Consider the following 70,315-nt stretch of genomic DNA (forward strand, 5'->3'; position numbering starts at 1 on the left):
TGATTGCCAATTTATATGCGACGGGGGCCTTGTTCTTGCGAGAACGCCCGCTTCCTTGAACGCTCGAGGTGTGCATCCAGTCCATTCCCAAATCCCTCTCCATGAGCTCGCTTGCTCGTGTTGGTCGCTCTCGGCGATTGAGTGAGGGACTAATGGCTTCCATCTTTTCGGGATGCGATGGTTGTGGATGTAGGACATGGAGGCGTGGTGGGCTTTTCTTCTCCCTCAAGCCCTTGGGCACCACGATCCTTTTGCGATGGCACTTGTCCCAAGCTTCCCGAGCGGTAGAAACTTCGAATGCGTAGTCACCGCTTGTGTTGAAAAGAACCGAAGAGATCTTCCCGATGAAAGGTGGTGGGATCTCTGAAGGGCTCCATATTGTCGTGCCACTCGATAAGGGTGATAGAGAATGGCGCCGGTGAGGCCGAGCAACGGAATTGAGAGACAGCGCTTGTAGGCGAAGCGAGCTCTCTTTTCATGGAACCAACCAGCACACCATTGGAATGCCTCAGGAGCCAGGTTTCTTAGGAAGCTTACCCAATTTAAACATCTTTGATTGGGAATGTATGGTCCTAAAACCATAAATTTTTGTAATGGGTTTTCGAAAGCATTCGTTTCAGATGATCGCATGAAGTCTCGAAATTCGCTTAGGTGAGAAAAGAACCGGACTTGTAAAATTTCAGGAGATGCTCGCATGATTTTTTCCCGAGTTGTCTTTAAAACGATTAAAAGACAAGAATGTTTCAGTTAAAATCATGTTGACATAATTCCCTCCTCTCAAGATTTGATCAACTATCCATGCCATCTCAGGACTTATGGCATTTCTTTGATGGGGGAAAACGATGAGCCCGAAAAAAGCCAGGAGGAAAATCTCACTTTTTTGGGTCATAGGCTGGTTTTGAAAACATGCATTCATGAATTCTAAAGGGCATACATTATGGTTATTTTCAAGAATTTGTTTCATGACATGGGTTTCAGTTCCTAAAAGTCGCGCCAACCCGCGCCACGGGAGGGCGCCCGTCGATGGTTTGACGAGCTTTTTCTCAAGAGGCATTCCGGTGATGATGCTTTGTATTCTTCCGGGGTTTGGGTTAGCTCAAACCTACCGAATATAAAAGTAACCGTCTTCGGGCACCGAAATGTGCCATGGCTTGTATGACTTCGGGCGAACAGTGATTTGGATCAACGATAGGAGATGACCGACTTTGGCCTTCACACGCTCTTGGGCAAACTGATCTAACTGACCCCACCATCTGAAGAGCTCCGCCTTGGGAGTAGGAATGAACTGGATATGGTCTTTCCCCATCGCATATAGACTGGGACTTTGAAAAGCTTATCCTAAATTGCCATGGGCCAATAAAAAGACTAAGTAAAAGTAAAGAAATCACTTTGCTTTTAAATAAAATGGCAAGCACAAGGACATGCACATGGGACATGCGGCTCGATTTCTAACTGAGAAGGCTTGGTGAGATTAAAAGGATATCCGCCCGTCGCAGTCTCGCGTTAGCGATACCCTCCTAACCTCGGCTAAGAAATTCGGGAAAGAAAGGCAACCTCTACATCGCAGTCTCGCGTTCGAGGTCGTATCTTTCTTAACACCATCCTAGAAATCTTATGGCGGCCTGTGTCCCATGGTAGGGTTGTGTGTGCCATGTGTAGTGTTTAAAACAAGAAAGCATGCACAAATGGTTTATCATCACAAGATAATCTATTTTAAGCAAAATTAAAATAAATTTCTAAACTTTTGACCCGCACAAAGAAAAAAACCCAAGTCAGTAAAGAATTTAAACAAGACAAAAATGGCCTAAGTCTTCAAAGTCCCCAGCGGAGTCACCAAACTGTCGCGACCTCTTTTTTTTCGGCGCCCGCAATCGGGTACGAGCGTCTAAAGGAGGCTAATGGCTCGGCTAAATTTATTAAGCCCGGACTCTCCCAAGTCCACCAATTCACGACTTTAATAATCTAAATTTTTAACCTGTAAATTAATTTTAAAATGGAGTCGCCACTAATCGGTTTGGGGTGGGTCGATTAGAAACCCAAACGAAGTATCGGGAGAAATACTCGCTCCTGCGCAACCAGAGAAATTAGGATCGGGGACTTGATTACACTAGTTAATCACTAATGCCCTTTCTACCTAATCTTGTTTAAACCCCGAGGCTTTTTGGATTTTGAGAGATTTTCCATGCATTTTTGGAGGAAAAACATTTTTTGAGTATTTTTCTCATTTTTTGGTATTTTTGGAGAAATACAAGTTTTTTTTGGCTTTTTCTGAAATTTTTTTGGCTTTTTTTATGAATTTTTGGCTTTTTTTGGCTTTTTGGCATTTTTTGGAAAATAAAATATTTTTTAATATTTTTCAAAATATTTTTGGAAAATAAATTATTTTTTATTTTTCTCGATTTTTTTAGAAAATAAAACATTTTTCGAAATTTTTTATATATTTTTCGATTTTCTCGAAATTAAAACATTTTTGATTTTTTTTTGAAAATAAATTATTTATTTATTATTATTTTATATTAAAATAATAAAACAAAACCGGCCCGGGTCGGATCCGCGGGTTGTGTCCGACCCGAGCTAGCGACCCGAACGAGGACGGGCCCGACTCGGATTTTTTTTGGCTTTTTTCTTTTAATACAAGCCTGGCCCAAAATTTTTAATCAAAGCCCAAGGAACAAAAGGAGTCCCTATCCGCGTGAGATCGGCCCACTTGCGTCCATGCCCACTTGGCCCCGACCATCGACCCAGAACCCTACCGGGATCCACGCCCGACCCGTCGACCGGCCCGGTTCCCGCGAGGAACCCTACCCGACGGGGCTTTCACCCAACCCGGTCGCGACCCGAATTTGCAACCCCAAATTCCAGTGCTTCTTTGCGGCGCTAGAGAGGGGATGGCGGGGACGCCGCAACTCGGCCATGGTGGCGCGACAGGCGACGGATCGGCGATGACGACGGCGGCTACATGGACGACAAAGAACGGCCGACTTCTCGACGGACGCGGCGCGGCAAAACATAGAGCCTCTTGGCCAATCGGGATTGAGGCCGAGGCTAGGGTTTCAAAAAAGGGGGCGGCGAGGGGTGGCGAGCGAAGACGGCGACGGCCAAGAGGGGGCTGATACCGCTATGGAGAGGGTATGGCGCGGCATGGGAAAAGGCGATGACCCGGACAAGCAAAACTCCGCGACGGGGCTCCGAGTCGCGGCGGTTCTTTGAGCTCCGGCGCGGCGAATGCTGGGGGTGCGGGTGCGACGACGGGGCGCTACGGCGGTCCGTTAGCTTCTCGGATCTGTCACCTTTCTCTCCGATTCCTCTCTCGGGACACCCGACCCTCTCGGATCTCTCCCCCTTGCTTCTCACTCCGGCTAGATCCGAGCCTCCACTGGCCGGATCTAACCTCCCCGAACTCGCTCACCGGCGACCTCCCCCGAAGTCTCTCAATGGGAGGTCGGCCAAGCTCGCGACCCGAGTCCTCTCTCGCTCGCTCTTCGATTCCTCCCCCGAAGTCTCTCAGTGGGAAGATCTCGAGCTCGCTCGTCTTCTTCGTCATCGACATCGGGGGCTATTTATAGGCGAGGGGGTGGCCGGTCGACAGAACTTCGATCGCCGGTCCCCTTCGCGCACCGAGCGGCCCTCGACGGCCAAACCGGTGTCCCATCCGAGCTTATCCAAAGAAGCGTGCTCGGCATTGATGACGCCCGAGATCTTATCCTCTCCGGCCGACGTCGGCCTACTCCTCTCGGCCGTAGGCCGTCCTTTGCGTGCATCGTCGTCTTCTGCGCGTGAACTACAGAGGCGGAGAAAGAAGGAGCGAGGAAGAAGAAGAGGGAAGAAGAAGAAGGAAGGGGGTGGGGCCAAGCCGCACAGCCCACGTGAAGAAAATGGGGGCTGCTATTTTTGTTTTTCTTTTCTTTTGTTTTTACTATTTTTTTGTTGTTTTTGTTATTTGTTATTTATTATCTAAAAAATAAAAGAAATTAAGACCTAATTAAACCTAATCAAAATTTTAGGTGTCAACAACCATCATGTCCAATTGTTCAGCAGTGTTTGAACAACTAGTCTCTTTGGATTTATTTCATAATCATTCCATTTTTCTACCTTTTTTTTATTTTTAAAAATAAAAATCTGTTTAATAAGGTTAACTAAACTTTATGCTATTCAGAGTAGAAAAGTGGTTAGAGAATAGATTTGAAATTAAAATAATAAGTAAAAATATATATTTCTTTATTTTTGGGAACATAAATGGAAAAAATAATAATTCTCTGCATAATTCTCAATCATAAAATATTATCAAACGCACTCTTATCATATCAGTATTTAGAAAGTTGTCTCATCTATTATTGAGATGTTATAATTTTAAAAACAAGTACTTAAAATATACAGTCAACACATCCATGATGCGAAACCCAATTATATTAATACGTTTGCCATAACTGCAGCTACGCTATAGCTTTTTGCATCGAGATTGGGCCTACAAATTTGTGTCGTAGTTTCCATGTTGGGTAACACGTGAATTAAGCCATCAAACCCGAAAACCAAGCAACGGAGCTTCCTAAAAGCTGCTTTGAGCTCGGGGGCATTGCGGCCAGAAGGCGTCGGCCAACCACTTTACGAAAGCAACAAACACCATTTGTCGCCGAAAAAAAAAAAAAAAACCGGACCGAAACGGGCCGAACATCGATCCCTGCGCCTTTTTCATCCCTACCACTTCTTCGCCATTGAAAAAACACCATGCCCAAGAAGGTGAAGCCACAGAGCCAAACGGGCCGGCCCAAACGTCCCAAGATGGATCCTCACGAGGCCCAGATATAGGCCCAATGGGCCTCAATTTAGGCCCAATTCTCTCTTCGGACACGGAAAAACGGCACTCGCCGCTCTGCCACTTCGCCACTCTCTCTCTTTCTGCGCAAATTCTTATCTGACTTCTCTTCCTGCGAGGCCTGCTACGAAGCTCGAATCGACTTCCGACGATGGAGCCGTAGCTGATTTTTCCACCTCTCTTTCATCCGCGATTCCCTCCTTCCTTCCATGGTACGCGGTCGCTCGATCCTTCTCCATCGCGGCTCGTCGGAGAACGAGGAATCCTCGGCCTGAACGAGGAAGGAGCGAGTCGGCCGGCCGTTCGATGTCGGGGATCGCTTCGCTATCGTCTTCCCCGATTTCGCTTCGCTCCCGCGCCGCTCCGGCTCCAAGGTTTGACTTTTCCGCTTCTCTCTCCCTCTCTCCGTGTTCGTGCTCGCCGTCCGCGATCGCGCTCTGAAAGTGACGCCGTCGTCGTTCGTTCCACAGGCTTCGCCGCTTCGTCATCTCTTGCCGGCGGACCGTGAGGATGTCTGCGGCCGCGACGACGGGGAGCCCCGCGCTGTCGTTCGAGGGGATGGCCGTGAAGCCGCCCTCGCACCCGACGTATGATCTCGAGGGCGTGATCAAGCTCGCCCTGGCCGAGGACGCCGGGGATCGAGGTTCGGCGCGAGCCTTCCCTAGTTCTCCTGCGATTTTTTACTGTGCTGCTGTGATTGCCGTTCCTCGGTTGTCGAGTATAAGATAGTGAATGGGCTGACACCCAGTGAGGAATGGGCGTATATGTGAACGGATTAAGAATCCGTGCATTCATACATCATTTACTCGTAGTTCGTCGGTGGAATTTATGCGTCCGTGGCGACACGGATGCTGCTCTGGAGGTAGTTAAGAACTCCGCGAGTGTGTGAATGTAGCTGGGCGTGATTAAACGGCTTGTTATTATGAAACGTGATAGTGTCGTTGCAATACTTTCTTCCTGTGCGTGTGACTTTGCTGATCGTTAGTGCCTAATAAAGCCTGGGGCTTTAGTGATCCATTCACTCTGTTTTCGCCTCGGGCGTCTCATGGGTTGCATGATTCATGGAATTTTAGGAGATGTGACTTGTATGGCCACTATCCCTGCGGACATGGAAGTGGAGGCCCATTTCTTGGCGAAAGAGGATGGTGTTGTGGCGGGAATTGCTCTTGCAGAGATGGTATTCCATGAGGTTGATCCTTCTCTCGAGGTATTTCCTCTCTCTCTCTCTCTCATATGTCATGGATGTTCTTAATTCTCAAAGTTTGACGTATTCTTTTTGTGGAATATATTGTTCGTGTACAATATGATGCAGGTGGACTGGACTAAGAAGGATGGAGATTATATACATAAGGGTCTTCAGTTTGGAAGAGTTTCTGGTATTTACACGATAGTGATATAAGCAATATATAAGTATACAGACTTTTACTTTGCACTTCAATTTTTGTTCTTCCTATTAAGAACAGTGGATATGCAGGACGAGCATACAGTGTCGTCGTAGCTGAAAGGGTAGTGCTGAATTTTATGCAAAGAATGAGTGGCATTGCAACTCTGACTAAGGTACTTTCATCCTCATGAAGAAGGTAGAACTGAGTGGAATAATGCTTTCATGTTGCAACCAGAACTTGTTACTGTCCTTGCAAAAGATTCTGGAAGGGTAATTTAGGATGTGCTCCATTACAGAGCTAGAACTTGCTTGTAAACTGAATTTCTTTGTTGCCACTCTGGTTCAATGTGGGATGAGGTGTGGTTTATTAATTCTGCAGGCAATGGCAGATGCCGCACACCCAGCACGCATTCTAGAGACAAGAAAAACTGCTCCAGTTCTACGTTTGGTGGATAAGTGGGCGGTCTATACTACTTCCTGGACTTTCAACTCCTTCTTCCTTTGTCTCGTGTTCAAGTTTATCAGTTGACCTTGTAATGTATCTTCCTATAGGTTCTCATTGGTGGAGGGAAAAATCACAGGATGGGTTTATTTGATATGGTTATGATAAAGGACAATCATATATCTATAGCTGGGGGTGTCACAAATGCCATTAGATCTGTTGATACATATTTGAAACAAAATAACCTTCAAATGGAGGTCGAGGTACTTGAACTTGTTGTTTTACTTTTTCTCCTTAAAAATGTTGATTACAGCATGAATTTGAATGTTCGCCAACCTCTTGGCCTCATGACCAGTAGAATAAGTTCTCTTTGGCCTTGATCTTTTCAATTTGTTAACGAGGATGTTTACAATATCATTGTCATCATCTCCCTCCCTCTCTTTCTCTCTCAGGTTGAGACAAGGACACTCGAGGAAGTTAAGGAAGTATTGAACTATGCATCTGAGACCAATACCTTCTTGACTCGGATAATGCTAGATAATATGGTCGTACCCTTATCAAATGGTGATGTTGATGTTTCCATGCTTCAAGAGGCTGTGGCATTGATCAATGGGAAGTTTGACACAGAAGTACGTTTTAGAAATTCTGTGATGCTATGATTATCTGTAGTATTTATCTCACTCAATAGTTGGCTTATGCACTGAGTTCTTTAGCTGGGTACTGCAGTTACAGAGTTGTTGTCTCTGCTTTCCCTCTTTATTCTGCATCTGTTAGAAAAGCGATGTGAAAAAAATTAAGGTACTGGGTATTCAATGTGATGGAAATTCATTGTGTTTGTACATGTGAGATCATTTTAATGACATAGTCTTCTTAGGTAGTATTCCCAGCTTCTTCTTCTTAACAAAACTAGGCAATACTGCCTTCTAATGCCCATCAAGTCTCAACCTGCAACTTTCCATTGGGCTTGTGTAGATTTCAATGCAGCAATGTTGCATCTTTAAGTCAGCTCGTGTAGTCAGGTGAACACAGTTGAAATTGCTTCTAGTTCAAATCAATATGTTTCTTTGCAAAGTTCAGGTGCTCATTTTCTACAGTTGCCATGATAACATGTCTTGTTATAATGTCGTATTAATGATTAATATGAGCTTTGCAGATGATTCTGACGTAATGTAGTATTCCGAATGATCTGGTTTAAATCTGACAGTGGTACTTTGCTATGGCAGGCGTCTGGAAATGTTATTCTTGAAACAGTACATAGAATTGGACAAACTGGTGTGACATATATCTCGAGGTAATTTATTTTTTACTCTATTCATGGTCCTTGGCAATTTTTATTTGACTTGTTTTGATGGATGTTGAAATCTGGCAACAAATCTCCATGAATTTGTAGCCTGTAGAACTCAAGTGTGTTTGTTTCAAATAAGCAACTTTTCATCCAGAAAAGAAGTTTACAGTGATAAGCATTTTCAGAACAACAACTTGGATGATGACATTTCATGTTTGATGCTCGCTATGAAGGATTTTTTAACTTAATTGTCAGAGTCGCAGTTTATGAACAAGCAAATAACTGTAGTGGCAGTGCCAATAAACAACCGGTGGAGGTGCTTCTGTTGGCCATAGTAGGCTGGCCAAATAGTGGCAGCTGCTGGTCAGTGGCAACAGTAAAACCCTTGGTAGTTACAGGAACCTCTTTGGTGATAGGTGACAATTGACAGGATTTGATTTTAAGAATTTGAATATGCACTTTTCATTGACTAGGAGAAGACTTTGCATTGATCAATTTGTCTCAACTGTGTTTAAGGATAAAACGTGATTTCTTTTTTCCTACTTTAGCTGGGAGTAAACGTCATGTTCTTTTGATTAGTGAAAATATATAAACTTCCTATAGTTACTTTTCTTTGTGAAAAAGCCTAAACAGTTGATGTCTTTGTCCATGTTCCTTCTTTATTCTAAAGTCGGAAAAGAATTAGCTCTTCTCATGTAGGAATCTCGTTCCCTTAATTCTAAAGTAGTGTCAATACTTTGTCAAATGATAATCAATCCCCAAAACAGAAGAGGTTCTATCCAATTCGAAATAAACGTTCACATGTTCCAAACATGGCAGGTTTCAATCAAAATCAAATGAGGGTGAGGAGTTCTACCAGTTGAATTAAGTGGATTGCTGTTCCCATTTTTTCTTAGTGGTGAAGCAGGCGATAGAGAGGAGTCTGAGAGTTTTAGTTAAGCAGAATCTATTTGCTCTGTTAGGGGGATATTTTGTTCCCTTGTCAGCAGTTACGGTGTTCTCCTTTGTTTGTCAAGAAATTGAGGAGCCTGATTTGATCCTCTTCATTCATTGTTAACTATATACTGACTTTGTACCGTGTTCAGGGTTTAATGGCAGTCACTGGTTTTGGTCACTCGTAATTTCTGTGCAGTTCACCATTCTGGTAATGCTAGTTGTACTGGTTAGAGAGGGCTTATTCTTCTCACAAAGTTAAATCCTGCTATTTGAACCGGCAGTATCTAGATTCGTGAACTCTTAACTTACGTTCTAAGTAAGAATTGCACCGAGAAACAATTAGCTTTTATATCCCATCTGGCAGCCAGCTATATATGCTTTGCTTTTCCCAAGTTTTATGGCCAGATGATGTCTTTCTTCATGGGGAAGAAAGTTGTACGACCATGCTGGCATGTGGGATGACTCATGGGCACTAACTTTTCCTCCGGATGGCTTTTGTTATTTTTTGCAGTGGTGCCCTCACGCATTCTGTGAAAGCGCTTGACATCTCCCTGAAGATCGATACGGACTTGGCTCTCGAGGTCGGAAGGCGTACAAAGAGAGCGTGATTCGTCACCTTATTTCTCATACCTATAAGGAATCTGCCCAGAAACGGATGATCTTTCTTTTCCATGAGATGTGATGTGTTCCTAATTCCTGCTTAGACCTTTTTTCTTTCGGCGTGTTTCCTTTTGTGACTGCCGACAAAGTTGCTTGGGGCAGAAATCGGAAGGTAGAATGTTCAATTAACGAGTAAGGGATACAATATAAGTTCATCAATTTATCCCAGGAAAAATTACATTAATATTCGTTAAACTTTGGCTCCATATACAATGTCATCCTTGAATTTTTAATTTGTTTGGATATGTTTTCTGGGCAATTCACAATTTTCAATCTTAGTTCCTAAATTTTCAATTTCTTCAATTTAGTCACTCAACTTTTGATCTCAAAGTCAAATAAGTCCTTTTCATGGTCACACTTTTTGTCAGATTTTAAGATGCAATTTCATTTTAATCTATTTCATAAATTAACAAAAAGATATGCTATCTTGTATTACCTTTTTACCTCTTTGGTCTTCAAAATTATTGAGATAACTTTATTCAAGTATTTTTTTAGCTTATTATAAAAGTAGAATCTCTTTTAAAGTTATTTTGCCTTCATATTCAAACTACTTTTTACTTCTAAATTTAAAGCTTTTAAATTTTATTTATCTAATAGATCAAGAACAAGATTTAGAGTAACAGAAATATGATTATCTATTGATTAATAAATATCATTTTTGGATATCTTATGAAAATATTTATTCTTAAAATAGCAGGAATATTAATATGATATAACTCTAAATGAGGTTTTACTGTTATTATTATAGAAATCTTAAGATAAAATATACTTAAGTTGGACTATCGTAATGTTTATAGCGAGATAAGGTGTTGATTTAGTAAATGAATTTAAATGTAAAAATATTCTAAAATCTAGGTAATAGTGTAATATGAAAGCTTATGAATATTAAGGAATGACTAATCCGATTTTATGAGGAATCAAAATGAACAAATTAAAAGTTTAGAAATCAGACCATGCATTTAGAAATGATTTAGGGATACGGTGTAAAAAGTAAAATGTCCAAAAATGTCCAAAAATGACATCGCACGTCGGACTAAAGTTTAAAAACAGTTGGTATCATTTTCTCTTTCTTCAAACTACAAGGGTCGGGACTTACGCCGGCGTCATCTTTTACGGTGTCTCAGGTTTAACTATTGTGAACTATGCATGAATTGAAAATTGTGGGTGAACTTGGGCGGTGCGGTGCGGAGAGTTGTTTCAAAATTGGCATCATGTCTTTTTTTTTTTTTTTTTTTTTTTTACATGAGAGGTGACTTTTAGTCTTCATCTTTTATTCTCTTGGCCAATACCAAAAGGAGTCGTATCGAACCAATTGTTTATTCCAAAATTCTGCGAGTCATCCACCGTGACTTTGCATTTAGAACGGTGGAAATTTCTTTTTATCCAGACAACTCTGCGAGACAAATCATTCAATCACCTAAATTTACCGTGTTTCGTAAATTTAATTTTAAAATTTTTAATTGTGTCAATTCAATCATAAATTTTTGCACGAAATTCCTATATAGTTATTTTGACTAATTTTTGACACACTGCTAAATTAGCGATTTATGATGAAGATTCGCTAGAAAGATTATATTGAAATTTCAGGCAAATGTATCAAATTGACAAGACGGATTGGACAATTTCTCCCAATTCTGTTGCTTTGGATTTCGTCATGCAAGGTCATGTGATCACTATTCCTTGGTCATGTATGTGTTCGGTTGAAACGTAACGTTCAAATTTATACCTTGAGCTCTAGGTCAAGGGAGAAGAAAAGAGGAGTGAAATGAAATGGTTTTCTCTGCGCAGATTTCCTGAAATCAATTCAATTCAAAGGGTTCACCAATCTTTGCTTCGAGAACATGTTGCTGGTCAAATAAGAAACTCAAGCTCCCTTCGTTCAAGATTCAATCGGTCCTGTCTAATCTATGTGTATAGTAACGTTTTACCTTTTACATTCTTGGAAATTGGATTTGTCTCTTTCTCTTCTTTTCTTTCGATTCCAGAAGTTCCCTTGAAATTTCAGCCATTAGCATCTAATTTCTGGAGCTTGCGTTGCGGCCACGATTTCCATCCGTGGAAAGAGAGGTCTCGTTTTGCAGCATTAGTATTCAGTACATGGACAGAGTTTTATTTCAACTCGATTATAGATTTTGTTAGCAAAGTACATTTTTTTTGGGGTCACCGATTGTAGAAAAACGGGTTTCAACAAAAAAAAAAAATAACAAAGTTAAATAAAAGGTCCCTGCACTATAGATAAAAAATAATAATTTCCACAACTTAAAAGCACATATTGATCATTAACATGTGCGAATGTCATCCCTTGTCCTACACACTTGTAATATATAATCTCAAAGTTTTCTATAGAATGATTAGCTGTGCTATGGAAGCATTTGAATACTGATTCTTTATGATTTCACCATAAATCTCTAAATGAAAAGGACCAATACCACAAAAGATCTCAAACAGGATAACTTATATCACATTTACCCCAAATAAAATTTTCATATCGTAAAAAATCTCACAAAGGTACATCCGTGACATGTCTATAAGAATCTCAAGACAACATTGGAGCAAAATTTTGGGATTTCAGCATATTTTGCAACATGAGGGAACTCTATGGCAAAAATTAGCAGATTTCTCAGTCTCGATTTGCTTTCTCGGTTTGCTTTATGTAGATCTAGCTTACCTAAATCAACGTTGTTTAGGAGACCCATTGTTTGTCACATATGTTTTCATGTAAGCAATTTAACAAGGATATTGAATGGAGGATAACGGAGGATAAACTTGTCGCGGATGTGTACTAGTTTGAGATTATTTTTTTACACGATTTAACATAAATGTGACATGAGTATACCACGTTGGTATTTCAAATGGTATTAACCCAAATAAAAAATGGAACGCCGATCTACCTAAAGAAAAGTGTCATTTCCTAATCGAACCAACTTACAAACAAGACGTACACCTACAGTCAACCAACCGCAAAATTAGTGCCTCACCTCCCAATCTAATGTCACAATGTCATCACTATCTCTCGTTGGAGATAAGGGTTTTTCCCTTTGTGGAACAGCAGAGACTCTCGGAAAAAGGGTACAAACACATCATCGTAGGAAGAGTTGGGCACGAGACGCAACCGCGTTGCCTAGCCGCCCTAGAGAAAGTTGGAACGAAAGCAAAAGCTGACTGGCGTTGCCTTTTGTTGAATTAGAGGGGCATTGCCTCAATCTTACTTAAGTCAGAATCCCCCAAATCCTAAAAGGGTTCACGAGTCGATAAGGTGATCGCGAATTTAAGTCTGACCTAATTTCTTGTTTTGCGGTATTAAATCACAAAAAGAGTTTTCACTCTTTGAAGTTGAACCAATTTCAGTGCAGATAGCCTGCTTTTTTATTTGGAGCACGTCGATACGAGTAATTTACAAGTTGTTTCACAACAGCCCTATCGCAACTAAATGAAGTCTGATGGATTAGTCATGTATCCAGCAAAAAAAAAAAAAAATGTGAGATTGAATATCCAATCGCATAAAAGGTGCACATGCATGGTGATTTCCTTTGGAGTTGCATCGATTGTGATTATATAAACTTCTCTTTCAAGGGACAGACACACTTTTTTAAGTGTTTTTTCTCAATACGAAACGAGAACGTCTAGATAAATTTGGGACAACGGCAACAAATGTCTCTCTCTTCAACATTCTCCACACCCCATCTTGCCGTGTAACCAAAATAGAATTGATGAATTTTGTGGCTTCCTAATTGAGTCACCTTTCAATGGAATATAGATGGCGAACTCATGGAGAGGACATTATAATGATGATGTGAAGTCTTAACCTCTAGAAATTAGGGCTAGAATTGAAACCCCCTTGACTTTCCTCTCCAATCGATTGAAAGGTCAGCTTGGCTCGAATTGCATAGCGGTCGATCCAGAGGAAGAAAACGAGGGGAGGAAGAAAAGGGCAACTGGAATTGAACCTAAGTCATAGTTGGGCCATCCTAAATCGACAGTACAGGGAATAATGGAGCATATAAAAGCCTTTATATAGGAATTAGAAGGAAGTAATGTATACTATTTGTATTTATAAAATTTTGTATGACTGTCTATATTTTATATTTAATGTTCAGAGCATAGATCAAGAGTTCAAATCCCAGAGCTTCATATTAGACTCATTGATTGTGGTGGGTTCTCGACTTACTGGCACAAAATAGGAGCCACTCCCGTCCCCGCACACGGTTGATTATTGTTCGTTATGGGAATTGGCTCCCATGCTAGAAGGATCATTAAGTAATGATCATACGTACATTATCAACTTGATTTCTATTCGATTAAACTCTTAAAAAATACAGTCATTTATGGTAGTTGAAAATGGAGGAAAAAGTGGATGACCGGTAGTTAAAGGGAGGTGGGAGCCTTTTCCGAAAGGCAAACCCTAACATCACCTTTCTAATGTCATCTCATGTCAAATAGTCAACATTTCCCCCCTAACTCCTCCATCCCGTGTAATCTTACGCATTGGTTTTGTCATTAACTAGGCAAAAATCCACGAAGAATCGAAAAAGGAAGGCTTATCGGAATTGCATTGGGGGCATCCAGCATTTTCATCCCGGCATATGATGGAGATGTTCACCAACTGATCATGGACGAAAACAAAAGGGTGAAAATAAAGAACACTTCGACAGGACAACGTCCACGTCCTAGTGGCGACTGTCACGTCGCAGGTCCAAAATCGTAGCCGACCACACTACGCGCGAAGCGAATTATATGCCTCTCTCTGTTGTATTTTCATTCTCCTTCTCGGTCCAGAATCATTGTTTTTTAGAAGCCTTTTTGGCCATCTCTTTTTGGCCTTCTCTGGTTCTAGGGTTTGTCTTTGCTTTCTTGCGTGGGAGATGACTCCATGACAACATCACAACGTGGGTTCTTCCTCATATCCATTGATGCCCTAAAAGACTGGGAAAACGGGCATCGAGTACCCTCTCACGGATAAGAATATGTATGGATAACTATGATGTGCGTATATCGACAACGTTTTGAATGTGCATATATATAATAGGTATGGTCAAAAAAGATCCCACGGTGTCTAATGCTTTGTCCATTGCATAATGCCAAGCGTTAGCCACATTTTCATGCATATATTTCTCCGTTTTATTAGCACGAAATTTTGGGCGTCTCTCTCTCTCTCTCTCTCTCTCTCTCTTAAACCCAACAAAGTCAAGCGACGCCCCCATTCATGTCCTTTGTTATTTGCTTGTCATTGAAGACTATATTGGCAAACCTCTTTTGATTATCGTACTGCAAAATAACCCTTTTGTGTTCTTCGATGCATTGCACGCAATTTGCATCTTAAAATAAGTTATCGATTTGAATGATTCAGATGCATACTTCGTCCTTTTCCCACTAATTATTGCACTTGTATATGGACTTCTTATCCAACTCAAATCCAAAAGTTTATCTAGATTACATTGACGAGGCTACAGTGCACTTAGTTTTGGTATATGCCATGAGAGGGCTGACAAAGCTTGCACGTTTTCCACTACCGCCCATCGCCCTTACAATAATGCAGACTCCGTTTCGTCTTTGTCAACGTTCCATTTCTGCAGTTTTTACAGATGAATGACGATGAATCGACCAGCGAATTATCAGACACGACAGCTCGTTCTTTTGTGGAGGTCTAGGAACTATATTGTCCACGAAATTACAGGGTTATAAAGGGGTATCGAAATAGAGAGCTCGACCGGCCTTAACCTGTGTCGAGAGACGAGGCACTCGGGAGGAGGGCTGTTGACTTAATTATGTTTCATAAAGCAGTAATGGATGCGTTATTGGAATCTCCCGAGTACGAAGCCCGGAGCAACTGGACAAAGAAAATAAATAAAAGAATGATGTACTGAGATGGAACACATGGGATATGAGTCACGACTGATGATGCCGATGACAATTTGTCTAAGTTGGACGGCTCTCTCTCTCTCTCTCTCTCTCTCTCTCTCTATACCACGCTTTTTATCTCTTTTGCTACTGTATATGTTGAGGGCATGATGCAAATCTGTTCGTGGTAATGGCCAGAGCAGAATTATTGAAGTCTTATGTTCATACGCCAGTTTTTTTCCAAAAAAGATGCGGAATCTGGAAGAATTATTATCTTCGGCAGAAGAAGACGCCAACAGAGAAGAAAGCATGTGGATTAGGGTTTATTTATCTTATGAGAAAAATGGGCAGAAAGGACCCATCATCTTTCGGCAAGGAAAAAAGAAAAGAAAGAAAGAAAGAAAGAAAAACCAGAGAAGCAGCCACTGGCACAAACACAAAAAGTTGCAGACGTTGTCTTCTCACCAAACCATTTTGGCAAAGGCGATGCTACCAAACACAGCCTTGCCCATCAGGTTAGCATTGGGGACATGCCACCTTACTTTCAATTACTCTATTCACTTGCCTTATATTAAATGGAGGGGCCACCCCACATGTTAGGGATGCTGAAATTGGGCGAACTAATTTGGAAAGCCCGACTTAAATTCTCAAACTTATAGATGGAGAGAAACTATGTGTGTGTATATGTATATATATACCCCGTAAACAAGTAATGCGGTATACTTTAATGACTCCTTTCGTGCGTCAACTGGATTATGAATGACATGCAAAATTTGACGAATGAGACGTCGCACGTGCGAAATGAATTAAAATAGAACCCACCTATTCCTATGATCCGTGAGCTTGAGCTACATGTTTTGTTTCGTGTAGAATGATTTGGGTCACTACACAATCTTAAATTCGAGTCACTATTCAGGATATCACAATGATATACAGATCTATATTCAGATCCATGCTACTGCTCCAGCAATTTGAGGACGTTCTGTTCATTGGTGGGGCACTTGAAGCGTGGCGGGTAGTCGCTTGGCATTAGCACCTCAGAGAATAGAACCTCCAAATGGTCACGATCTAACAAGAAGATCGGTTGGTTTCTGTGCTTTTCCTCTTCATTTTTCCTTATTTTCTTGGGATCATAAGCTACCCTATCTTCAACGGGATCCGAGGCTATCGGGATCCATTTGCACTCATTGATTAGAAAGCAACTTAGGTATCAATTTGATTTTCGCGTTCGGGGAATCGAGGGTTTCTAGGGGGAAATGGAGTTTCCCAAGATGATAGCCATCCCTCTACTTTGTAGTATGAGCTTCTGTATGGAGTTGGGAGATTTGCCACGTTCTTTCGGAGGAGCAAATTTCTGACGTTGGTATTGTTGTGTTCATCGTCGAGCCAGATATAAATTAAAGATCTGTGTTTTGCTAATAATAGTCTTGAGTTTGCGTTAAATTTAAATGACCTCGATGAGTATTTATGACTCATGCACACATGCATGTACCTAAGTATCTTAATACTCGTACGGCAGATTTATTTTATGGGTGGCTCATATGATTATCGTATCTTACTATGTAAGAAAAGTCCTAGTGCTATGACATGCCGACACTTGTCCCGCTCTAATTGGGTTTGGGTTGGCTTAGTTTGTAGGGAAAGTTATCCATGGCTTTTTTTTCTCTATTTTTTGCCCTTTTTTTTTTCTCTGTGCTTCGTTACTAGAAAGAATTGCATTTTGCATCTACATATATTTAGCTACTTATACTATATTGAACATGTATAATTTATTGAATCTTTTATTTATAAAGATAACAGTTCGCATCTTCGTCTCATATTAGATGCTTGTTTTATCTGACAATATTGATGAGATTGTTAAGTATAGTTTTATCCACATCTTATATGCCAAGTCAACAATAATGCAAAATCTTTTCACATCTCATTCATCTAGGATCTTATATAAATAATAAGGCTGATGAAGCATAGTTTTAGTCCCTCTAATTCTACTATTTAAGACATTTGGTCCTTTGACTTTTTTTATGCAATTAACTCTTCTTCTTTTTTCGTTCAATCAAGTCTTCCCATTAATCTTATTACCGATATGATAATTTGACATCACTAATATAGCATATAAAGGGCACGTAGTGCTAAAATTCAAACGAGGTGGACAACAACTTGACAAAGGGCACAACCCTCGCTAGAGATAATTATACAACCATTGTTGCCAACGCCTTCTTTCCTCTGTCTCATCGACGACAACAAAAGTATTCGAGAGGGAGAAGAACAAATAATATGACGCACTCCACTTCAGCGGTTCAAAGCCAGCTTCATTACCGTTTAGGTCTTTTCGCTCTCTCATATATTGGAAGAAGATCATTGCTATATATAGAAAAAACGTACGTTTAGAGGTGGTAGGTTCTGTTCTCTAGCAGATTCAAAGGTAGGGGTAGGCCCGATCGCCTGTCCCCTCTATGCTATTGTCCTTTTATATCTACAAACTAAGCCAATCACTTGATATTAGGAAAAAAAGAAACAAGATTTTTGCTTATAATTACAATTTGAATGTCCTGATTTCAGTTACCCGTGCAATTTGGTTATTTAATTTATCTTTGCACAACATAATCTATATTATATTCAATTTACGAAGTCAAGTCCTTCTGTCAATCGCTACCATTGACATTGTTGACGATTTAATATTTAGATACATAAACGTTTTATTGAAAAAACCAAAATGAAAGATAACATATCTAAAAATTTACCAAGAGAACCATCATGCACACATCCAAAATTTGCATTGACTTAACAATGGGAGGATGCGCTATTCATAAGTGCAATTCTTCCGATTTCAATTACCCGTGCTGTGTGCAATCTAGTCGTTATTTGCACGACTGAATCTATATTCTATTTGATTTACACAATCAAGTCCTTCCATCGATCAAATTGGTGACGTGATATTCAGGTACAGGTACATGAACGTCTTAATTAAAAAACCAAAACGAAAGATATCATATCTCAAAATTTACCAAGAGAAGCATCACGCGCACGTCCAGAATTGGCATTGACCAAATGACGGGAAGATATACTTTTCATGAGTACCAATGGGAGACCCAAACTCGGTTTTGAATAAGGGCTTCTTTTAATCAGATCTCACGCATCTTATCTATTTCTTAATGAGAGGAGTGGCTCTTGCAATGAAATAGGCCATCAGACACGTCGTTGCGGCTTCGGAAACCCATCACATGGGATGTAATTAAAGCTCTCTAGAGTCTAAACTCTCACCCCCTCCTCCACGGCTCCCTTTCCAAAATTGGGTCTCAACCCTGGCACTCCAGAAGTCAACGCAATTAAGCCCCCGGTTACCCAGAAGCTTCCTGCGCCTACCCCTCCACTAGGGTGAACCTCAATTTGGACCCGTTTCTATTTGACCCTCGGGTAGCTGTGACGTACGAACAAGCTTAGGTTGTAAAGGAGAATTGATAGTGTATTTATATATATGCAGTGAAATTTCTACTGATTTTTACATTAGAAGATGTGAACATATATATGGGTATTTCTATAGTATCTATTTAGTTTTGCGACACGACTTGTAAATTGTGCGAACTCATTAAAGATCTTCAATTTTAAGTCTAACCTCAATTTTACTATGATTGATTTTTATTTATTTATAAAACATCTCAAACTTTCTCTGTAATTACAAATTGTATTGATTCTTTCAATATTATCAATACTAAATGGTTGCTATTGTTCATTACAATGTGAGAGTTTTGATGAATTACAACATCAAATCCATATGTTTTTCGATTAACTTTACGTGTTATAATGTCTCGATAGTTATATTTCCAAAAGAATTTTTCGCGTTACCGTGTCGCATAGAATTAGACAACCCTCCAAGAAGGGTCCAAGTATTTTTTATTTTTTTCCTTTCTTAAAGGCGGGCCGTGGATCGCACGCTGGTCAAGAAAAGCGTGTCAATGCGTGGAACGATGGAGGCGAGACGCCATAACAAAGTAGTAATAATAATAATAATAATAATAATAATAATAATAATAATAATAATAATAAATAAATAAATAAACTAGCATAAACAATAAAAAAAAATTAAATAAACTAATCCCGCTGCTATATCCACATACGGATGCTGACCCATCTTTCCAATATTCTTTTTACCCACTGAAATGTGATGCTGACCAATGAATTGCTTGATCGCGACCTCCAGCGAATCAAATTCCGATTTCACGAGTAAACTTCCCAATTATATAAAACAACAATTTTTAATCAAAGATTGCAGGAAAAATCTTTTTTTTTTTTTTTTTAATTTCCAGAAGGGCCAAAAGTCCCCTTATTTGTTTTTTAATATCTTTTGAAGCCAGTGGGTGGGAAAAAGAACAGGAATCAACCCTCCAATTCCCATCCGAACTTCATCAAAATCTATTTTTTTTTTTTAAAATTTGTCATTTAGGACCATGTCACCCTCCTTGGCACGGGGTCAAGCGAGTTGAAATTTATGCAAACTTTTTGGCAGCGCAAAGCCTAAAAAATCCCCCCTAACATTGCTATCAAGGCCATTGAATTGTCATAAGGTCGAGATCTCTATTAGTTTCCATCAATCGGGTTCTTAACCTCGAGCCAATTGTTGTCTAGCGAAGGTCGTCCATCGCATCTTTACGAATACAAACCCCCTTTTCTTTTTCAAGTTTCGTTAGGTAAATCGATGAAATCGATGAACATCCTTGGCTATAGTTCCTTTCGGGATTTGATCAAATGGGCGAGTTCAATTTTTCTTCCAACTTGAAAGATCTCGAAATGATTATACCACCGCACTCAATTTTCGTGCTCTTTACACTTTAAAGGTCGATGTTAACGCATTTTTGGATATGGCGAACTGCGACGAAAAAGATCATGGATGACGAATTGGCCATTGGGGATTCCTAAAATTTTCCTTTCTTACATAATTATGGTTTGACTTGGACAACCTTGGAGGGACTAAAATCTCCCAGAAAGATTAAAATGGGCAGAACCATCTCAGCACCAAATACAGAATGGGACTCTATAAGAGGGTAAAGCAATTCCTTTGACAAGAGCGACTTGAGTAAACCGAACGTAATTGACCAACGTGGTGCTAAAAATCCCCTCCTCAGGAGAAAAAGGAGACAACTTGAAGGAAACAGTAGGATGAGAGACCAAGAGAAGAGAGAGAAAGCTAGAGAGAGAAAGCTAGATAAAAGGAGGGAGAGGGGGGTGATGATAATGACGACCCAATAAAGTAAACCCGTAGAGAGGGAAGAGGAGGGGGAGTGTGGATGTTCGGTTGCTTTTTGGAAAACAATATTTTAAAAATTCAGCAGAGAGAGAGAGAGAGAGAGAGAGGAGGCTAGAGAGAGAAGTGAAAAAGCAGAAAAGAGAGAGAGAGAAGGGGGGGAAATGAAAGCAGGTGAAGCAAGAGCAAAGAAGGGAAAGACGATGGTGGTGCTGCCGATGCTGCTTCGTTCCCGGTTGCCTCTCTCCCTCTCCTTCTCCGAGATGCGAGCCGACTCCCATCGCAAGGCCAACGACTCCTCCTCCTCCTCCTTCCTCCTCTTCCTCCTCCTCCTCATCCTCCTCGTCTTCCTCCCTCGCATCTAAGAGCATCCATTCTCCCCTTAAGCGGAAAACCCACAAAGAAAAAACCCCGCTTTCCCGCAGCGTCGTTCGTGGTCCGGCCATCCTAGAGGTGGGAAGACCGTTTCTTGGGTCGAAAAGGGCGTCTTCTTTCTTGGGTCGGTGCTCTTTCCGCAGGTCTCTGTGGATTCGAGCTCGGTCGATCCTGGGATCGGTTGGATTTTCAGGGGGTTCTGTCGTGCTGCTCTGATGGGTTGTGGAGACTTAGATTCTGGTGCTGTACATAATAACTTTGTGTTGATTCATTGGTGAGCAGGGGGAAGTCCTCCATTAGAAGTATTTTGTCTCTTGGAGGATTCTTTTTATTGTTATCCTTTTTTCCTCTTTTGGGTTTATAAAAAACCGCTCCTTTAAGAACAAAAAAGAGAAAAAAAGATTCAATACCCGAACAAAGCCCGCATTTTTACAGTGGGTTCTTGTAATAGTTTGGATACAACAGTTTTTTTTTTCTTTTTCTTTTTCGGTTCTTTTTTTTTTTTTCTCTCCTGGGGGTTCTGGGTTCGGTTCATGTCAAGTGTGCTTTCGAGTCTCTACAGTGTGACGCTATTTAGTAGGTATTGTAGAAGTACACTTGGTTCGTTCTTTGATTAATTGGAGTTATTGGGTTCTATGAAATTACCTGATACTCAATTCTTAGATCTGAAGCATAAGTTTAGGTTTTGGATATCTGAGATTGTTGATTCTGTCGAACGCACGATGTCTGGTAATAGCGGTCGCGAGAGGTGTTGTGAGGGTCACGTGGATTTGACCGGCGATTCGTGTAGATGCCATTGCCAAAGTTGTGGCAGGTATCTGTGCGAAAGACGTACTCGGGGATCGGAACCTGCCTTTGCTCTAGATTCAGGTGGGTCGAAACATGGCAGAGATGGTGGTGTGGTTGGCGTTAAATACTGTAAACCTTGTGCTGAGATTAAGGTCAGAACGGAAGGTCGGAAAAAGTATTGTGAGAAAGTACACCCTCGAGATAGTCCGGAGCCACCATCGCCTTGCTTCAGTTCAGAGAAAATGAATATTTCGGTGAATAGTGAATCTATTCAAAGCGATTTGGCCCAATGCCTGGTCTCTCAAGAGAATTTATCCCCACATGGCGCGATCACCCGCAGCATGGCTTCAGTTACTGCTCATTTGGCACCAGTATCTGTTCATTGCTCGCCAAGCAGGTTAGCTTGAGAAGGTCTTCCTACATCGGTGTTTAGATAACAGTTAGTGTCCATATCGTTTATTATAGTTTGCATTGAAGATAAGGCAGTTTGTGACAAAGCCATACCATATATGGAATGGCCATTTTGGTCGGTATTTGAGCGGCATCTAGCTTGTGTTTTGAGTTGTTTCTGCTGTTGTATTATATTAGTTGTTTTTAATATTGAGCTCTTGATTGGGAAATTTTATGGGTTAAGCTATGCTCGAGTTCCTGAAGAGCATGATATGTGACAGAATCACCCCTTAATGATTGTTGATTTCTTCTTGTGTAGTGTAACCTGACAATATTCATATGATGAGTACATTGATTGAAATTGCCTTTGTAGTAGTCATAAACTTTAATGAATCTAGTGTGAATTTATTCCTGAAGTACCTGAAATTTATGTGAAACAGTTACCATTTTGGTAAATTCTGCAGATACAAAAGTGATGAAGAAGCAGAGGATTCTGGGAAGCACTCAGTAAGTCCCTTGAGCGATTATTCTCATGGGATTACGGATATAGGTTCACGTAGTTTTAGTTCCCGACATGATTTCTACAGTTCTAGGTCTGTGTTTTCCACTCCTTCAGGCAGTCCCTCTAGGATTAATTATACTTCCTATAGACGTGGACAGTCTGCACAGCATGAGCAAGAGGGAAGTCCAATGTCTCGTGATGGTCCCTTTGATCCAGAAGGCATGGCTGTTTTAAGAAAGCCTGAGATAGGGACCGAGGATGTGGAGAGTAGTGATTACTGCTCGGATGATTTGTCCATTTTCAGAAGCCAGTGTGAGACATCTCAACAACCATTGGATTTTGAAAACAATGGCCTTATCTGGTTTCCTCCTCCACCCAATGATGAAGATGATGAGGTGGAGGGCAATTTCTTTGAATATGATGATGAAGATGACTATGTTGGAGATTCAGGAGCAATATTTGCATCCAGCAGTAGCCTTTCTAGTATGTTTTCTACAAAGGAGAGACAACACGAGGGAAATAAGGAGCCTTTAAGAGCTATGGTCCAAGCACATTTTAGGGCTCTTGTATCACAGCTATTACACGGAGAGGGAATCAAGATGGGTGGAGAGGATAGAGCTGAGGAGTGGATTGATGTGGTGGCAAACATATCTTGGCAAGCTGCAAATTTTGTGAAGCCAGATACCAGCAGGGGGGGTAGTATGGATCCTTGCGATTATGTTAAGGTTAAGTGTGTAGCAAGAGGAAGTCCATGTGATAGGTATCTATCTTTCCGACTGTTCTTTGTCTTCTTCTCTCTCTCTCTCTCTCTCTCTCTCTCTCTCTCTCTCTCTCTGTGCTCAATATTGTGCAAGGCTAATGCTAGATGGTTTATTGTGCCTGATTTATAGATTTTTAATGACGGGAGTTTCTGTTTCTGCAGCGCCCTCATTAAGGGGGTCGTTTGTACAAAAAACATAAAGCACAAGCGCATGACATCACAGTACAAAAATCCTAGAATACTGATTTTAGGCGGAGCGCTTGAGTATCAGAGAGCATCAAATCAGCTGGCTTCTTTGGACACACTACTGCAGCAGGTGGTCTTTCAACTTACTCATAGTCTTTTATTGGGCATACTAATTAACTATCTTTTGCCTGATACTGAAAGAGAGGACAAGAAGTAACGTTAAGTAATAGAGAGGAATTCTAACCTTGTCAGAGATTATTTTTTGGACTTTGGTCATTCTCTGTGCTTGGTTGTACACAGATTGATTTTGATGTACATAAGGCAATTTATATGAGGAACTTGTGCCTTCTTGATCATTTATCTTCTCTTTTAGTGCATGGGTTGGTTCCCGATACTGGAATTTTTACCTTTTACTGTCGAAATAGTATTTGAGATTAGCATTTCATTCCGATTATCAGCTACTCCATGAATTGTTGGTTTAGGTTCTTAAGACTTGGTTGTTTTCTCTTTCTATTATGCTTTTTGCTTGGGGCTGGTAGCCAAGATAAAATACTTATGTTTGAGCTTTCTGATGGATCAGGAAATGGATCACCTTAAGATGATTATTTCAAGAATAGAGGCTCTTCATCCAAATGTTCTGCTGGTAGAGAAAAGTGTTTCCTCTTATGCTCAAGAATATCTGCTGGAAAAGGAAATATCTTTGGTGTTAAATGTGAAAAAACAGTTGCTGGAGCGTATATCCAGATGTACTGGTGCTTTAATTACTCCATCAACTGATAGTATTACTATGACAACAAGGTTGGGGCATTGTGAACTCTTCCGACTTGAAAGAGTGTCTGAAGAACATGAGACTTCCACCCACTCAAGCAGGAAACCCTCTAAAACTTTGATGTATTTTGAAGGTTGTCCTAGACGTTTGGGTTGCACGGTATGTTTTTCATGCTTATCGAAGCTATATATTGCACAATTTAGTCCAGTAGTTGATTTGGCATTATTCGTTACATGATGCATGTATATATCTGGCTTATATTTCCTTGGGAATCATCAAGTTGATCTATTTATCAAGTTAATACAAGGACATTACTTTTTCTGTAAGTAATGTAATCGTAATATGGCTGAGTTGGTACAAGCAGTACAATGTTATATTTCCTATCTGCCATACCAATTATTCTCTTCTTCAGGTTCTTTTGAGGGGCATGTGTCGTGAAGAGCTGAAGAAGGTTAAGCACGTTGTTCATTATGCAGTGTTTGCTGCCTACCATCTATCACTTGAAACTTCCTTTCTTGCTGATGAGGGTGCTAGGTTGCCCAAGATAGCTCTAAAACGGTCTTTACCAGACAAAAAGGCTGCCTATGGTGCCCTTTCAACACTTTCAGCTTCTGATAATGCTAATTATGAAGTTTTTACCGATGGCTGCAGTCCAGATAAAATTGTGGATATCAGTTCGGAAATCGGAGGAATGGAAACCTTCTGTAATCATCTTTCTCATGGTTCTCTATCTCCACAAGTGGAACTCAGTGGCCAAAGTGCACTCTCTGATGCGTACAATGATGATTTAGCTCTTATTGAAGGTCTTGACTCATGTGGCTTAACTCAGTCCAAAGACTTCCCGAGATCTGATGATTTTCTTAGTAAGACTGGAAATGTACCACTGCCTCATTTACCTGGAGGTTCACATCAGGAAGCGTTGCAGGGTGGTGCAGCTGCTGAAGTGGAAAAGTCATTGGGGAATGAGGAAAATGAAGTGGCTGGTGAGTACTTTTCAGCCACTGACACTAACCAGAGTATACTAGTTTCCTTTTCTAGTCGATGTGTCCTTAAGGGAGCTGTGTGTGAACGATCTCGGCTTTTACGCATCAAGTTTTACGGGGGTTCTGATAAGCCTCTTGGGAGATATCTTCGTGATGACCTTTTTGATCAGGTTAGTGCTTTATCATTTCCTTCACTTGCATTCTAGTTAATAACAGTTCCTGTTTTAATATTGGATAGAATCTATGAACTAAATAGCACTTTTTATTGCCAGGCGTGTCGCTGTCGATCTTGTAATGAGCCTGCTGAAGCCCATGTCCTCTGCTACACCCACCAACAGGGGAATCTTACAGTTAATGTAAAGCAGGTTCCTTCTATAAAACTACCTGGTGAACAGGATGGGAGAATATGGATGTGGCATCGGTGCTTAAAGTGTGCTCACGTGGATGGAGTTCCACCAGCTACTCCAAGAGTGGTCATGTCAGATGCTGCATGGGGTCTTTCTTTTGGAAAATTCCTGGAACTTAGCTTTTCAAACCATGCAACTGCTAATCGTGTTGCTACGTGTGGCCATTCCTTGCAGAGGGATTGCCTCCGTTTCTATGGGTAGGTTGTATTGGCTTTGAATTTCTTGTCACAAATTGTTGCACGTACTTGTACTATTGATTGATAAATTTTTTTGAACTTTCCATATGGCAGCCTTGGAAGCATGGTTGCATTTTTCCGATACTCCCCTATTGACATTCTGTCTGTCCATCTACCTCCTTCAAAGCTTGAATTCAATGGTCTTCAACAAGAATGGTTAAGAAAAGAAGCAGCAGCGGTACTTGCACATCTCTATTCTTTACTTAGAGCTTCACATGGATGTATTCTGATACCTCCTGTATCATTTGGTAATGATTGAACTTGTGTCTATTTTCGCAGTTGACGGACAAGGTGGAAAAGTTGTATCTGGAGATGTCAGATGTAGTTGACAATTTTGAACAGAAAAGTATGTTTCTTGGACATGAATCCTTAGATAAAAGCGACCTACAGAACCAAATCAAGACCCTGAAAGATCTTCTTAAGAAGGAAAGAAGTGATTACGACGTGAGATTCAAGTTCCTTGCAGCTATTCTTTTGTTGCTTTTAATATTGCTATGTCCTAATTGAAGAACCTTAAAAGTATGTAATTGCTTTTAGTCTATTTCCTACATAATTGGATCTCCCATGGCTTTCCTCTGTTTTCTTAGCAGGAGCTGCTTGAATTAGCTACGATGGAGTCGTCGCAACAAGGTCAGACGACCATAGACATTTTGGAAATGAATCGCGCTCTGCGATCTCTCATAATTGGTTCCCGTGTTTGGGATCGCCGGCTACATACTCTAAATTTGCTTCTTGGGAGAAACTCTCCTAAGACAATGCAAGGGGATGCTTTATATGTCCAACTGAAAGAGTTAAGAAATGATTTGCTGTACAAGGATGGAAGTGTTAACGTCTCTGATTCCTCAGAATTGACTTCTGTGTCTGCCAGTGGATTTCTCTTAGAGCAAGCGGACACAAATCCATCATCATTGGGTCCTTGTGTCCCTAAAAATTCAGCACTGGCTTCTACCCATCATAACACACAGGAGGACGTGCTCTCAAATGGAGGGATCAATTATACTAACACCATTTCTGAAACTATTCCCACTGAAGAACCTAATCTTTCTGAGAGGATAGATTGTGCATGGACTGGTAGCGATCATCTCACAACGGAAAATCAACCTTTTCATAGTTCACTGGCTGATGGAGCCACAGCTTCTTCTGGACATATTAATGAAAGTAATAGCCCCCCTTTTAGGAGGTTAATGTCACCTGTGAGGGTTCAGTCTTTCGACTCAGTTATGAGAGTGCGTGACAGACAACGGAAGGGTTTGCCCCCTTCTTCTTTGCATTTGTCAACCCTTGGATCATTCCATGCTTCTGGAGATTATAGAAATATGTTGAGAGACCCAGTTTCTAATGTAATTAGGACTTACTCACAAATGTTGCCATTGGAGGCTCAGAAGTTAAACTTGGCTGTTAGCTCCCCACCATCTCTCATCCCCTCTTCATCTCGTTTGGCGGAGGGAGCCCACTTGTTGCTTCCACAAACAGGCCATAATGACATAGTAATCGCTGTTTATGACGAGGAGCCTACTAGCGTTATATCATATGCACTTTGTTCTAAAGAGCATGAAGATTGGGTCTCTAGTCCTTCACGTGAGCATGGAGGGGACTGGAGTGGTGATGATATCGACAAGGATGACGTTGTGGCTTCTAGCTTTGCCACTTGGCAATCTTTTGGCACACTTGACTTTGACCATGCCAATTATGGGAGTTTTGGATCAGAGGACGCATTGTCATCCATGGGGACAATTTTCAAGGACTCAAACAAATCTCCACATTTGCGGATTCCTTTTGGGGACGAGTCCTCTACAGCTGGTGGCAAAGCAAAGTTTTCAGTAACATGTTACTTCGCAAAGCAGTTCGACTCTCTTCGAAGGAAATGTTGCCCAAGTGAAGTAGACTTTGTTCGCTCGCTGAGCCGATGTCGGAGATGGAGCGCACAGGGAGGAAAAAGCAATGTTTATTTTGCTAAATCTATGGATGAAAGATTTATTGTTAAGCAAGTTACAAAGACAGAGTTGGAATCCTTTGAGGAATTTGCTTCTGGATATTTCGAGTATCTGACAGGATCTATCAGCTCAGGAAGCCCAACATGCCTTGCTAAAGTTCTTGGACTTTACCAGGTTAGTTCCTTCTTCTTATTCCGTCCTTTTCTTCTTCTTCTTCTTCTTCTTCTTTCTTTTTCCCTTCTTCGCGTGCAGGAGTCTAGATGACCCATTCCTTCCAGGAAAATGACTGATCTTTCTTTGTCCTTGTGATCTGTGTCCACGTTTGGTTGAGTAGGTCACTGTAAAAAGCCTGAAAGGTGGGAAGGAGACAAAAATGGATTTGATGGTGATGGAGAATCTCTTTTTTAACAGAAACATTTCAAGGGTCTATGATCTTAAAGGTTCAGCAAGAGCACGCTACAATCCAGATACGTCGGGAAAAGACAAAGTACTGCTTGATCTGAATCTTTTGGAGGCCTTGCGCACGAAACCCATTTTCCTTGGAAGCAAGGCAAAGAGAAGTCTGGAGAGAGCCATCTGGAATGATACAAACTTCTTAGCGGTAAGCTGAAGCTTCTAGACATGTTGATTCGTAGTTTTGACACTTGTTTGAGATGCCATTGCAAGAGCAGTAGAAAATGATATAAATTGTCTTTGAACTTTGGCTTGATGGGCAGTGTCATCTCTGACTTTTTAGTTAATTTGTTTCATGTGGTTCTTGAATTATTCGTAAACATTCAATGTGGTCCTTCTGTTTGCTCTAATGACAAATCCAACTTTATTTGATGATGTGGATTATTATAAGCTGAAAACATTGTTTGAGAGAAGGAAGAAAAAAACATTGGTATCTGTTTTTTATTTGGTTGGTGGCCTCTGTTGGAGTTTTCATTTTGAGTTCTTTTGTGTTAATATCCCACATGGAAATTTCTTTTCCTAATTGCAGGTGAATATCTAATGTAACTTTTTTTTTTCAATCCACTATTCAAACTTAACAGATTGGAAGCCACATTAGTAGATTCCATTAAGTTGAATTACTTGAAGGATGACTTTGAACATTTTAATCTAGTTTAGGGACTAGATAGCACATTAGCCCATATTTCAGGAACCACATTGAACAAATTAAAAGTTTAAGGGTGGCATTAAATATTTGGTCAAAGTTCATGGACCGTTTGTGACGTTTTCCTCAAGAGCAGCGCAGCACTAATTATGATCTGGTGGCTTGAAGGGCTCTTGAATAATCTGACAATGAAACCTTATAATTGGGCAAAGACACTGATGCTGTCTGTTACACTGGTTCTTTTGCCATTTATTTTACTGTGACCTGTCTGCCACCAAGCATTTTACCTTTGCAGTCTTAAGAATGTGGTTTTATGATTATTATTGTCATCTTTGTGGATGCAGTCTGTTGATGTTATGGACTACTCGCTCCTTGTTGGCGTGGACGATGAACGCAAGGAGCTGGTTTTGGGGATCATCGACTTCATGAGGCAATACACCTGGGACAAACAACTGGAAACACTGTTCAAGGCATCGGGAATTCTCGGAGGTCCGAAGAATGCTTCACCAACCATTATATCTCCCGACCAATACAAGAAGAGGTTCCGAAAAGCCATGACTACGTATTTTCTTACTATACCGGATCAGTTTGCGCCTTGAGCAGAATGTATGCATTCTTTCTTCCTCCTTTTTGCCCTTTTCACTGAAAATGTATTTATTCATTAATAAGAAGATGTCGAGAGGACTACAGCTGCAATGCAAATGCAGAGAAAAATAGGCTCTTTAGTTTCTCTTTGTTTATTTTCGCCTCGACATCTTGTATACGGGTAAAATTAGCCCATGATCAGGTCTTACATAATGAAGGGGTGGAATTCTTTTTGGCAAAACTTGTCTTTGTGCATTCTCTTTCGTGAATCTCTACTCCTTGAATTGCCAGTGTTCTTTCCATTGATAGCTTTCTTGATGAGTTGGTGGCTTCAGAAAGTTATGTTGTACGTTTGGCATGAAGTCATTGTCATTTTGAGCTATTTTCCCATGAGTCTAGACAGTTGGGGCATGGTCGAGTCGACGATGCAGTTCGATACTTGAGAGCGCCATTCGATGCTAATTCAGGACTTGATACTCGTCTCCATTCGGAGCCGATTTGATTTTGCGAGCTCCAGCTCTATTCAAATATATTTTGAATGAGCCGGAGCCCGTCTAGTCACGACTTCAGAGCTTGACATGACTCGATTTAGTTAGTCAAGAATTTTAGTCGCAGCTCAAATCAAATTCGAACCCCAACTTCATGCTCTAGTTAGAACTCTTAAAGCGAAATATAGTGAGAAGTTCAAATATGAATTTCATGTTTTTTGGAATGGCCTTCCTTCAAAGTTTTACTCGCAAGCCTGTTTGAAGCTTCCCACAGCTTTTCGGTGGACAGCTGAAAGCTCGCGCAACTTGTGAATCGAACTCGAGTAACTTTGCTTGCTTATAATTCTAGCCGACTTTAATGGGTTAATTGTACATGTGTTGCATGTATTTTTGTCAAGTTTTGGCGGCCGGACTCTCATTAGTGATTTCCATGGTTAAAGTTTAATCATGGATGATCATTGTCCAAATTAGAGTATCAAATTTGACCTCAAATGAGAGGTGAAGATTCTAAATATTCCTCGAATCCTCATTTTTAAAAACTCCAACTATTGAAGTAATGCGTAGGCTATAAAGTGGAAATAAATAAGGGAACTGCATGGAGCTCTATTGAATCAGAACGGATGGCTTACATTCTTGGATGTTATGTCTTTTTTTTGATAATTGAAATTGAACATACCTTTTTTGATGGAGACACATGCAGTGCGTAGAAAGGTAACAAGCCCCACACGAATAAAAAGCTTTTTTAACTAGAGACAAGTGACGGAAGGAGGAAACCTAATCTAATTTGAGTTCGAAAATTCAAACTTAGACAAATTCTAATTCAAATTGATATGTTACAAGTAGCCTTCTCATCTTCAAAATCTAGAGTGCTCTTTGTGATCTCTATTATCTTGATTGATGTTGTGTATTGTTGGTGTTGAACGTCTTGCATGTCTCCTTTACTTTGATTCTTCTTGTATTTAAAATGGGTTATTTTATTAGGCATCTTGATTATTATTTGGAAAAAAATCTAATTATCACTTGGGTAGCGCGTTACTCTAGAGATGATTTGTAATTGATCCAAATCCCTTAACTACAGTTATTGATTGGTCAAGAGATCTTTCTTGACCTATTTTCCAACCTGTCAAGTATCGAGACAATTCATCGTCGCATCTCATGAACTTGACCTAAATTTTACCTATTGGAAACTCATGATTGATGAGCTTGTTAGACATTCCATCAATGGACTTCTTGGGTCAATCATATATGTGTAACTTTTTTTTATTTTTTTTTATTTTTATCAATGGACTTGTTCAGCATTCCATAGATTGCGCTTTATGAGTTAAATGCATTATCATGGCTTAATTTAGGCGATTAGGTTCTTTGTGTTAGTGCCCGGGTTTTGAGCCAGATGTTAACACACACCCTAAAATGCAACACACATCGTTCCATTTATATAAAAATGCATTTAAGCCATTTTATTGACAAGTTTTAAAACTTCATTACATTTTTTAAAAATTTTAGAATTTTATTACACTTTTTCATGGAATATTAGGATTTATGGTGCATGTTTTTGTTTATCAATCTTATACGTCAACAATGTTGTTCGAGAAGAGAGTATTCTTAAGCTCTCTTGATCCTTAATGTGTAACCAACCAACCCATACTTTAAGTTAGCGAATTTCATTTATATTCTCACGCAAGTGACAAGGAATAAACCAGTATCGAGGCAAGCACGCGTGATGATCGTGGATGGCTTGTGTACGAAGACAAAAAGAATCGCTCTTTGGGAGGGATTATATGAGAAATCATCTAAGTAGATGTAGGAAGCGAGTAGTTAGGAATTGAAAGTTAATTTAATGAAAAAGAGAGTGGGGGGGCGGGTGGGGTTAACTTCATTTCTATATCATTACCGATGCAAAAAAATCAATGGCGGGACAGTTGAAAAATGAGATGAACCCCACTTTTGTCTCGAATATGCAGGCAAGTAGATAGTCAAAAGTAATTACAACTACTTCGTATTATTATTCTTCTTTTTTGGGTACATCATTATGAGAGAGCGGAGCACCATATGTCTTAGACAGCTGACAGCTTTGTCGCCAGTAAACCTGACTAACCTAAAAAGAAAAAAGGACATAAGCTAAAGTGGCTTTGAGCACTGCTAATTGCCCCTTTAATCAAGATCAAGAAGCCACAACCATGTGCTTATCTCCTCCGAGCACCGGTAGGAAGCTCACCCGTTTCTGCAAAAGACCAGCACTAAAACATCAATCGAGTTTACTTGAAGGGAGATAGATTTAAAAAAAGCGGGTTCGACTATATGCTTATTTCTAGTCCTACATAAATAGAACGACACAGTGATATAATACCCTTTTCAGAGCAGATCAAACTAAAGTCATCAAGTACTAGGAATGTCAGTTTTGCCCTTCTATAGAAGAAAGGAAACCCCAACTTTTTTTTTCTTTTTTTTTTGGGGGAAAATTCAAGCTTGGGTCCATGGTCGGAGCATGGCAAAACTCAACGGATGGTCAAAACTCAACGGATGGTCAAACCCACAAAACATGGCGCCAAATCAGGACGAGTGTCTTGGAGAAGGTAGACATACCTCGCGAGTTTTGATACTTTCACCGGCTCCTCTTCCGTGGCTCGCGACTTTCCAAGGACCACGTCCGTCGAACGACCCGTTCTCATCACCGCCTCGCGCTTTGCTTCCCAATCCGCCATCGACTTTACACCCGTTCGTAATGTAGAGATTCATGATCTTCTCGGCCGCCTCGCCTTCGTCCCTGCTCTCCTTCATCAGCCTCTCCACCTCTCCCTTCGGAAGCCTCATCGTCAGCCTCTTACTCCCGCCCTCGCCGCCGCCTTTGGCGTCCTTCGCCGCCCCGATGCTCGCCGGGTTCACGATCGACAGGTCCGACACCGACCTCCGCGCCAGCATTAGGCCCTCGAGCCGGTCCCTGGCGCTCATGGTGATGCCCGACCGCACCCTCCTCGGCATCCTGTCCCGAGAGCTCTCGGGCAGCTCCACCAGGAAGTACAGCCGCTTGGGCTCCAGGTTCTGGCGGGCATCCAGCGGCGTCGCCCGGACGCCGAAGTGCTTCACGGCCTCGGACTCCAGCAGGACGTGGCCCGGGTAGTCCCCGAGGACGTCCCCCGCCAGCACCGGCGTCCTCAGCTTGGTGGTCTCGCCGGATATCTTCATCACCTTGGCCGTTCTGCTCTTCTTGGCTCCAATGGCGTTGCCCATTTTTGCAAGTGAATCTTGAGCCTTGGTTCGAAATGGGAGAAAAAGAAGAAGAAGAAGAGGAGGAAAGTAAACCTAAAGATAAGAGATGTTTCGCGTTTTGTATGGCTTATGTAAAGCTCCAAAAGAGGTCACGGTTGGTGTAGTAGAGAGAGCGTCTTTGTTTATATTATTGTATGGTTTGGTGTCTTCTGTTTTGTTCAGGGTTCAAAGGTCAACAAAGAGAGGCCAATTTTGAAAACAGGACAGAATGTTTGACGGAGTACCGTAAAACGTGGCTTTCATCGCTTTCTAGGGAAAAATTTGACATTTTACGGGTTACTAAATTCAGTCGTCTTTGCTGAATATCTAAGTCTATGAGATGTAAGAAAATGTCAGGATACGGATGCTTGATTTGTGTTCTGATGCCATGTTAGACAAACCATTTTTTCTGAAAGTTGATGTAACATTGGCGTAACATTATTTAACCGGTTCCCACGGGATTTTCGGTTGATTTTCAGAATATACGTGACAGGCTTACTGTTTGGTTCGTGATGGGACTTCGCTGTCGGGACGAAACTCTCCAGAGTTCGACCAACCCTAGATGTGGTTATACGGTTGTGAAGAGATCTTTAGGATTTAATTATAATATAAAAGTTTAGATCCGAAATCGGCTCTGATTGCTACGTGAAAAATAATGGAATAACAATGACGATGATCATAACAATCCAGGAAAGACATCGCTTTCGGCGTTTTTGGAAGGGAGCGAATCTGAACGGGAATCACGGCGTGGACTCGCTCGAGGAAACTGTTGTGAAGAGTGAAGATTGTCAAACGATCATGTGGTTCGTATTGACTTTGTTGGATTCGAAGCGGAGCGCTTTTGTTGAGTGATGTGATGTTTGCTTTTTAGATTTTATCGATGAACGAAAGTGCTTTGGTGCGATGCCTTACCTATTATACCGAGGGTGCGAACCTAATTAGCGGACGGGGTAACTGTCCAAAATGTACCGAACCTACTGCTCAATGGTCCGATGGATCTTAAAGTTTTCGATTTCGCTAATTTAATCCTAAATATTTTGATGATTTATCTATATAATCATTTCGATCAATTTTGGTACGAAATCTCTATTATAAATGTCAGCAATTTTATATGATACCGATATTAGTGTATAATTTTCTTTCATATATATATATATATATATATATATATATATATTTGCTTTTCCTATTTCCCTTTTCTAGCATCAGCTACTAGTAGAGATAAAGAGGAGAAAAGAGAAGAAACAAAAAAAGGAGAAAAAATCAGTTTTTTTAATGTAAAAATTATTTATATTAGTGTTGATCATGCTATGTAAGATGGTTAACATTGATTAAACTGCCATATCATTGATTTCTAACTAAAATTAGTTAGAGAGACTATATTGATAATTCAGCTGCCATACAATGCATTTATAATTTTAATTTTCTCATTAATAGATTATCCGAAGAAAAATGAGTATAGCAAGCCTCCACTTAGGACCAGAAGCGGAGTTGCAACCGTGAGACCGCCTTTGCCACGTGGTTGATCCAAGGGGAGGTTGTACCAACCCTCCCAGTCTTTAAATCTAATCGATGTCTGACTAATAAAAAAAGGTTTTTTCATGTGCGAAATTTACTTTTGCTTCTCCTGGTTTTAACATAATTATAATGGTGATCAAAGACAGCACCTTGCAACGCCGAGAGCAAGTTGAATTTATATTATAAGATAGATATAAATTCGAATATACAAATAAAAATAAGTATTAAAAAATTAAATTTTTGTTATTTTTTGTTATTTTGATTTTGAAATTCTTTTATATTGAAATATAATTTTATTTTATTAATTTAATATGTCTGTTATCAAGAAAATTAATTTTTCTATAATAAATATTAGAAATTCTATTCACTTTTATCTCATCTCTTCTATAAGATAATTTTATCTAGACTATATTATTTTATATTTGACGTTATTTTGTCTTAAGTAGACATCGAATGCAGGATAAGATAAATTTTATCATATTCTGAATTTTATCTTGACTATCAAACGGACGTTAGGAGTTTTGTTAGGATTTTTTGAATAATTTTCTTTTGATAGATTATATGAAGAAAAATGAGTATAGCAACTTGTCGCCATAGCCCCCACTCAAGACCAGGAGCAGGGTTGCAACCGTGAGAACGCTCTTGCCACTTGGTTGATCCGAGGTTACCAACCCTGCAGGTCTTTAACTAAAAAAAGGGTTTTTTCCACGAACAAAATTTGTTCTTTCTTCTCCTTTTTTTTTAACACATAATTATAATGGTGACCTGAGACACCGAGAGCAAGTTGAGAACGGAACTGCCTCGTTTCTTCATTTCAAAGCACAATAGTTACAGCAATCCCGTACGGAAGCTGATTGTCAAGTCACAGAAACGTGGTCTGACCATTGCCAATTCAAGATCTGGTAAAAGGCTTTGAAATGCTGCTAACTCTCATTGACATGTAACGGATATGGCAATATCCAAACCCATCAACTTGATTAATTCTTGTTTCTACGTTGAATCATTAGCGTCTAACATAAAAATACACGTGACCTTTCGCTGATTATAATTATAAAGAAGTCTCGGGAAATTTATATAGAATGGTGCTCGAATTTGAAACCGTGACGATCGGGAAGTCTGCGAGGGACTGGGACCAAGTCCGAGATGGATGGATGGACTGGGGACCAAGTCCGAGATGGATGGAGCCTGAAGATGAGAACAGAAAATGAAAGTATTCACCTCGCGAGCAGAGTCTAAAATGGAGGACCGTACTGACCGAGACCTGACTTTCCCCAGATACAACCATCCAAAATTGGTAGATATTAATTCATGCAAGTTGGCTCATTTTCAACGGGAGTAGGTACTCATCCCGTTTCAGTAAATGTGCAGCCAGCATAAACTGGTAAAACACAACGTAAGTCTCGGGCTTAGGTGGGGATTTTCGCAATCCATGGACCTTTTCATTATCTTAATCTCAACCCGTACAACAAAATGATCAGCAACCATGTTGGAAACTCTGAACACAAGGCCAGCGGTGCGGACAATATAGATGTAGTATTTCACACATATTGGCCTGTATTTACGGCCATATCAAGATTATTGGTGGACCACTTAGGAGTACATTAAAAGATCTGGACTTGGTAAGACATCCGAAGCAAAAGAATAATCACAACAACCAACATATTGAATGAACACTTTCTGCGCATTTCGCGCAGTTAAGAAACGAGACGGGGAGCGATGAGATCGAAAATGTCACCTCCAACGCCCCCCTTCCTTGTCAGTTCAAGCCCGGTTTCGAGGGAAAATGAAAGAAGAGAAAGAATTTCCAAATCTCCAAGTAAACAACTCGTCAGTATCGAGGACACCCCACGCGGTTAGAGTTTGTTGAGTCTCTGGAGGAGCTCCAACAATGAAGTGGCCTTCCTTTTAGCCCTCTCTGTGCCGCTCTTGGCGAGCTCAGTCAGCGGTATGACAGCGCCAAGCCTCCCTATACATGCAAGATTCTCATTATCTCTCTTGCACAAGGATAGCAGTATCGCAGCCGCATTCTCTTTGCTCCTTGGTAAACCGGTTCTTAGAAGATCGATAAGAACAGGGATCGTGCTGGACTTTACCATGCTAACCTTAGCGTCCTGGCAGCTAGCAAGAACGGACAATATGGTCAGAGCTTCGTCAACCATATAGTGACTCGAATCTGTGAGCATCTTCAACAGTGCCGAGACAATCCCTGCCCTCACGGCCCGACCTTTGTTTCCTTGGTATATGCACAAGTTGAATAGCGCAGTTGCGGCATCCTTCTTCCCCCTGGAGCTACCTGTCTGAAGCAACTCAACTAAAGCAGGAATAGCCCCAGATGCGCCAATTATTATCTTGTTCTCATCTCCAAGTGACAAGCTGAAGAGGGTCGCTGCCGCGTTCTCTCTAGCTTCCATGGTTCCAGCTCTTAGGACTTGGACAATAGAAGGAACAGCACCCGCAAGCATTATCAGCCCTTTGTTGTTTTCGTATATCGAGAGGTTAAGGATGGAAGTGACTGCATTTTCCTGTACTGTCACGTCTTCGGATGTTAACAGGTTGACCAAAGCTGGAATAGCACCCGCTTCTGCTATCAGTATTCTGTTATCAGTGCTTCTCTTGGATAGTGATCGAATTTCTGTTACTGCAGTTCGATACTCCTCGATGCACTGGCTGGAGAGCTTCCGGACCAGAGACTCAATGTTTGCTATTTCGCCGCTGATGTCACGGAAAGAGCCATCACTGTTTTTTATTTTTCCGTTGACTAAAGCTGTCGGCTGCTCAATGTTGTGGTCTGTGCACCACTGGCTGATTAGACTTCTCAGGACGTAATTTGGAGTCAATGTTAGATTTTGGAGCTTCTGCTGTGTCTTTGGACAAGTTAGGTTGCCACTGTCTATCCATCTTTGTATGTATGATCTTTCATATGTCTGCAGAAAAAAGCGACTCAGAAATCCCGCATGATAAAATCAGTGAGGTAAAGGTCACAAAAGGAACAGAAGAAAACCTGTCCAGTGGCTACGATCACAGGATCTCTCATCAATTCCAATGATATTGGGCAGAGAAAATCCTCGGGTATAGAAGTTGCATTGGTCTTCTTTATCTCCTCTGGTTGGTTGCTCTGATCAGTGCCCAATTGGTCCCTCCTATTTTCATCTCGAGCATTTGATGGACAAACCTCCAACGATGAGGAAGTAATTGTGAGCCCTTCCATGATGTCTGTACAATCATCTTTGGAAAGGTCATTTGCTTGGGCAAAGCTCGTGTTTGCCGTAACTGTATGATCAATGTTACCAATATTCTCAATGTGCAGTGTTCCCATTGTGCGGCTGCTTGATTGCACTCTCATTCGATCAGCCTCTACCTCCAATGGCTCAGATAAGGCCCGAGACAACATTTTTGAATTCAGAGGCCCATACCTTTCTGCAGCTCTTCTCAACTGAGCTCTGACCAATTCAACCTATCAAAAGAAACTAACTTCAGGGATAACATATAGATTAGGAAAAAGCTGAAGCACCACAGATTTCCCGAGTGATACCTGTTCTTGTACTTCCTCGGAGATATCAAACTCATGATATGGCAGGCTTCTTAGGGCTTTCTCCAAATACCACGTCACACACTGAAACTGGAATGCGATTTTCTTTGCTTCCCCCTCCTTAAAATCAGTAAGTACCACACTTTCAGAGAAGAATCAAGACATACAACACCAGCCTAGCAAGAGCCAAGCTAGTTTAACAACAGCATGCAGTCAAAACATTACAAACCCAAAATGAAATTAGCAAAAAAAAAAAATAGGGAATCAAACTGCACAAACCGAGTAACTTGTTATCAATCAGATCAAATCCAGCTTTTGCAGAGCACTATTCGAATCCAAAATTAGGCCAAGGAAAACTTGAAAATATTGAAAAGGTTCATCCACGATGATTTGCAGCAAATGCATAGCATACAGACAGCCACCTTTTCTCCATCATTAAACCAAATTTTAAAATATTAAAAAAAAAAAAAAAAAAAAAAAGACACTTCGACATAAGCTTTTGATTATACAAAACATCAGCTGATATATCTTCCTATGTATATACGGAGCGCTTTGCAATTCAAAACTAATCCTTTTCATTTCAGTAGAGCTTTCAGCACGCATTTACAGCCTCCAATACATGATTGCGAAATCTTTTCACCTCTCTTCAGATCATATAAACCGCCCCTAATGGGAAGTATTCGGCAAGACATAATCAAGCGGTGGCCAAGGTTCGATTCTTCTCTGATTTTGCCTCTCTTTATCCTCCAATGTCTTCAAATCAGACCCAGTTATTCTAACAATCCTCGTAATTCAATGAAATCGCATCTTTCAAACAATGTCGCAAAATGCTGCATTCCCACCGCACCACACCACAAAGTGATCTATCAACTCGAACGCTACGCTGTCGACCGCATCGATTCGTAGCAGCAAGCAACCACATTACCAAACCCGAAGTCAAAAATGCAACCCGCCGTAAAATTCAAAACAAGAGAGAGGAGCATCATCGACTCACGAAAGCGGAAGCGGAGTTAACGAAGTCGTGCGCGACGGAGAGGACCCGCTTCGCCGCCCGGAGCGCGAGCGCGAGGTCGCACGACCAGCAGTCTCGGCCGCCGTGGCCCGCGGCTGCGTCGGGCTCGCAGGGCTTGACGTCCCGAATCTCCTCGAAGAGGTGCGTCAGCAGGGAGATCCTGCGGACCAGATCGGTGCAGTCCTTCCTGAACAGATCTCCTCCGCCTCCGCCGCCGCCGCCGCCGCCGCAAGTGCAGCCGCGCACGATCTCCCGCACGAGCTCCAGGAGGTCTCCGGCGGCAGAGCCGGCCATGGGCTCCAACTCAAGGCCTCACCTTTTCCGCTCTCTCTTCCCCTGCTCCCCGGAGCTCTCCTCCGCCGGCGAGCTCCAGCTGCGGCGGCGCTCGTTTCCGTCTCCGGTCTGGGGAAAAAGACGAGAGGAGGAAGCTGCGGCAGGGACAAGGTCGGGTTTTGAAATGGCGGACCCTCTCTCTGCGCACAATGACGAGATGGGCTGATTATATTATTCACAATGCGCAGTCCAGTGATGGAGTTTTCAGAAGAGAGAGAAAGAAGACAGAGAGAGAGAATCTCGGGGAGGATGGGGGGAGAGAAAGAGAGAAAACGAGAAGGAGGAGGAGGAGGAAGAAGACGACAGAGGATGACAGTTGTAAATCAATGTGGCTTTGGATTATTACCTAAAAAAAAAAAACCGTCCGGCCCCGAAAAAAAAAAAAGAAAAAAATTTATATATAAATAAAGAAGAATCTCGTTATTTTCTTTTTCTTTTTTAATAAAAAAAAGTTATGCCGGATTTGGGTCATAATTACTTTGCACCACTCGCAACCATCGGCTCCATTCCGTCGTAAGTAGGCAATGGAGGAACGGGCTCGTTTGGAGACACGCTTGCGTCGAGCGGCCTCACGAAAGACAAGCAATCTTTTGTCACTAGATTGAACACTTTGATAGAAGAGGACCTCCACGAACCATCAAAGAAAATAATTATTAGTCGATAGCGTTTCGAAGTCACTAATTATACATAAGCTTTGTTTGTTTTAAAAAGAATGAACTATTCGAAAAGCATTTTTCTCAAAAAATGATCCTTAATATATAGTTAACAAAAATATTTTCATTACCGATAATTATTTCCATCTAAATATTTTGATGAACGATAAAACATTTTCCGTTCATTTATTTTTATAAGTCAATATAAACAATCATTTTTACGAAAATATTTTAAATAATTTATTTTTCGCAAAACAACCGCAGCTACACGCTATAGTACTAGGCAAAAAGATCGGATTAAGCGTAAAGAGAGTCTTTAAATATTTAAATAATAAATCATACATTCATCTAACAGTTTAAGATTTTAAAATAGTTAACAATAATCTTATAGAATCTCAAATGATATCAAAAAGTACTAGACAAGAAGATTTGACTAAATGTGAGGGGGAGAGTACCATAATAATTAAGTATTAAACCACGCATTCATATAATTTTATAAGAGTTGGTAACGGTCCTATAAATTTTCGGATATGTCATAAAGTGTGAATTTTTTTTTTCTTCTTTTGCAATTAACAAATTGTGAATGGTAGGCCACGAAGGAAAGGGGAGGGGGTCCTTTTTGGGCATGCTAGGCTGTAAAGAAGGGTGTTTCCGAAAATGGACAAATGATATAATCGAAAATAGTGGTCTTGCTTGCACTTTTTTTTTTTTTTTCGGGTTATCTCGAGTCCAAGCAATACACCTAAATCCCTAGGGTGCTATTGCTGTTCCTTTCAATGGAAAGGAAAAGGAAAATGAAAAGGAAAAGGAAAAGGAAAAGGGACCTACCACAAAAAGGTTTTTTAAATGCTCCCCTGCTTTTAGAATACGTATAATTTGTACTTTCGAAAGTTTTTTGGGAAAACTGCACTTTACGTCCTAATACTTGAACAATTTTCACTCCAAAGATCATCGGATCATCCGGAAATGTCCTCATTTTCGCTTTGAAGTCAAGGTAACTCGATGTCCAAATGGAATCGAAGTTACGCTTCTAGTGTCCGAATAGAGACCCGTGCTTTCTCTTGGATCATGATAATTTCATTTGATTGGGTCGTTGAATTATTTATTTCTCTCGAAAACGCAAATTCTGTTAATCACCACGATCATGGAGGCCAGCTAATCAATCGTTAAGCTTTTATGCTTTTTTTATTGGCCAAATTCCTTAAAAAAAAGACACCAAGGTCGGGTTTTAGTGTGGGGTGACTTTTTTTTCTTTAATCTTATAAAAAAGTATATACTTTCAATCGGTATCCAAATTCGGCCCCCTCTTTTTTTTTAGTTCAATGTTATTGTTAAAGACCCAACATATCATTCCGCGTCGTCTTTATTATTTTATAAGTTTGTCTCTCCATTTTTTAAGTCCTTTCATCTCCCCTCATTCAACCCCAAAGAGAAGAAAATCAAGGACAACGAACTTGACGGGGGGGGGGGGGGGCTAGACTTGGGTACCTATTAAAGATTTGTTTGGTAATCATCCTACTATTCTATTTTTCTATTCTTTTGTTATCCCAAATTAAAAAAAAAAAAAGAATATAAATCTATATGGTAACATCGGTTCATTTTTCTATTATTTGAATAGAAAAGTAGTTAGAGAATAAATTTAAAATAGAAATAAAAAGCCAAAAAAAGCTACTTTTTCCTAGAAATAGAAATGAAAAAATTTATTTTCGAGTAAATTATTTCCGGAAACATTACCAAACGCATTCTAAAAATTCGGTGCTCTTATATGGGATCCGACGAAAAGTTTTTTTTTTTTTTTTCAAGAGACAAAAGAAGTTTGTATTAAAATTGAGGCCCCATCTAAAGTCAATGTTTACCGGGCAAAGGCTCTGGAGGGTTTTCAATTCAAAGAACACAAAAGAAAACCCCCAAATGGCCCACCCCAAAAAAGAGAAAAGCGAAAAGAACACAAGAGAGAGAGAGAGAGAGAGAGAGACTTTCTTGTGGCGGGGGGGAATCTCCAATGGGGGAGAAGACCCTCTCCTCTCAAGCCCTTCAAAATAAAGAAAGCAGAAAGTCAGGAACGGAAACCCTTTAAAAAAGAGGAATTGCTGTTGATTCGGCGCGAGGGAAGGGGGAGTACTTGGACCTCCTCATCATGCGAAAAGTTTTGAGTGGAAGTCAAAGGAAAAGTCGGGATGGGAGGGAGACAGTGCAGCAAAAAGACGTGGGGGTGGCGATGTGGAGTTGACCTCCCCCCCCCCGTGGCGCACCCGTCCCCAGCCTGTTCTGCCGACAGCACGACGGAATGATTTGGTCCGATTCGGACCGCGTCGTGATGCTCCTGGCGCAGGTCCCGAACGAATCGGTCGCGCTCTCTTGCGCCGGAAGGTAAAAGTCAATTTCATCCATAATTCTATTCTCGTTCCGTTTCGTCGTCCGGACCGAGAGGGAATCAAATCCTAACAATAATTCCCGGATCAATCAGGGGGATTTTAGCGGGGAAAAAGATTAAGCGGTGACAGCTGGGTTTTGGCGGGGTTCGGACCGCCATCTCCGTTGGTTGGGGTCCATATAAACGAAGTACGGATTTTGACATTAGTTGCGAGATCGTTTCGGTGCCGAACTAATTATGACTCACCGGTTCAAAATACAGTGAACAATAGGAAGTGGAAAACGCGGTGCGAGGTTTAGGTTTTCCTCTCGGAATTTGAGGGGATGAAGTGCGCATTTTGGCGACGATTGTGTTGCAAACATTGTTTTTTCTTTTCTTTCCGTTGAAAGAAATTTTTGATTCATTATTGAAATCAAATGGAAAGATCTATAGGAAGTTTCGTTAAGTCACCGTTCAAAACAAATCAAAAGCCAATAATTAAGGTTAAATCTTCAAAGCGTGGTTGGCGGAGATGATCACACACTTATCCTTCAAAAATAGATTGTGACTGCATCCAAGTGAAAGTTGGCGGCAAATCACTAAATCATGCATCATTATTAGTGATGAGCATATGCATGAGATGACGACTTGGGGTAGGCGATCTTGATCACAATTGCATTTCCCTCGACAAGCTAAAATATCTGATTTTTTTTTTTTGTTTTTTTTAATTGATGATTTTAATGAGGATCTTACTAGTTTTCGTACATGGTCCTAACATATTGAGCATGTGGCATGAGAGTGGAGTCTGGTTTGGAGTGACATCAGCGCCACGCGGTCGCTCCATTAGTCTTTTTCTATATGATGAATCAATCGAGTTCTAAAGAGCGCATTGATCACTAAAAAGAGCCATAATGGTCAAAATTAAAATTCAATATCCGACTACAAAATGCACCTAGGGAACATAGACAATGTTATGACTTAACATTTTGATTTTGACACATCGGCCTTGGAAGGTCCTTCTAAGATTTGTAGTGATCTCCTAGATTATGTCATCGTTGCCAATACACATCATGAAAAAAAGGAAAATGCTGAACATACGAAAGTTCTTTTACTGAATTTTCTAATTGAGCTGGTAGGATCACAATGGATATTACCCTATTTAAATAAGCTAACCACTTTTTATCATGTGCATGTCCCATTTAACTAAGCATCCTATGTCACACGATGTTGTCCCATCAATTCCTACTAATAATTAAGAACTTGTCTTACTTCGATTAATCCGCCCATGGAAATGAAATTTGGCTGACAATTTGAAATTAATTCTTTGTAAAAATTTTGGTTGATGGTGACTATAGTTATAATTTGTCACGAGCACTGCAGAAACTACAATGAAATTAAAATCGAAAAGTGTAAAAGAACACATAGATTTACATGGAAAACCTTTGTGAGAAAAATCACGGGTAGAAGATAAGCAAATTACACTATGGAAATTCATGAATTACAAAAGACGACTCAAATTTTTTTTAGAACTCTTATTATCTCAACTTAAAACTTTACAATATTTATATGGCCCTAGCCCTCCTACCAACACTAAACCTTCATTTTTTTTTTCTAAAGTCGAGTCACCACAAATTTTAATTCGGGTATCAAAACTTAATTTGGGTCGAATATCCGAGACGGGAGACAAGACATGCTCAACATAATGATGTAGGCCGGAGCACGCACTTACTCCATCAACAACCCCACTTCCTAAGTTGTACCCAACATCATCTTAATGGCGATTGTTGCCCCGACACTTGCCATTGATTTTTGCTTAGGAAGCCTTCGGTAAGCAGAAGATAATTATGATTAAGCAAAGTCATTTGGAGTAAACACTACTCCTCTTTCCGCCGTTTGGATTGGTCTACTTGTCATCGACATAATCTTCAATTCTCCCAAAGACGGAGCCAAAGACCCTCGACTGATGACGCTAGGGACAACTTCAGGAGCAAGGCAAAACCGATTTGTCGATGCAATCCACGTTGCCATTGCTAGAATTACATTCCAGTGTCTCCTTGTAGGTGCAATTTCTTCTTATCGCGCTTGCTGAATTCGGCCCAAGATTGATTAATATGCACCACGTCCGTTTTTGATTTGGATTGTCTTGTGCAATATATAAGCGCATTGCACAAGTTCGAATCGTGACCCTCTATTTTTGGATAACATTTGGCGGCTGCTCTCGTGCTCCCAGCACTGATTGTTTGCATCGATGCGATTATGTCCACATTATGTCTTTTCGCATGAAAAGCCTGACTTATATGCGAAGGTGAACATTATATGACATGCTCTATATGCATTGTTAATCAATTTTCAACAACTTAGTTTTGGGGTAGTACACTTAGGGTTTGTTTGGTAATACTTCTCTTTTGGGGAACAATTTTTTTTTTTTTTTCAGAAATAGTCTTTTTCTATTTCTATACCTCCGAACAATTTTTCAAAGAATGCATTTGGTAATTATACAAAAAAATTATTCTCAAAATGAAAAAAAAATAGGAATGCGTTTGGTACGATTCACAATTTTTTTTGTAATTTAGAATTGCTTTAATTTTTTTCTTATTCTTCTTTACTGTCACCCCCATCGCTACCTGCTGCCGATTATCGCCGATGATGCCACCCGCCACTACCGATCGCCGTGATCGACTATTGGTTGGTGATGGCGGCCGGTGATGGTGAGCGGCGTCATCAGCGAAGGGCAACGATTGTTGTCGATAGTGGTTAGTGGGGGTCGGCAATGGTCGGTGGCGGATCGGCGGTTGGCCAAGAACGACATCAACCGGTCGGCGAGCGGTAATGTTGGCTATCATCGACAATGGGCGGTGACGGCGGTTGTCATCGGCGGTGAGCGGCTTTGGTTGGCCGGTAGTGGCAATCGGCTACGGTCAGCCAGCGACAAGCAGCAGCGTGGGGTGGTAGCCTGCAAAGAAGAAGAAAAGAAAATAGAAAAAAAGAAAAGAAAAATAACTTATTTCTAAAAATTATTTCCGAGAACAAGAAAATATTTTCTTCTACATCTTATTTTTGTTCTAAATCTATTTCCCGTCCATTTTTTTCTAATCTAGGGAATATAAAAATTAATTGACATTAACAAATGATTTTTTTTTCCTTTTTTGTTTCGAGGAACAAAATAACAGAAATTGAGAGAAAATGAAATGTTACCAAATGAAGCCTTAGTCTATCACACATCCATTGGAAGTTGTTGGACTTTTCGATGGAGAATGAAGTTGAACAACTTGGGGAAAAATCAAATCATATCACTCTAGCAAGAAAATTACCCAATCAATTATAAACCTATGGTAAGATATCAATTCAAAGCCTATATTTTTTAATTATGTTAATTTAGCTCTAACTTTTTGCGTGAAATTTTGATATAGCCCTTTTGGTCAACTTCTGCCAAAAATTGAGCATATGGTTACATAAGTGATTTCCAAGTGAAAATTTATTGAAATGGCTGCATTAGAGTTTCATGCAAAGATTTATAATTAAATTAATGAAATTGAAAAATTTATTACTAAATTAGCATATTGTACTATAAATTTAGGCTTGATCGGACAATTTCCCCTCTACTCTGGCTAAGGTTGAGAAGATCATGAGTTGCCTCATAGGATTTTCCATCGTATGGTAATTTGAGGTAACAAGTTGTTACCTCATAGGCTTGATCGGACAATTTTCTTTCTTAGTTGTTACTAACAACTAAGAAAGGAGCTTTAACATTTTAAAAGGATCTTCTATACATCAAAGAAAGATTTTAATAACTCCATGTATAGGAAAAAAAGGTCAATTGGAGAACAGTTCGTTTATACAACATGTATTTTTAAATGGGAAAATTACCAAAAAAGTCATCAACCTATTGCAATTGTACCAATTCAGTATTAAACTTATTTTTTAACCAATTAAGTCCTAAATATTTTACAATTATTCTCGATTAGTCCATCCGGCTAAAATTGGCTGGCCGATGCCAAATGAGCTTTTTTAATAATATATATTTATTTTATTTTATTTTATCTTTTTCCTTTCTCTCTCTCTGTTTTTGTTTTTGTTTTTGTTTTTTTTTTCCTTCTCCCTGAATCTCCTTCCTCCTCTTCTCTCCTCCCTCCTTCCTTTGGCTCTAGCAACCGAGCTAGCTCGCCTCGTCGTCGCTGGGCGAGGGTGAGCTCGCCGGCCACTGTGGGGCGAGCCCTCGCCGCCGTGAGCTCGCGCCCAACGATGCCGAGGCGAAACCCCGCCGAATCGGCAAGGCGATCCGGCAAGCTCACCTCCCTAGTTGGTGAGCTCGCGCCTAACGATAGCGAGGTGAGCCCCCATCGGATATGGCGAGGGCTCGCCCTACTGTCACTAGGCATGAGCTTGCCAACTGGCAAGGCGAGCCCATTGGATCACCTCACCTCCCTAGTCCGGTGACCAGCTAGCCTTGCTGGTTGCCGAAGCCAAAGGAAGGAGGAGGGAGGAGGGAGGAAGAAGTAAGAGGGAGAAGGGGGAAAAAGAGAGAAAAAAAGGAAAAAAAAAGATAAAAAGAATTAGTAAAATATTTCAAAAAATAAAATATTATTTAAAAAAAAGGGTTGCTGGCATTGGCCGGTTGCCGGCTAATTTTGGCCGGATAGACTGATTGGAAATTATTATAAAAGGTTTATGATTTAATTGGTAAAAAAAAAAATTAGGACTGAACATGCATAATTGCAATAAATTTAGAACTTTTTTGGTAATTTTCCCATTCTCAATTATATAAGGACAGGCAATTTGGCAAAGTTTTATGTATTGGCGTGAATGTATAGTCATACAGTCAACCACAAGTTATATCAAGTATAGGTGACTAATGTCTTTTGTCAAGTGTCGTTGTCCGAAGAGCTAGATTACATTGATTACTACTCGGACATTAGAGGGCTGCGATTGGGATTGCCACCTTTGACGCTTTGCTTCGTGTCCAAATCGACATTGCGTTATGCGTGATCGATTGTATTCACACTCGCCCGGTTCTCATAGTGCGCCTATTCCAATTTTGAGAATAACGACGAGAGAAGACCAGATGCTTGAAAAGTAAAATAAAACCTTAACTTCTATCGCCGGGTCAAAAATACTCTCAACTTTCAAGACGACCATAGAAAAAGCATCGGTCTTTGCTCGTAGGACGAGAAAACCCACCTGTTGACTTTTTTCGATTGGATCAAGCTTGCAGAGTAGGGCAAATGGTGATAAATGCACGAAGGACGCGTCATCAAAGCGATAATTAAGGAGGAGGAGAGAGGGGATTGATTGATTTGTACCAAACGATAAAACGACGCGGTTCAACTTGGTAGCTTTAGAGCGACATTATTTCGTACATTTCGCTTTGATGACGTGTCATCGCATGCATTACTACCTTCACCGTGTAAAATTACCACATGAGCTTGTTTGGATAGAAAAGTTAACGAGTGAATATTTTTAATCGGCGCTAAAAGGTTGGTTTTTTTTTTTTTTTTGGTGTCGGTTTGAGAAGTGGGGTTATTTTTCTCCTCCAGATATACGTTTTTTTTTTTTTTTTGAGCTCCAGATATAAGTTCAAGGTCTTGTTGTTGTTATTATTATTATTATTATATATTTATTTTTCTTTTGTTTTTGGCAATTGGCTGACAAGAGAGAGGCATAGCTAAATGAATGCCCTAGGAACAAGTCAATAAATCCACGTTGCCATTGCCAGAAATGCATTGCAATGTCTCCTTATAGTTGCAATTTCTCCTTGTAGTGCTTGCTGAATTCGGCCCAAGATTGACAAATATGTATGACTTATTTCATATCGAATGATCTGATTTACAACATTACATGCCCGTTTTCGTAATGGATCATCTCGTGCGGTATTTAAGCATGTGGTACAAGTTTGAATTGCGACCCTCTGTTTGGAATTATATTTGGCCGGTCGCTCTTGGAACACTAGATATGATTGTTTGCATCGATGTGATTATGTCCACATTCTATCTTTTTGTATGAAAAGTTGACTTATACGCAAGGGTAAATATTATATGACATGGTCCATTTGCATTGTTAATCGATTTTCAAAATTAAATTTTGAGGGGAGTACAGTTAATCTTGCTGGACTTTTCGATGGAGAATGAAGTTGAACAGCAGGGGGCAAAATATCGTATCATATGACTTGTAGCAAGAAAATTACTCAATCAATTTGAAACCTATTGTAAGAATACCAATTTAAAATTTATTTATTTATTTTTTTAATTTAATCTTAAATTTTTGCATAAATTTCATTGTAACTTTATGGGTAAACTTTTCTAGAAAATGAAGTATATTGTCACATCAATGATTTCGTGATGAAAATTGATGGAAATAATTACATTTGATTGCATTAAAATTTTATAGAAATATTTAAATTGATAAAATTGAAAAGTTGTACTCAAAAAGTGTTCCATTAGAGAAAATGTTCGTTTCTTCTAAGATTGAGGTCAGTAGTCCATAAGGCGCATGCCACCTGTATCCTCAGCTGTGTAGTTTGGCAAGTTTTTCGTACCGACATGAATGTGTAGCCGTACAGTCAATCCCAAGTTGCATCAAGCATAGATAACTAATGTCATTTGTCAAGTGTCATTGTCTTATAAAGTGCCACATTAAGTTGATTACAACCCAAAGCTTTGGAGAACTACAATTGGTATTGCCACCTTTGACGCTTAGCACTGTGTCCAATCGACATTCAGTTATGCGTGACGAGCTGCATTCACACTCGCAAGTTCTCTCATTACACCTAATCCAATTTCGAAAATGACCACGAAAGAAAGCTGGGTGCTTAAAAAATAAAATAAAACTGTAACTTTCATCATCAGTTCAAAAATACCTTCATCTTTCAAACCAATCAAAGAAAAAGCATCGGTCCGAGCAAAAATTGGGGGGCGGAGGGGTTTGATTTGTACAAAACGACGTCGTTTTATTTTGGGTTAAAGATGCGGCTCGACTTTGTGGCTTCCGAACGACATCATTTCGTACATTTTGCTGCCTTTATTTTCGCTTTAATGATGTGTCATTGTACTCAGGAGCTTGTTTGGGAATGTAGTGACCAGATAAGAACAAAGGAAAATGTTAAAAAGTTTTAAATGTTTTACATTGTGTTAATTTAATCTCTAAACTTTTTGTTAGTGTCAATATAATCATAAATATTTTCATTTAGTGCTAATTTAATCATTTTTAATTAATTTTGATCAGATTTTGCTAACTGGGTACCGGCTAGCTGACATGGTATGATTGATGTTAACGTGGATAATTTTTAATAATATCTTAATATTTTTAAATTTTTTTATTTTCTTTTTATTTTTTTATTTTTTCTTGCTCCCCTCCTTCCTCCAAGCGATCATCGAGCCAGTCGCTGGACCTTGGTGACTGGCTAGAGGCAATGATTGATGAGCCTCGCTAGCCACTGGCGAGGCTTGGGCCCTCACCATTGGCCACGAGGACAACCTCGCGCTAGGTGGTGAGGCTCACCTAGCCTCTAGCAAGGCTAGCTCGAGGTCGCTCAAGCTGCGAGGGTGGCCTCGTCGGCCCGAGGCTCGCTAGTGGCCGATGAGGCTTGTCGGCCGTCACTTCTGGCTGATCGCCGAGATTCGGTGACCAGCTGGAGGAAGTAGGAGGAGTAGGAAAAAGAAAAAAAGAAAAAGAAAAGGAAAAGAAAAAAAAAAAGAAAAATTCAAAAATATTAAAATATTATTAAAAGTTGTTTATGTTAGTGCCAATTTTGCTATGTCAGCCGACCAATGCCCAATCAGCAAAATCCGACCAAAGTTAGTTGGAATGGACTGAATTGGCACAAAGTGAAAATTTTAAGACTAAATTGGCATTAATAAAAGGTTTAGAATTAAATTGATATAAGTATAAAAAGTTTATGATTTTTTTAACCCTTTTTCCCATAAACAAAGTAATGACGGACGTAGTTGTACCAAAAGAGCAAGAGACGCCATGCACACTGTCGCCGCAAACCAAAACTGCCTAAAAGAATTTTAAGAAAAACGGGGTCATTTGGTGGCTTATGACCATCTCATCCATCTTTTCATTTTTGATCTGTATTTTATTGTTGTGTGAAAAATGAAAAATGCGGAGGCATTGGGTTAATTTAAATGAATTCATAAAAGATACACCCCCATTGTAAAGTATATCTTTACACAAACAATCGTGAAATGGAATCTCTCGTATACTAATAGAACGAATTCGTTAACTAAAATGAGAAATTATGTACGTTTACCCGTCGGATTCCTGCTTTTGTAACTTCTTACACCACCGTCGTATCAAATTAAAGCTCAATTTAAGTTACTCCAAATGAAATAATCAGGGAAATTTTGAAGTAAGGGCTTGAAGTTGGGTCCTTTTCTCCAAAAAGGATCAAGAATGGATTTTTAAATGGCATAAAGTGGATAATTTAGTCTCAAATAAAAACATGAAGTGGCTTGATTTTCTCAAAAGAGTGTCAATGGTGGATATTGTTGCATATAAGAGTTTTTTTTTTTTTTTTTTTTTTCAAACAGAACCTATTATATAGAAGGATCAAACCGATTACAAGCAGCAGCTATCGCATCGGCGTAAATAAGATCTAAAAGAGGGGGAGGGGGAAAACAGCCCAGTTACTTCGCTTGGAATTAACCCTATGGGCCTTCGCAGCCCAGTCAGCAGCAACATTTGCCTCACAACGACAAAAGGCTAGGGAAATGTTGGGAAAAAACGAAAGCAGGAAGGCAGCTTCGGAGAAGAGTTGAAGTGATCAATTTAGTCGTTGCATATAAGAGTTGAAGTGATCAATTTAGACGCAAATAAGTGTTTGAGTTCATCAGACAGTCAAATCTTTGCCGGTCGACTTGCATGTGTGACTCGTGATTATTCCGACTAAAGGTGGCAACAACACAAAAATTTTGTTTGATTTTTTGTTTGTTTTGACCCAATTTGAAGAAACGCCAAATTGAAGCTAGGGTTCTTCAAGGGCTTCTTTAAGTGCAGCCTTCTTTCTAATATCATTGGTGTAGATTTTCCATTTTGATTGTGTCGGTCGTTCTTGGCTCCTTGATGTTGCCATTGGAATAAGCACGTGAGTCATAAGTATAAGTTGACTGGGGAGCTTAAGCTCTTATTTGAGATTAAATTGGACACTTTAAATCCTTAATTGAGATACAATACGCTCTACGCCCTTTGTTGAGAAAATTGCCTTCGCTTCAAATCCTTATTTGATAGGAGATCTGATTTTGACCTTTTCTTTCTTCACTTTATTCGAGATAAGGTCTATTATTAATCATCTTTTGAGAAAATGGCTCCATGAAGGTCCTTATTTAAAATTATCTTGAAATAAGCATGACCGTGCCCATACGAAACCATTCTCCATAGGTGACATTGTATCTTTGGATGGAACATGCCTCTAGAAATCTAAAGTCAGTTCTTTTTTTCCACATTAGACAATAGAATCCACGCAATATAAGCAACATAGACAAAAGTAACCCTAGACGTTTGCGTGGAATTTCAATGTAACCATTTTGGTCAACTTTGCTGGAAATTCAGCATATCGTCACATCAACGATTTCTGACGAAAAAATTAATCGGAATGACTACATTGGATTTTCATGCAAATATTTGAAATTAAATTTAAAAAAAATTGAAAATTTTAAGATCGATTGGATGATTTCCTCTTACTCAGACAAATGTTGAGAAGATCACGAAGTGCCACATTGGATTTTCCATCTCACAGCAATTTGAGGTAGCAACTAAAAAAGGAACCGTAAAATGTTAAAAAGATTGTATAAACATAAAAATAAGATTTTAATAGCTCCTTCTGCTATAAAAAGAACGATCATTTCTTCTGTGATTGAGGTCCAATAGTTCATACGCCGGATACAACATGTATTCTCAGCTGTATGATGACAGGCGGTTTGGCAAGTTTTTCGTACCAACATGAATGTATAATCGTGCGGTCAACCACAAGTTACATCAACTATTAATATCTAATGTCTTTTGTCTAGTGTCGTTGTCTAAAAAAGTGCCACAATAAGTTGATTACAACCCGAGCATTAAAGGACTGATTGGGATTGCCACCTTTGACGCCTATCACTGTGTCCAATTGACATTCCGTTGAGCGTGACGGATTACATTCACACTCGCAGGTTCTCTCGTCACGCCTAATCCAATTTCGAGAATAACCACAAGAGAAGGCCGGATGCTTAAAAAATAAAATAAAACATTAACTTCCGTTGTCGGATCAAAAATACCCTTGACTTTTTTAAAACGACCATAGAAAAAGCATCGGTCTTTGCTCGTAGGACGAAAGTACCCATCTGTTGAATTTTTCTATCGGATCAAGTGTACCTGGTAGGCTGGTGGGGCAAATGGTGATGGTGCACGAAGGACGCGGGATTAGAGCAAAAATTAGGGGGGAGGGGTTGATTGATTTGTACCGAATGACGTTGTTTCATCATGAATTAAAGACGCGGTTCAATTTGGTGGTTCAGAACGATATTGTTTCCTACATTTCGCTGCCCTTATTTTCACTTTAACGAAGTGTCACCATACACATTTCTACTTTTGTCGTGCAGAATCACCACATGAGCTTGTTTGGGCAGAAAAGTTAACAAGTGGGTATTTTTATCCTGCGAGAAAACGTTGGTGCTTCCATTTTTTTTTTTTTTTTTTTGTGTCAATTTGAGAAGTGGGGTTATTTTTATCCTCTAGTAATAAGTATTTTTTTTTTGTTCGGGCTCTAAATAAAAGTTCATGATCTTGTTATTAAAGCTAAATGAATGCTGCAGGAACGAGTCAATTATCTTGAATTCACACCGAACGAGCCATCGGATGAATCTACTCGTGTCCAATCGAACAACCGGACAGAAACGAAGTAATGACCGACGTAGTTATACCCAAAAGAACAAGAGATGCCATGCACGCTGTCACCACAAACTAATTGTCTAAAAAAATTGAAAGAAAAAAGGTGTCATTTGGTGGCTTAGGCGGCAACAGCATGGGCAAATTTTTTTTTTTTTTTTTTTGGCCCAATTTGAAGATACGCCAAATTGAAGCCAAGGCTCTTCAAGGGTTTTTCTACGTGCAACTTTCTTCCTAATATCACTTCTGTAGCTTTTCCGTTTTGATCGTCTTTGTCATTCTTGGCTCCCTGATGTTACTATTGGAATAAGCACACAGGGGTCACTTGTACAAGCTGACCAAGGAGTTTATGTCCTTATTTGTGATTAAGTTGGACATTTCATGCCTTTAATTGAGATACAATATGCTCTATATCATTTTCTGAGAAAATTGCCTTTACTTCATACCATTATTTGATATAAGATCTACTCCGGTCCATTTCTCTCTTTACTTTATTTGAAATAAGGTCTATTCTTAACCATCTTTTGAGAAAACCACTCCATCGAAGCCCCTTATTTAAAATTTTTCTGAAAGGACTACAAGATTGGATCGGCTCCTGGTTTTTATTGCGAATCTTAATGAGAAGATAGCATGGTTGATTGTCCAACTAGTGGAAGCAAGTCAAGAATTGGAGCGAAAGAAGAGTAAGCTCGCAGATAGGACATGGCGAGAGATGATATGATTAAGTCTGCTTCACACCTGGCTATCCACATCAAGAATGCAGTGAAACGGAAGAAAGAATATGAGCTATTCATAAGGATTGCTTAAAACAACACCAATGGGATTACAGAAGTCCTCCTCACAGCTTTCATTTGATGCTAAGGGAAGCAAGCATGGCCATGCCAATAAGAAACAATTTCTCCGTGGCGACATTGTATTTGTTGGGAGAATAGTAACAAATATCGAATTAGCATAACAGAGCAAAGTAATCTCCTCTCTCGTGCAAACTTAATAGGAAATGATATAGTAGAGCAATATAAATACTAAGCACACAAACACAAGTCGATTTTTTTGCGTGGAAAATTTCATCGATGTAAGGAGATAAAAAAGTATCTTGAATGGAACATGCCTTTGGACATCTAAAGTCAGTTCTTCGTTTCCACATTAGACAATATAATCCACGCAACGGAGGCAACAGATACAAGCTAAAGAATGTCTCATGACAAAACCTTGTCGAGCATGTCTATATCTCGCCCAATACCCATTTCCCAACTCCCCCCCACCACCACAAGCCGAACAGAGCACAAAAAACAAAGCACTGCATCAACTCAAGCTTGTCTTCGAGGGAAGAGAAGCTTGAGGTCGATGAACAGATGATCCCGACTTCCATCGGCCTGCCTGCACAAGAAACAGAAAGTAGCTGCTGAGGCTGATGAAGCACGGGCAAGCTTTTGATGGGCGATGCCACCTCTCTCTTTTTGCAGCCTCGGGTCTAAAGCCCATTCATCAACTCAAGGCAAAGCCCATATTAGCTTTTTTGAAAATGGTTGCAATTCTTTCCGAGTTGCTAAGCATGTTTCTAAACCGGACCGGGAGGAGAGCCCGCGGCCCAACTCATATCCTGGAGGCCCTGTTTTTCTCTTCTTTTTTAAGATTTTGCGGGAGGAAGTCTTATCTTTTAGCTTGTAATCTTTTTCTCATTTTTCATTTTTTTACCAAACATAAGGTCTTAAATTCTCTATTCTCTATTCTCTATTCTTTATGCTTATCTTTATTTTTTTTTTCGACCTGATCAAAGACAAAAGTATTTGTCCCTATCTTTTATTTCCCTAATTATCTTTCGACCATAAATTATTGTTTTTTTGTTCTAATACGTTTTAAAATTCAATAAATTCATACATCTAATGAGTTTATATCTCTATTTTTTATTATGGTTTTATTTTCTTGATGGACCAATTAAAAAAAATTGCAATAAAATTCAAATGTGAAAAGTTCTTTCCATTTTGCTTGAATCTATTTATTATGTGAAAGTCAAAAGTTCAAGGCAAAGCCCATGTTAGCTTTTCGAAAATGGCTGCAATTCTTTCCAAGTTGCTAAGCATCTTTTTCCCCTTGTCCGCTCGTGTCGCAATTCACCACATGTCGTTTTTGCAATTGGCCCATCGGGTCATGCTAATTCTCGTATGATAGCCCAGCTAGTGCTATGGCCCAATTCATATCCCGGAGGCGCTTTTTATTTTATTTTATTTTGTTTTATTTTATATATATTGCTGAAGGTAGTTCTTATTTTTTAGCTTGTATGTTTTTTTTTTCTTCATTTTTCACTTTTGATTTTTTTTTAAGCAAACAAAAGATCTTATATTCCCTAATCTTTATTTCTTTTTCAACCTGATAAAGGACAATAGTATATGTCGTTATCTTTTATTTCACAACTTATATTTTGACCATAGGATTTTTTTAATACATTTCAAAATCAGTAAATTCATATATGTTATGAGTTTATATCTTTATTTTTTATTATGATTCTATTTTCTCGATAGGCCATTTTATATTTTGTGGCAATAAAATTCAAATTTGAAAAGTTCATTCCGTTTTGTTTGAATCCATTTATCATGCGAAAGTCAAACGTGGGTAGCATAACTTAATATCATTTGTCAAACGATATAACTAATATAAAATTCTTTGTCCTAATTAAATTTTTATTTTGCTCACATGTGTGTCTAAAAAGGGCCGCCACTTATTGCAGCAGTTGTCAATCTTTTATTTGTCCAAGCAACGCTAACAATGTTTATAATACTTTATGTGTGTTTTCTTATTATTTTGTCTATACGCGAAACTATCTTACTTCTATAGAATTTAGTTTTGTTTTTATGGTATTTTTTTCTCATCCCATTAGTATATTTTAGTAAAGTAAAGTGCAAGAAGAGTTATGACACAAAAAAGTAAAAGAAGAATTAGTCCGAGGAGTATCGACAAACAGTAAATTGATTTCCTTTACCAAATTAATTCTTTTTAATTCTTCCTTTCAACTCATTAAAAATTTCTTTTCATATAAGTATATCTTTTAATTTGACTGTGTCTGTATCCATCAATCTTTCTTCGCAGCAAAACCAAACTACCAATAAATCAATGTATTTATTTTCGATAGAAGTACTTCGATTCTATCCTCAAATAACTAGAAAAAATTGAAATTCATCTTTTGCAATGGATGATTAAAAGTGCAGCGTGAAGTATTGACTTACACAAAGTAACGAAAGCGCATAACGGGAGAGGAAGTTGAGTTAGTTTTCGCATCTCTAATGAGGTGAGGTTTCAACAAACCCTTTCAATAGATTGAAAGGGAAAAGAAAATGATACCAAGATGACGTTTTGCTTAAAGAAGTGTCCTGTTCGAAGTTTTAATTTTCCATGCCATGTCGCGCGGGACCATTTTAGGAAATCGCAAGGAAGTGCGTGGCCTCACCGTCACCCTGCGAAAGCAGTGACGTAGGTCCCCCGGACCGACCGCGTCTTCCATTGAACAAATGCCAATCAACATTTCAAGGGGGTCTTCTCGTAACCATGGATTCCTCGTTCCTGGAACTGCTCGTGACTTTTCGTAGAGAGAGAGAGAGAGATGACCAGTCAACCTCAGAAGGAAAGGGCGAAGAACAGTTCCATCAAATATTAATGTGTGATAGCGAAGGGTAAGGGAAGATGGATATACGTGAAAGATACATGTTCTGAATCAATTCATCCTAGAAATATTGAGATTTATATATACTCCTCCGTCCCTTATTAGAAAATATAGAAAGCTTACATATCTGGAAATTTCCGTGTCTAATTGAAATTCTCTAACTTTCCGTCAAAATCTACGTTATCATCGAAATCTCAAAAGGTTAAAATAAAAATCTATATCTCCATTTAAGGCCTAGTACTTCACATCAGAAAAAGTCGAAACATGTATAGTACGTTTAGGCTCTGAGAAAAATCGCACTCATAAAACCTAAACCCCAAAAACTCTCTCTCTCTCTCTCTCTCTCTCTCTGCGCCCAGGGCCCCGATTTCCCTCGATCGCCACTTGCCGAGGCGTTGCCGCTCACCCTGGCGCTGCCGCTCATTGCTTTGCCAATGCGCAGGGAGTCTGTCAAAGTCAGCCGTAGAAAGCATTCCTCAAGTAGGGTAGCTCGTGGGATGCTCCTCGTTTGAACGAAGTAAGAGAAGAAAAATAACATCTCGTAGACTAATTGTACCACCGCCATCATGAACGCAGTCAATCCCGGTTAACCTAAAAGGCACGCAGCGTTTGGTGCAGTCCTACTGTCGCGTTGCTTAAATTCGATGGGTCTTAATACATCAGAATGCGTCTTTGTGGATACGCAAGGAAGTGGATATCTTTCCTCTCTGTACACAGCTGGACAAAGCCGAAATTACACAAGATCCAACCATGCAGGCTCGCGACCGCACAGTGCACACGCACGCCACCAAACAGTAGCAACCGTGCATCACGAAGCTAGCCAGGGGGAAGACTTGCAGGTAAGAAAACTAAGTAGGAGGAAAATTTGGTTCGAAAATAGGCAAGGGAAGAAAAACCTCCCCGTCTCTCTCATCATTCAAAAGAACTCACATGCGTATGCGTACTTGCTTCTCACGCCTCCGATACGACTTTTCAAACTTTTACTCTTGATTTAATTATACCTGCAAGACCGGGGGTTTCCATCTCGCTGTGTCATATGCGTTTCCTTTCGTGATCTGAAAGCAATAGCCTCGTGGATCACGAACACGGGGGTTAACTTATTCTTGATTGGAAGTCTGAATCCTCTCTCGAAGTGATGCGTGATTCGCTATATCTTAGTATTCTGGCGATGATCTAGAGTTCCTCTTTATTTTCCTGACCTAAAGTTGAAGGAACAGTCGTTTTCTCGGATCACGTTCGTGTTATCGGAACTGATGGGGATGAATGATTCATGTGAGAAGGGCGGTTGGGGGATGCTATCTTCTTTCTGTTCAGACCTTTTCATAGAAGAAAAGTCTATGCATGGTTAAACGACAGAACAAAGAATCTACGAACGAATACCGTCAAAAATAGCAGTTTGGCTGCTAGAGCATGGCTGAGCTGGCTGGTCGTTCATGCCATCCGAAAAAGACACAAGTACTCTCAAAGGGTTATTGTACGATCTTGATGCCGTGTCCGATGATTGACCAGCTGTACCCAGATTTTATGCGTTCGAATAAACTCAGACTTTGCATTGCAACAGACCAGTAAAAAAGGTACACCTTAATTAATCCGACCGTAGAAAAGGTACGCCGTATATTGTTGGCCGATTATATGTTGCCAATCATGAATTCTTCAGTAAGTCAGCATCTTGGAAAAATCAGGTCATAAGTCAGAGATGATAAGTTCAGTAACGTCAAGGTAGAATGGGAAGGTTTGCGCAAACGCCGGAGGAGCTATTGTTGTTTTGAATTTCAAAGCCTGTTCTGTGTAGAATCAGTTATGTGGTTATCCGTCCTTGTAAGTGGTAGCATCAGGGAACAGGAAACACGCAGTGACATTGTCAATGATAGGTTTACTGCAATATAACATTTTCCTTCACTGTATCTTCGTTCAATTCAGTTCCATTAGTTTAGCTCGTCATGATTTCTTGACATCAACCTCACTAACCCAAAATCCACTGGTGATTCCTGTCTCGATCTTTGATCGTCTCTCACAAGGATCGTCCAAGTTATACGGAGAATTTAGAGCAACCGGTTACAGAAGAGATTATCCTCTAGTCGACATAAAGTTAAACATGGGGAGATAAATTAGAGAAATTCGACTATCATACCAATGCTATAACTAGAGTTATTTTTACAAGTTTTAGACGGTTTTGGAGGAGGTTGTGGATTGTCCATTGATGTCTAATCAAGCACAACCAACCATCAATGCATAACTAGGATTGGAAAATCCTAAGATACCTACCCTCGGGTATCCCGATCCACAGCCTCGGGCTAGTCATGTCGTGTGATGCATAAGAATCTTCCATCTACTTGTCAATTGCACCAACACTATAGTTCATCCTCATCCAAGTACTCTAAGTTATGATCAATCCTAACTGCCCTAAAAAAACAATGAAAACTATTATTAGCATCATCGTGGCCATCGTCATCATCATCTGATCATTAGCAAGCGTCTCTTAACCTGAATATTGTTCACAGATCCTTCACAAGTGGCAGAGGGAGTAAAAAAGACTTACTGACGCACCGATCATCGAGGATTGGCCTTTTGCTAGATAGAAGAGATATCTGAACCATAGATCTCATCCCCCCATGACAGATCCGAACGGGATGCATCCACTTTCAGTATTTTTGTAGAAATAAAGGACAGTATCACTAGCTTTTCATCCAATAAAAGAAATCGTTTGAGAAAGAAACAGCACCTTTTTTTATACAAGTTTGTCTCATTCTAGGTGGTACCATGCCTATACCTTGCATGGGGCTTTTCATCCAATAGGTGGAAATTCACTCTCTTGTATCATCATTAAATAATTTTTCACAGAATTCGCTTTCTACATCTTGGGCAAAGGAATTCAAGCATTCGAAATTAAATACACATCAATAAGCTAAAGTATAATAAATCACAGAATTCCAAAAATTATTGGGCTATAATTAGCACCAGATACAATATTCAAGATATGTGTTTATAAGCTAAATCAAAATCGCCAAGTAATTGGGTTTTCTAATGTATAATATCCAAAACTGGTCCTAGAAAACACTTTATTGTAGATGCATTTTGTTACCGGTGTATCGCCAATATTCTACCCATTATATGAAATCAGGATGCGTGTGGTAAGAATAGTTCAACAAGAAAGGCGATTTTTGGTTTTTATGTATAACCGACAACCTAGACCGCGTTAGTTCGAAAAGGAGACTTCATCTTCCCTCGTTTTGCTTAAACAAGCAATTTTCCACTGTTCTTTGAAGTTTTGTTGGGCACAAAAGACGGTAATAAATCGATTAACAGCTAGCGTCGAGGCACGGTTGCTCGACAGCACTTCGTCTTCTTCTAAATAGAAAAAGAAATTAACCCCTAGTCGGCCATTATTCCCCACGGAACTTACGGATATCGAGGGAAGAATAAATCCAAAATCCGAGCGTTGACCCTTCGTGAAGAAACACGGATGGGGGCGCGTCCTCTCGCCAGCGGCACGGTCAACTCGAGAATGTCCCGACGGTGCTTTAGATCTCGGTTCTATCGGTTTACGAATTACCCACATGAAACGTAAGTACTTTCTTTATGTATACAATATGACCGGGGACTTTGATTATTTTCGAGCCGACTATCACGGGGGAATTTCACTGGCTACTCCGTGACGTCCAGGGGTGAAGAGAGAGCCTAGAAGAGAAGTCCCCATCTTGGCAAGTTGCATGTTGATTCGTGTTCGTTCTAGAACGTGAACTCGAGTTTCTTTGCTGTGACATTGATGCACATGCCGTGATTCACACCCTAGGTCAAACCGGTGACGGTTGGTGATTAATGGCTTATTTAGATTGGTCCAACAATATATCTTTACGCGTCGGTGAGTAAAAGTTCAGACCTTAAACATACTGAACATGTAGAACTGTGTAACCCTTTAGTAAACATGTCGTTTCATTGTAGTTTCGCCTAAAAGTAGAAAACAAAAGTCGTTATCATCACCGATCTTTTCGGTGCATTTATATGATTTTTTAAGTGAAATTGAATCTACAGTTCTATTTTATTTTACTCTCCGTATGGTTCTTTCTTTTTTGGAATTTACTCGGTTCGATCTGTGTGAAAACGAATGGAAGATGGTGATTTCTGCATCTAGATAACAAGTCCTTTTCGTCCTTGAGCGGAAAGTTTCCTTCAAGTTCACACTTTCGCGAAATGAAGTTATCAGCACCTACCCAACAACCGCATTGCACGAAACCTAACCCCATGCAAATGCTCAGGGCACCGCATGCAGTCGTACCCTCTTCCCGTGCCTCTAAGGACGGCCATGTCCCGGTCAACGTTAGCTCCACAGCACCCAACCTTCTTTCGTAACCGGGGCTTTATCAAAGAAACTAGCATTGCATTTGCTTGTGTTGCTACCGGTGGTGCCGCCTGGATCTTTGGCCTTGCCCCCGCCGTTTATCTCGAAATTTAGGCTCTTAAATTAAGACGTGGGTTCATGAATATGATCTAACTGATTTGGGAACGTACAAGTACTTCTTAATATTTCACGATAGATAAACATCGATGTCGTTCTTTTTTTTTTTTTTTGCCCAAAGGTTAGTGATAGACCTTTCCATAAAGATTGTTACAGCAAATTCACTTGAATTTAATGATTTCGCTACAAAAACGATATTCCGATTACCCAGTTCAATTGCCTAATGCAATTTTTTTTTCAATCATTCCAAGATATAGGATACGCAAAACTCCACATTTGACGCACGCTATTGACATGAGTGGATAGGAACGCCATGCTTCGAATGGCAGCGCCTGAAATTTTCTCCCTTCATTGACAAAACCCTAAAAGTTTACCTTTCTGGACCAGACAGTCCTACCACCATCTATCTTTTGAACGTATGTTATTATTTACCCATCACAACTATAAATTTTTAAATGCAATAGTACCTTATTGATACATAGGACTACCAACGTCTATATCAGTACACAATGGCAATCATGGACCGCGGTTTCAACTTTTTTTTTTATCCTTTTTCGGGCAGCTAAAATCAAGAATGAACCAAGAATCCTCGGCAGCAGCTTCATACACTATGAATTGACGATGTGGAGGCCCGTAGTCCATTGAAGGTTTGAGGATTGTACGATCAATTTGTGAAATTACGTTCACAAAAAACTCTCAGTGGAAAGGTTTTGCTGGAAAAAAAAATGACACTTCAATCAGGATTTGTTTCTGCTGTTGAGGGATCGATTAATCACGAAGTATATGATGCAGAGATATATAGAAAACTCACATCAATAGAGAACTTGTCTCAGAACTGGCTGGAAGTAATCCCCGGAACTTCCATGGATCTCATGATAGATCCGATTTTACTTTTTCGGCCGGTGACAATAGTAATCCCAATTGATCATTAAAACAAGAAAGTAATCCCGGCGATCCATCATTGACTTATGTTTAAGACTCGTAAGGGTATATGTAAAATCTGTGGACCCTCCTGAAATTAGCCAGTTTCATCATGCTACGTACATCTGCACATGGATTAGATCTGTCCCGATGATTACTTTCTTTTGGAACTGATCTTTTTTTAACTTTGCCGTACTCTTTTGTTGTCCCAGTGAAAAGTTTCATCAGAAACTCCGAGGATCTAACACTCACAATTTTTTGTGTTAAATACACAAACAACAAATCGTACAGGGAGAAGGAGAACGACAAAAATGCTGATGATTACAGTTTCTCAGCTATATTTCTGTGGTGAAACAATACATTTACAAGAAATAGAATTTCTCCAGCTCGGAAATCCGGTCCTCAACTTTACTAGGATTGAGGGGAAGTAATTTTTGAATGGTGACGCTCGATCTCCGCCCGTTACGCAGGGTGACATTCACGAGGCTCCGCTTGCAATGATAATTGAGCAACAAATGTGCCGTTTTCCCCCTCTCAAATTGCATAAGCCATGGGTTATCTTGGCCGGTCGAGCCCGTTCTTCCTCGATCCCTCTTCATACATCGTCGCTTTAACTCTCCGACAAATTTGACTTTCTAGCTCTTGGGAAAAGGCATTGAGCGTCACGCGATTAATCGTCCGTGCGTACTAACTGCAGTCACGCATCATGCGTATTCCTTTGCACTTTTTACCTCTTTCATGATTTTCTAGAAATTGGTGGGCGACAAATGAGTCATCACGCAAAGAGAAGCAAAGTGGGGGATTCGGCATTTTCGATGTCCCTTGCTACCTTGGTTGCTACCTTGGAAGCATACGGATTTTGCTCCTCCTCCTCAACTTTAGTAAGTGATGAAGACGGGACGCTAATCGTGAGATCAAGATTCAAATCCGGCAAGTCCCGCGGGATATCTCCCGAAACATTCTCCGCATCAAATACCTCAGGATGATCACCAGCACTCCTGGAGGATTTATCGGCCAGGGTCATGTTGGTCTTCATACTGGATGAGGAAGTGCTGCCGGAGGCATCCGGGGTTTGAGAGCGAGGGAGATTTTGGTTCAACCGGTGATTGTTGGGGTCAATCCCCATCTTTAGGAGTTTCCTCCTTAGGTGAGAATTCCAATAGTTCTTGACTTCGTTATCTGTACGTCCCGGCAACCTTCCAGCTATAAGCGACCACCTGAAATATAAATCCACGTAAATTTTCAGACAAGCCGTTATTCTGGAAAACTTGAATTTAAATATAGAAAGCTCCTTTCGTTGCTAAAAGAAGAAAAGATTAATTGCACTTTCGAATTGTAAATACCAAACTCATTTCATGGACATGGAAAATTTGTTCTTTTTTACTGCTATTCCGTTCGTCTGCAATAATGCGTTGGTTATAGTTTCTATTAGATTACATATGCAAGTTTAATGGTATCCTTAAAAGGAGTAGGAAAATGCATTTCTTTTGCAATATTAGGGCGAGAGAAGAGAGAACTCATGGAGTGTATTTAAAGAAACGCACCGGTTGCCGAGGAGTGCATGAAGTTTGATGATGAGATCTTCCTCATCCTCTGCGAAGTTGCCTCTCTTGAGGTCCGGCCTCAGATAGTTTATCCATCTCAGCCGGCAACTCTTGCCGCAACGGAGCAGACCTGATGACCAATGCACTCACATTCTCAGTTATATATTCCCCAAGCGAAACTCCATCACTCTCTCTTTTATTCTTATTCAATTTCCGTTTGTTGTTTCGCCGTGCTATGTTTCGCTACAGGTGGGATGGAAGAAAGGATGGAGAACAATACCGGCGGCTTGAGGAAGAGTTCGCCAGCTACCCTCGCCGTGCTTTTGAATGTAATCGATGAGCTTCTGGTCCTCTTGCTTGGACCACGCCCCCTTGTTGGTGTCCCGCTTGTCGCAGCAAGGCTTCCTCATGGTTCTCTAATTTCCGTGAGCCTCGTCGTCGAAGCCAAAGCTTCGGATATGATATTCGCAGTAGAAGGAGGGGGAGAAAGAGAGAGTTGAACAAGGCAAGGGGATAAAGAGGAGCCAGGGCGGATATATATTTAGGGTAGGTGCTTGCCATATGGATGGTAAGGAGGAGGGGAGGTTGACTTTGACCGGTGGTTTTGGCTACGCGAGAGAGAGAGAGAGAGAGAGAGAGAGAGAGAGGGAGAGAGGGAGAGGGAAGGATAATGACTCATACTTAACGGCAACTAACTACCACAGCAACGCATTCACTGTCAAACCCTACCATCCTCTTTCTCCCTCGCTCTGCGTTTCTGGTGCAAAATTTTTTTTGGTCTTTAGTCGAAAGGGTGGATGGAGAGATGAGAAATCGTCCAAAACGAGCGAGAGAACCAAAGGGAATAAAGACCCTCTCCGCACGAAAAGGAACACAAAACAAATGCCCAGTACGATCGATCGAACAGACACGAATGACCAGCACGTACGCGAAGATGAAGATGATGGCAAACGATCGAGAACACCTCCCCACACGCGGGAGGAGGAGTGGGGGTTGGAGCTGTCACGTGCTTTCCAGGGGTTTGACTGATAGTTCCTTTGGTTTCCCCCCTTGTTCGTTCCGAGCCTGTGACTTTAACAACGTAACGAACGGTCTTATCTTGGTTTCCCCCATCTCATACGCACGGCGAAGACATCGTCGTACATGTAGATAGGCAGGACAAGAACGCAGTACATGAATCTGTAATGTGCGTTGAAGTAATTAGGTTCTTGTTTGAAATCAATCTGGAACTCGTTAATGACTTCCGGATGTTTATTCATTTGTGCACAAGCATGCTGTTTTTACCATTACTATTGAATAATCTAAAGCTATATCGTTTCTGCCAATTTAACTAATGTCAAGAAAAAGGTGGCGTCATTTACGCCTTTTCTTTCACATTGCACTCATGCACTAGGTTAATTTCGTCGCATTTTCATTTAGTAATAAACAAAATTAATGAGTTGTTCGTAGTTAGTAGGCGCGACATTTTGTTGCTATGAATAAAGACCCCTGAAGCAATCAACTAGCATAATCAATTAATTTTCTAGTCGCCTTTCCATATAAGCAATGCTGTCAAAAGATAGAAAAGTATTGTTCATGCGAATTATATTTATAAATGTTCACGAGCTTCCGGGATCTCAATTCCTACAAGAACTTCAAGAACTCATCAACCATAACGAAAGCCATAACAGTTAAAAGCTCGTATGTGGTTGCACCATGTGGCGGGATCATGTGCACCTTTAGAAAATACGGTAAACGCATTAAAACGTTAGCACTAGTGGAAATTTGACCGATAGAAAAAAAATTTGGTGGAGTTTTCTTCACGATACGTGCAGTGCTACATAGAAGGATGCGATTTGCTAGAGTAGCATAGACCTCGAATCGAGATTGATGTATAAACAACATTTGAATATTCAAAACTTTTGGCTCGGCAGCTGTTAAAAATCCCACGTTCTATTTGTTGAAAAAATTAGCAATAACCGAACCATAATGACAACCAAGTCCACCTACTGATAAAAACGAGAAATCCAATAGCAGGGAAGCAGCCCATGGTATATGGCATAATCTCTAGCGCAGATAATATAGAAAATTCACAAAAATTCAACAGAAGACTGCGGTGGAAAAGGCATACAAAGAACAGCTGAAAAAAAAAATTATTCTTGGTCGTAGTGGAAAAGGTTTTAAGTAGGAACACGTGATGCGAGAAGACACTCGAGAAAATCATATAGTTTTGTCATAAGTCTTTTCTACTGGGGCACAGAAAGAGACTTTATACTTGATACATTGATGGCGTAAAAGAATTTCTTTGCGTACAAACAAATTTTAAAATACCTACCACAACTGAGTATTTCCTTACAAATGACACTAGGTAAAATCAAATCTCTTGCAACACCTCTCTAAGTAAAACCAATGCTATCGCATATTTACAACCTGGTTTGTTGCTCTCGCTATCTCTTGGCAATAACGCTCAAATGGGTATTACAAGTTTACAAAAGACTGGCGGACTCAAAAGTCTCTAAAAAAAATGCTGAATCTCTCTGATTTTGCCCTTCTGACTATGACTTCCGGCCAAGTTTTCTCCAATTTAGCTCATGTCTAGTCATGTCCACTTAATACAAGGCGAAAAGTCTCGGCCGAGTTTGGCAAAAAACACGTGCAAAACATTCCTTAAATCTGGGATGGAAAACCATTTTCGATGGATGGCAAATCATCCTTTATCGATGGCTAGTTTTGATCCTACCATCTCAACAATATGTCAAGCGAATTAGTCCATGATTTTTACATAAATGGTATTAGAATATCACACTTTATTGCTATGAGTTGGATCTTCAATTTAGAAACTCCAATGGTTGTCAAATCTACATAGCGAAGAGCCTAGTGATCAAGTTCGACTGTTTTGCGAAATCATGACAATGGTCTACATTCTTCCTTCTGCGGCTTTCAAACTTTGTGAAATTGGTCTCATTTACTTGTAGAGTTAGATTCTAACTGTTGCATGGTTTAGATATAGTCCTTTGCACACTTAAATCAACTCATTAAATAGTTAATTTAAGTTTTATCATCATCAAAATCTTTTAGGGATATTTTCCAATAGTTTCAAACTCGCTCCGTCACTACTGGATGATCGGCTCACTCGTTGATGATGACAAGCCTTTGTTGCCTCAACATCTAGAGGTCATGCCCCAAATCTAGAGTCCCTATCACCGCCGTCAAGGCCTCAACAATGACAGAGTACCTTTGGGTAGTGATGGCTCAGGGCAAGGCGGCCGGCATTGAGAGGTAGAGAAGGAGGAGGGAGAGTTCAGGCCTGTGGCGGTAGGGACGGTGACTCGATTGGTCGGGGCATTGTTGGCTGGCTGACCATGCAGCGGCGGCGGTTGGCAATGATCACCGACAGCTCAATTGAATAGGGCAGCAATTAGTGGAAAGTGGTTTGTGTTAATCTTGGTGATTTGTGGGGGTTTATGGCGTCACGAATGTTCAGTGAAAACCTACACGAGTCGAAATCTCATGAACAAGATAATAGTTGTGTACCTTGTAGAAGAACCTAATTGTATGATACAAAACGAGCGGATTCAGTAAACTAGTTAGGGAGAAGGGAAAACTCACGTGGCTTTTCAACCACCAAAAAGGTGAAGAAGAGGTACACTCATTAAACTTTTAAGGAATTTGCAATCATTCATCAAACTATAATTTCGACTGACTCGAGATGCTAAACTTTTTCTTCTCTGCAACGGAGGTATTTTGAACTGTGGTCAATCTTCCAGGAAAAAAGTCGACGTGGCAGTTGCCCTGCAATGCGCATGAACCTTCCACTGTTTCTAATGTGAACCGATTCACGCCAAATGTGCACGTCCCTTTGAAAGGAGCACATAAAACATCAAATCACGCTTCCATTTATTAGACTAGATTAAACGAGTGACTACTCATGGTAAATCCCATAAAATTAACACACCGCGACAGCACATTTTAGGGTCTCGCTCTCTGTTCGCTTTGCGCATCTGTCATGCTATGCATGTTTTTCTTTCTTCCTCTCAATCGTTGGTCCTCATGATCTGATGAAACGAGAGGGGAGACACCGACATAAAGACCGAAATAGAAGTACGATGGAAATGATAAAGAAGACCCGACCCCGATCCCTAATTGGCCCGTCAGTACTGGCACTTGATACCTCCACAGAACCACCAGTCTTGAAGAAAATCAGAATGCTGGTTTCCCGAATATAAAAATTCCCCTCCCCAGTGATAATCAGCATGGTTATTGTCTCTTTTCTCTTCTCTTAGGCGATTAGTTTACTGACACCGAAATGCTTGGGGAAACGGATAACCTGGGACACAGGCTGACACAACGGCGAAAACGAAGTACTAGAATATCCAACTGCACCACCACGGCCACCTCCACCGGCACCACCTGTTCGTCTCTAGCTGTATTCAGAACCCCCCCAAGGCTTTGATGAATAGTGACTTTTGGTTGGACCGACGTTCCTCCATCTGCTTTTCTACTCCGGGTGCCAGGACACATGGAGAGGTGCCGATGTTGTACTACTTCTGAAGTTTGTCCGAGGTTATTTGTCTAGCCTAGCAAATTACGACGCTGAAATTATTACACGAGCGTGGTGTATAAGCTAAATCGAATATGGAACCTGGATTATTTAAATGTGGGTCCTCTACGGATATCGCTAGACTGGGTGGTCCACATTTGGTTCAGTACGTGTACTAGGCTTACTGAAAAAATCTTACCAACAATCAGTCAATTCTTTACGTGGAGAGAGGCCAATGTGGTACTACTTTTGAAGTCATACTAGGTTCTTGCATTGTCTAGCCTAGCAAATCTCTCGGAGGAATTATCACATGAGGGTGGTTGATATATCGAACTGAGTCTGGAATCTGGATATGGAATTTGGATAATCAAAATGTGGGTCCTACAGGGATATCACCTGATTGAATGGTCTAGATTTAGTTTCGTATACACGCTAGGCTCATGGAATTGATCTTAATGATCAATCGAATCTTTCTTTTTTCCGTTCCAACATTAGATTCATTATCTTTCACACATATTACTAGCTATACACTAGTTAATTTTGCAAATCTTGGGTTTATGGATAGAATTGCATGATTAGCAGTGACATGAAAGACTATCTAACCCCATCTCGAGGTCAGTTTGTCCTAAATCATCGCCATTGCATCTTTGACAGGGTGAGAAAGATGAGATTCAATATTCTTCTCTGATCCTCACGTATACTTCAAGGATTATCGAGGTGTGTGATGGAAACGACCTGAATATCATCATATCAAGAGAGGCTCTCTATCTTGCCACTAATTAGAAAACAGATATATGACGTCAATCCAGCTTATATATAAGAAATCAGGATGACGCCATCATCGAAAAGAATAACCCAGTTTCTCCCCTTTTGATTTCCGTCGCTTTTGCCTAAGTTTGACTTGATTTTCTTCTTTTTCACGTGTTAATTCTGAGATGGCTTTCATCAATGAGGTAGGTAGCTTGGGCAAATTGAAATCAGATGATAAAAAAAATATTTAGAACATTCGTAAGCGATTGATAACCCTTTTTGGTAGCAAATGGATTTGATCCTTTTTTTATTCACATTGCTAAAGGGAAAAGTGTTTAAAAAAAGTCCAAAGCTTTTTGTATTTATGCTAATTTAGTCATTTGGCTAATTTTGGTCGGATTTTGTTAACTGAGCGCCGACCAGTTAATGTGAACAACTTTTAATAATACTTTAATTTTTTTGAATTTTTTCCTTTTTCTTTTTTCCTTCTCCTCCTTCCTCCAGCCGGTCACCAGACCTTGACGATTGGCTAGTGGCGAGCCACGCCGGCTGGAGGAAAGAGGATGAGAAGGAAAAAAAAAAAAATAATAAAAAATTCAAAAATATTGTAATATTATTAAAAGTTGTCCACATCCACACCGATTATGCGACGTCAACCGATCGTGCCCAATTAGTAAAATCCGACCAAAATTAACTGAAAATGATCGAATTAGCATCAAGTAAAAAGACTTATGACTAAATTGACACAAATATAAAATATTTAAAACTTTTTTAACACTTTTCCCCGTTGCTAAGTGCACTAGAAAGTATGTTCTTAGTCCAAGTCTCTCTATACAAGGTATTGATGTTAATCTCGCCGTACGCTGTAA

At 40.2% G+C, this 70,315-nt stretch overlaps 5 protein-coding genes across 8 annotated transcripts; 2 read left to right on the forward strand and 3 right to left on the reverse strand.

Annotated features, from left to right (window-relative positions):
* Positions 1-4,876: 4,876 nt before the first annotated feature.
* LOC104453720 (nicotinate-nucleotide pyrophosphorylase [carboxylating], chloroplastic) lies at positions 4,877-9,726 on the forward strand. Of its 2 annotated transcripts, XM_039318059.1 has the most exons (11): positions 4,877-5,187; positions 5,284-5,456; positions 5,887-6,020; positions 6,126-6,189; positions 6,288-6,370; positions 6,577-6,660; positions 6,750-6,902; positions 7,092-7,268; positions 7,612-7,658; positions 7,863-7,930; positions 9,372-9,509. In XM_039318059.1, exons 1-10 carry the CDS (start codon positions 5,120-5,122, stop codon positions 7,915-7,917), a joined length of 1,038 nt encoding a protein of 345 aa, XP_039173993.1. In that variant the 5' UTR covers positions 4,877-5,119; the 3' UTR covers positions 7,918-7,930; positions 9,372-9,509. The 2 variants fall into 2 exon arrangements, with proteins under 2 accessions (XP_039173993.1, XP_010066629.2); XM_010068327.3 differs by lacking the exon at positions 7,612-7,658 and having other exon boundaries at positions 4,878-5,187; positions 9,372-9,726.
* Positions 9,727-20,605: 10,879 nt separating this feature from the next.
* LOC104453721 (putative 1-phosphatidylinositol-3-phosphate 5-kinase FAB1C) lies at positions 20,606-29,850 on the forward strand. 3 transcript variants are annotated; one of them, XM_018877740.2, is made up of 11 exons: positions 20,611-22,158; positions 22,616-23,413; positions 23,576-23,729; positions 24,180-24,527; positions 24,781-25,521; positions 25,624-25,955; positions 26,049-26,172; positions 26,274-26,438; positions 26,582-28,102; positions 28,263-28,529; positions 29,369-29,850. In XM_018877740.2, the coding sequence occupies exons 1-11, from the start codon at positions 21,608-21,610 to the stop codon at positions 29,621-29,623; spliced, it is 5,256 nt and encodes a 1,751-aa protein (XP_018733285.2). In that variant the 5' UTR covers positions 20,611-21,607; the 3' UTR covers positions 29,624-29,850. The 3 variants fall into 3 exon arrangements, with proteins under 3 accessions (XP_039173130.1, XP_018733285.2, XP_039173129.1); XM_039317195.1 differs by having other exon boundaries at positions 26,585-28,102; XM_039317196.1 differs by lacking the exon at positions 29,369-29,850 and having other exon boundaries at positions 20,606-22,158; positions 28,340-28,510.
* Positions 29,851-32,039: 2,189 nt separating this feature from the next.
* On the reverse strand, positions 32,040-33,576 carry LOC104453722 (uncharacterized protein At1g66480). The gene is made up of 2 exons (XM_010068331.3): positions 32,681-33,576; positions 32,040-32,318 (listed from the first exon to the last, which is right to left on the reverse strand). Exons 1-2 carry the CDS (start codon positions 33,323-33,325, stop codon positions 32,259-32,261), a joined length of 705 nt encoding a protein of 234 aa, XP_010066633.2. The 5' UTR covers positions 33,326-33,576; the 3' UTR covers positions 32,040-32,258.
* Positions 33,577-36,332: 2,756 nt separating this feature from the next.
* Positions 36,333-40,022, reverse strand: LOC104453723 (U-box domain-containing protein 11). The gene is made up of 4 exons (XM_010068332.3): positions 39,385-40,022; positions 38,394-38,510; positions 37,863-38,315; positions 36,333-37,785 (listed from the first exon to the last, which is right to left on the reverse strand). The coding sequence occupies exons 1-4, from the start codon at positions 39,694-39,696 to the stop codon at positions 36,715-36,717; spliced, it is 1,953 nt and encodes a 650-aa protein (XP_010066634.2). The 5' UTR covers positions 39,697-40,022; the 3' UTR covers positions 36,333-36,714.
* A 22,853-nt stretch (positions 40,023-62,875) lies between these two features.
* On the reverse strand, positions 62,876-64,706 carry LOC104453725 (MYB-like transcription factor 4). The gene is made up of 3 exons (XM_010068333.3): positions 64,458-64,706; positions 64,178-64,307; positions 62,876-63,850 (listed from the first exon to the last, which is right to left on the reverse strand). The coding sequence occupies exons 1-3, from the start codon at positions 64,585-64,587 to the stop codon at positions 63,409-63,411; spliced, it is 702 nt and encodes a 233-aa protein (XP_010066635.1). The 5' UTR covers positions 64,588-64,706; the 3' UTR covers positions 62,876-63,408.
* Positions 64,707-70,315: the final 5,609 nt, after the last annotated feature.

Source organism: Eucalyptus grandis, chromosome 7, assembly GCF_016545825.1.
Source record: "Eucalyptus grandis isolate ANBG69807.140 chromosome 7, ASM1654582v1, whole genome shotgun sequence".
Lineage (NCBI taxonomy): Eukaryota > Viridiplantae > Streptophyta > Magnoliopsida > Myrtales > Myrtaceae > Eucalyptus > Eucalyptus grandis.

Excerpts from the sequence above, each read along its gene's own strand:
- LOC104453725 (XM_010068333.3), bottom strand. The coding sequence starts at position 64,587 with ATGAGGAAGCCTTGCTGCGACAAGCGGGACACCAACAAGGGGGCGTGG. Across the intron at positions 64,308-64,457 it reads AACTCTTCCTCAAGCCGCCG|GTCTGCTCCGTTGCGGCAAG; the intron begins GTATTGTTCTCC and ends ATTGGTCATCAG. Across the intron at positions 63,851-64,177 it reads CATGCACTCCTCGGCAACCG|GTGGTCGCTTATAGCTGGAA; the intron begins GTGCGTTTCTTT and ends TTTATATTTCAG.
- LOC104453722 (XM_010068331.3), bottom strand. The coding sequence starts at position 33,325 with ATGGGCAACGCCATTGGAGCCAAGAAGAGCAGAACGGCCAAGGTGATG. Across the intron at positions 32,319-32,680 it reads AAAGTATCAAAACTCGCGAG|AAACGGGTGAGCTTCCTACC; the intron begins GTATGTCTACCT and ends GGTCTTTTGCAG.
- LOC104453721 (XM_018877740.2), top strand. The coding sequence starts at position 21,608 with ATGAAATTACCTGATACTCAATTCTTAGATCTGAAGCATAAGTTTAGG. Across the intron at positions 22,159-22,615 it reads GTTCATTGCTCGCCAAGCAG|ATACAAAAGTGATGAAGAAG; the intron begins GTTAGCTTGAGA and ends TAAATTCTGCAG. Across the intron at positions 24,528-24,780 it reads CTAGACGTTTGGGTTGCACG|GTTCTTTTGAGGGGCATGTG; the intron begins GTATGTTTTTCA and ends TCTCTTCTTCAG.
- LOC104453723 (XM_010068332.3), bottom strand. The coding sequence starts at position 39,696 with ATGGCCGGCTCTGCCGCCGGAGACCTCCTGGAGCTCGTGCGGGAGATC. Across the intron at positions 38,316-38,393 it reads CCGAGGAAGTACAAGAACAG|GTTGAATTGGTCAGAGCTCA; the intron begins GTATCACTCGGG and ends TTCTTTTGATAG. Across the intron at positions 37,786-37,862 it reads TGATCGTAGCCACTGGACAG|ACATATGAAAGATCATACAT; the intron begins GTTTTCTTCTGT and ends TTTTTTCTGCAG.
- LOC104453720 (XM_010068327.3), top strand. The coding sequence starts at position 5,120 with ATGTCGGGGATCGCTTCGCTATCGTCTTCCCCGATTTCGCTTCGCTCC. Across the intron at positions 6,371-6,576 it reads GCATTGCAACTCTGACTAAG|GCAATGGCAGATGCCGCACA; the intron begins GTACTTTCATCC and ends TTAATTCTGCAG. Across the intron at positions 6,661-6,749 it reads GTTTGGTGGATAAGTGGGCG|GTTCTCATTGGTGGAGGGAA; the intron begins GTCTATACTACT and ends ATCTTCCTATAG.